The sequence below is a fragment of the Seriola lalandi genome, unplaced genomic scaffold (assembly GCF_002814215.2).
Source record: "Seriola lalandi dorsalis isolate HSWRI2012SDOR001 ecotype SW California unplaced genomic scaffold, Sedor1 jcf7180002054677, whole genome shotgun sequence".
Lineage (NCBI taxonomy): Eukaryota > Metazoa > Chordata > Actinopteri > Carangiformes > Carangidae > Seriola > Seriola lalandi.
This window is the reverse complement of record NW_019525230.1, coordinates 301,349-368,824: the sequence shown is the minus strand read 5'-3', so window position 1 is coordinate 368,824 and position 67,476 is coordinate 301,349. Positions and strand designations below refer to the sequence as shown.

Genomic DNA, 67,476 nt, shown 5'->3' with positions numbered 1-67,476 from the left:
CTGTTGCTTAGGAAGAAAAAAAAAAATGTGTTTACTTTTTCAAATCACTTTTCTTAAGAAATATCTGATGTTCAACGCTAAGTGTGAAGCGTGTCTAGACTCAGACTTGAGTATGACTAACGCAGCTCATTTTCTCTTACAGGTTTCTGTTGTGGGATCTGCCTTTGTGAGGAGGCTACACTTATCTTTCGGGACTGAGTACTTGGAAGTGGAACAAAGCCCGACTGGGAAAGGGGTGAGAAATAGACGGTGATGGATTTTTCGTAGATGCCCATTCCACACGCCCCCACCCTTTGTGGCCGATCCCCCCACTCACACAAAACAAAAGTCAGTCACCACACTTTGGGGGAGGGGAACCCAGTCTGGACCGAGAGTATACGACTAGTTTCACTGGTAGTTCAGAATAAGAGTGCAAAGTAAGGGGGGGAAGGGGAAACAGCTGTCAGATAATTGACTTTGAGAGTGAATGAGAACAGAAACTTCTTAAAACTTCATAGCCTGTACTCCCGGCTGTGCTCTTCAGAAGAAATGTTCTTTCTTCCTACAGTTATCTTATCTGTGAGGCAGTCGTGACAAGAAAAACGTGCCAACAACTAACTTGGCATTTGTGTCTCTTTTTCTAGGTGAAAGGCCTTGACATCCCAGATGGCAACCTACAGTGAACATAATGGCAGAAACGGACTATTTGTGGGCATGAAGGGGTCTTTCGAAGGAAAAGCAACAAAGACAGAATGTGAAGGAAAGCTTGAAGCTAAACGGCCCTCCAAGGATTTGCGCCACTCTGCCAGCTCAGCAGAGAGCAACGCAAGCGGTGTGGCTAGTTTCACCACTAACCACAACTCTGTTGTTTGTCTGCCTCTGGTGTCAGAGGGACTGAAACTAGTATGGACACAGTCTGATCAGACCCGTGAACTTGACACAATCCCAGAGCTGGTCCAAGCCTTTAACTTATTTCCGTACCCATCATCCCGTGAGGTTAACACCCTGGCCCGGCTATGTTCCTTGCCGCTGGACAAAGTTAAGGTGTGGTTTATGGTGCAGAGAATTAAATATGGGATCAGCTGGTCTTCAGAGGAGATAGAGGAGACACGGCGGAAGCTAGCAGTACCTGAGCTTTATGTTGACTCTACTGAAACAAATGAGGATGGCAAAACAAACGACAAAAGCGAAATTTGTGAGGAACTGGCAACTGAGGAAAAAGATAGCGATGAAGTAGAGGGTGCTCTCACCAGCATCACCCCCCAGAAAGTGAAACCAAAGTGTGAGTCACCAGATTCCTATAAACCAGCCAAACCCTCTGTCCCATGTTTCAGTTCCACCCTTCCACCTCCTCAGGATTCATACTTCTACCGCCCACCAGCAGACACGCCAGCAAGTACAGCAACCGATGTCTCCCTTGACCTTTCAGAGTCATCTTCGAGGCAGCACCGTCATGGGCGCTACAAAAAGTCTAAAGCTCAGCTCGCTGCTCTTCGAAAGAGCTTCCTGAGAGAGAACTGGCCCGCAGAGGCAGAGCTCAGACGTTTGCAGGAAGAAACTGGGCTGACCCGCAATGACATTCGTAAATGGTTCAGTGACAGCCGTTACCAGCTTAGGGTTGGCCGAGGAAGCCTGGCAGCAGCCCAGAGCTATTCTAAACACCCTGCTGTGGGGGGTAAACATGATCAACAAACTCAACCTCTTCCACTTATTACTCAAAAGACTCGTCATCCTAATAGTGTGAAGGGCAGTGAGGCAGCACGTAGCAACGGGACTAAAAATTCACATTTCTTTCAGACCTTTTTGTCAAACACCCTGGAAGCCTTTGGGGAAAGGGTTCTTGAAACAGAAGAGTGTGATGCTATGGAGGAACTTTCTGGTGATGGCGACAGTTTTAAAGACGAGGAACAAAGTGAAGAACAACCCTTACAATTGACCAAGACCTGCAAGATTGAGCCAGATGTTCCACAGGAACCATCAGGTGTATTAAAATCCTCCCCCTTCTCTTCCACCTCTGGCAGCCCACCACTGACCACCTCGCCCACTAAACCGCCTTCAAACAGCAACAACACATCAAAGAAGTCAGCCCACCCAGCCAAAGCCAGTCCTTCACAAACACCCGTGCGCGTCTCAGGGGCTCCTTCATCTGCATCCACGTCCCCTGCTCTCACTCCTGCTGGGCGACCAAGAAAGACCAAGGAGCAGCTGGATGTGTTAAAGCAGCACTTCTTGCGCTGCCAGTGGCCCAAGAGTGACGATTACACTGAACTTGTTAAGCTTACAGGTTTACCCCGGGCAGATGTTATTCAGTGGTTTGGTGACACGCGGTATGCTGTCAAAAATGGTCAGCTACGCTGGGTGAAGGGGGTCCGTGACCAGTTCTTGGCAGAACTTGCTGCCCAGCAAAGTGGCAGTGGTTTAACTAATGGAAGTGGCTCTGGGACATCTACCCGAGTTGGCGGTAGCCGTAAACGAAAATCTCAAGCAAATGGAACAAGTGCAGATCCCCCTGATACTCAGCCATTGATAGCATATTACCTTTCAACAGGCTCACTACATGAAAAAGACCTTGACTCTCTATGCAAGAAATCAAGAATGAGCTACCAGCAAGTGCGAGATTGGTTTGCATCTCAGGATGTTGTGGAAACTGACCAAGAGCCTATCATTACTGATTGAGACACTGGAACCAGACTTCAGAACGTTTTATCAAAGTAGGTGGAGTGCTCCTCACATCCTTTGCACCAACAAGCATAGTTATTACTTTGGTTTAAATTGCTTTAATTGAGGCAGGTTTGAAACATCCAGTCTTCCCAGTACAAGCCCCAAATCAGGTTTGCGTTTTTTATATATGCTGCATTTCTTGCTTATCCTAATATATTTGGACTTGAATTATACTTGTGCTGCCTGTGTTGCTGTAAATAGGACAGTAACTTGTACACTGGTTTGCGTTATTTTTTTGAGCTTATTATTTTTGTTTAGATATCACTACTACAGATTTTTCTAGTATGCTATTGTAGCAGTATAATTTAAACTGGTTGTACTTTTGGTACCTTACTATAGCAGATGAGTAACTGCTCCAGAAAATGTCTACGTTGAATTTGTTGACTGATCACTGTGTGTCATCATTCCTTTACAGCCAATAATTCCTTATCATGAAAAGCACACTGGACATGTACACTTTAAAATGACATCTTGCACTTTGGTTTTAGAGCCTGCTGCCATTATGTTCATTAAATCCAATTCTTTCTCAAAAGATGAATTCCTAACTAAACAGTGTCATTCTTGATCCCTGAACAATGAAACCTTTTAATCATCATGTCTTTTGAAAACATAAAATAGTTCCATCTAATTTTATTAATGTCTCCGGCATATTTCTGAAACATTCCTAGTTCTCTGTTGTAATATTTGATTTACTATTTGAATACTTTGTTTGTCATTTGCATTTAACTGCACCTTTTAATAGTAAAGGTTAACAGTATTAAGAAAGCAGCAATCACATTGATATCATACAGATATCAGAATTGCCAATTTCAATTTTGATTTGCGCTCATTGATTCAGTCAGTAGTTTTCTCTCTTTTGTCTTAATAGGTGTAGGCTGTGATTTGATGGTTTAAAAGATAGACAAAGTACATAACTGATGGGGGTCCATCTACTGTATAAGTAGCAAAGGGTTTGAATCCAAACAAAAATTACCACTCTTTCTGTCAACTCAGATTATGAATGATAGTACCAACATTATACATTTGAGTTCTCCGGTCATGTATACATTGCTGTGTGCTGCAAGAAGAAAAAAACTCCACACTGAAGAGCCGTACTTAGTCGATCTACAGGGGATCGACTTTAAATGGAGTCAAGAGTTTAGTTCCTTAGAAATGTCTGGACAGAGGTTAGTTGACCAGAATGTTGACAAAGCAGTATGCATCACTGTGTTTTGTCATCTTATTAGTCATGAAAGGTTAAGGCAAGTGTCATACTGTGGGGCAATGTCCGTAACAGTTCGTTTCCACCTTTGCAGGTGGTATTCAATGTATTTTTTCACAGTTTGAGAAAAAAAATCTCATATGACAATTGTGTCACTGGAAACCAGTAAAGGATTTGCCTTTATAATCATGTGTGCCAGCGATGGTTTTTTGTGTGCTGTAGTGAATCCAGCTGAGTATGACTGATCAAACTATCAATGTAAATTCTGTGTTGTGAGCAAAAAAAAAGAAAGTGAGTGGCTGAAATTAATCTGAAGAAATGTCTCTAAAATTTGTTGCCACAGTTTAATTCCTTAACAGAAGATCAATATGGTAACATCGGTACAATGTTCATGTTAGCTTAATAATTATAAAATATCTATATTCCTTAGTATCCAAGATATTTAATGACTTGTGCCAACTGTTTCTAGGTGAAAACAAATTTGTATCTCTGAACAAGACGTGACAGTCCTAACAAGCACAAAAGCTAAAGACTGTCACTGGCACAGTGCCGTTTCATTATTGCCTGGGAGACTGTATTGACAATCCACTCATAAACTGGAACTGGAAACCAGGAGTCTGATGCTGAGTTCTGAGGACGACAGAAATGTACTTACTCAGCAATTACATGAGTGTCGCATCAAGACCATTTAGAAATGTGATCCTCTGTTTCATGGCAGAAGTTATTTGGAAAGCATTTCCTACCTTGCAGAGGTGCTGAAGGATGTGGGTGTTCCTTATTAAAACAGTGGGGGAAAAAAAGGGGGATTTTGATTCAGGACGGAGTGCATTCAGTTTCAAATCCGATCAAGCAAAGTCTACCCAGTTCAATAACAGAAGCTATGCCAGAGAAACGAAAGTGTGTGCGCAACCACACTTACTGCGTCCGTGTTCATAAAGAGAACTATGGCTGGAAACAGAGGCTGATCCAGGAGTCTGGCAAAAACAGAAAGAGGGCAAAGTGTTTTCTTGATTTTTTACAACAAAAGTTAAAACCAAATCATTACATTTGTGAAATTCTGCATAATGTTTATATAGAATTATATATATAGTAAGTACTAATATATATATAAATATATAAAGAGTACTAACAAGGATCTTATCTATGAATGTATAATTACTGTAGAGTGTGATACATTGCTGACCTTGGAAAAAGTAATTTGACAAAGGAAATCTCAAATCAAGATCCACTTGTTAGCTTTTTCCTGAAACTTTCAACCTCACTTCACTGTCTTCATCAGAGGATGAAGTTCACTCTGACTCTTCAGTTGTCATGGACATGGTATCTTCATAATAACCAAACAATCAGATGTGGTTGAAAGGTCTGACAAAAGCCACGAAGTGGATTTTTTTTTAAACTGCAATTATTATGTCAATAAGGAACTTCAAAGGTTGCATAGGAATTAAATTATTAATTTACATCTTTATTTTCACTGTTTTTAAACCATAACATTAATTTAGGTAAGGAAGTAATGACCTGAAGACAATGTAACTGGGAGACTTACTGTGAGGGAGGAGAGACTGGGACCTCTGTCTCTGGCCCACCCCTGGGACTCTGCTGTACCAAATTGACTGAGAAAGAGACAAAATGTTTGAGCAGAAGATGTTATATAAGTCTTTTCTGTGTAGATATGTGATGATGTCGCAAATACAGAATGAAATGCAAACCTGATAGTTCTTAAACGAGGGGTAACTGGTAAAAGAAAACATACATGTAAACATCTTCATCAACTTGAATCAAAAAATATTAAATTGACGGACACTAAAAACAAACAATTCAAATTACATCTGGGTTTACCTGGGGAGGTGACAGCGACAGGAAGTGACATCCTTTGAGCACTATATATAAGAAAAAAATGTATATTCAATCATTGTAAGAACTTAAATGCTGATAGGTGTTTCAAACACAATAGTTCGGGGGTAATTTGGCCTTTTTTACCCATTTATTTGAAACTGTCCTGGAGAAACCTGAGGCAAGTAGAAAAAGTACAGGATGAATTAGACATCTGATGAACCAACTTGAGATGGACGTCTTAAGAAAAGTGAAATTTTCTTAATAGAATTTTGGAACATTTACCCTCCTCTGAGAAAGTGGCTTTTTAAGTTCAGCAGTCTCTCTTTCCAGCTCTGAAAGTTGCTTCTTTAAGACGGCATTCTCTCTCTTCAGCTCGGAGAGTTGCCTTTTGATAACAGACATGAGGAGAACAGCGTTGCAATCAAGGTTTCACTTGCACAGCTGCGAAGGAACAATAATAGATATTGAAATCACCTGTAGCCTTGCTCAGTGACTTCCTTCAGACGCCCTTCCATTTCAACAGACTTGTGCTTGAAGTGCGCTGAGACTCTCTCCATCTGTGTCCGCTGAAAAAGCGCAACCTGAGGAGCATTAAGATCCCACTATTAAAGATTCTCGCAGTGAAAATAAAAGACTGTGTAAATCAACTTTGGCTAGCGGATAATAGGTCAGCGATTCCCAAATGATCTTATAGCATAGCAATGCTTAAGTGAAGCTTTTAATCTTTCAGTCTCATGCTGAATGACTCACTGACTGCTCTGACATTTAAAATCCTGGTATAGCAATTAAAAAGGACTGATGTGATGGAGCTTGGGGGGCCCACTGCACAGAGGAGACAGACCTGTGATATGTGCTCCAGCCGTGACTGGATGAGCTTCACAGGGTCCTTGAAAAACACCTTTTCCTGTGGCTTCATCTAAAATAGAATTATGTGCATATATAATATGTTGGCTGTGTGAAATAAAGTAATCCTCTGTTGATGGCATCAGACAGAAACCTGCAGTGAATATGTCAAACTCACCAACCTGATCAGTGATGGGCAGATAACTGCAGCTGGCCCCACATACGCTGCACTGCTCTGAGAGAAGAGACAAGAAGCAAAATTTTCTGTCACACTGTGTCAGATTTGAGAGATGATTTTAGATAATTACAGAAAAAAAGTGGGATAAAATTAACTTAGCAGCCAGAACAGATAGAAGATAACACTCTTACTAGATTTAATGCATGGTTCACAGCAGATGTGGCCACAGCTGGATATAGCAAACATCGCCCCACTCCTTTTGAAGCACTGGTTACAATGGAACCAGTCCATTTTAAGTCCTGTGTTTCCTCGTCTGCAAAAAAACAAAAGTTCACTATACAGAAATGTGATTGTAACATTAAATATTAAACTACTGAATATGAACATGAGTATGCGGACACCCCTGTTAACATGTTTTTATTTGTATTTGTACATACATACAAATACATGTATTTTTGGTGCTTGGGCTACATTTCATGGTTTTGGATAATGTGTGCTTCAGACTTTGTTGTAATAGTTTGGGGAAGGCCCTTTCCTTTTTCAAAATAATGCCCCTGTGCACAAAGCCAGTTTCATAAAGAAATTGTTTTCCCAGAGCTGGAACACTTGCTGTTATGGGAGCAAAAACCTCCCGCCAGGTTCCAAAATCTTGTGGAATATCTTCCCAGAAGACTTGCCACTATCACAGCAGGATACAGACTTTTTTTCCCCCACAGCATAAAGCTTTGACTGAGCCTATAGTGGTGTAATGATTCTGAATCTCCTATTGTAATCCCAACCTGCTGCCACCACTGCAGGTGCAGCCTGATCAGCTCTCATTACATTCCTAATGTCACAAATACTCACATTTCATGTCACAATTAACACCATAAACACATGTAATTTACGAAATTATCGTTCTACTCATGGCTAAGGACAACTAAATATTTGTTAATATTGTACCCATGTACTTGTTTTTCGTCTAAATACATGTGTCACGTGACTATTTGCACCAATCATGACAGTGATCGCACCTGCTGTAAAACTTAGGCTAGTTGATTTAGCTCAAAATGGATAACACCCCGCCGCTGTTGAATGTGTTCAATAATCACTATTCGATATGTTTGAGTGTCCGCATACTTTTGGCCATGTAGTGTACCCGTCTGCGGATTCTAAATAACTACATACACACTGTACAGCGGTTGCTATGACAACAACTATTAGCTGCAGTTTGATTGCTTGCTAGCTAGCTAGCTAACTTTGGCTGGAAACTGACAACCGGAAGGTAACAAACATTCAAAACTTTAACATGATGGCTGGGAAATATCTGCTGTCTTGTTTTTGTTTCATTACCTGTGACTGCTCAGAAGTTGTTGAAGTTTTAAATATTTCAGTCGCAAATGACTAATCCCGTCCGTTTTCCGTGATGACGTTTTAACGCGCCAAAGATAAACCTAGATTACATCACGGGTTTTAACAGTGACAGATCAAAACGTTGTATTTTATGACTAATATGGACATGTATGAATCAGTGTTTCTTTAATGCTTAGAAAACTAATTTGTAGCTCTGGAAACTTCCTGGAAATAATGGATCTGGGGAAAACATGTATAATTTCAGTACAGATGATATTTAAAACCTTGATCTCTTTAGACCAGAGTTATTTTTGCTGCTTGTAGTTTTACTTAGTCATCTAAAAAACTCACAATGTAGGACACCTGTTGCACCACATCAGGTCATGACCTGCACTTTGATGTGAAATTCTGGATATTTTAGCTTTATAGCTTAATCATTAATATTTGCCAACTTAATCTGTCAACCACTAGTGTCAACATGTTTGTGTGGCCAATCGAGTGGATTCAGGATCAGATGGCAGTTCAAAGTGTGAGTATATGCGTAGAACCTGATGCAGCATCTAGTCAGTGCAGGTTTCTTTTAAACCAAAAGATTTACACCAAGATTAGCCTGGGAAGAGACAGCATGAAGGTGCCGCTTTACCAAAAGTTTCATTGCAATTTCAGATTTGCTTACAAGACATTTGTTTCACCCATAGCTGATGTAAATAAGGTTCCTATGCAAGATGTTTGGAACAACTTGCAGAACACAAATGAGTCAATGCCATTTTGGAAGTTAGAGTACAATATAGTATTATGTTCATATTTCCCCCTGGCAGTGCTCGTCTGATACCATTACTGAGCTTCATAGTTTTACAGCACAAATGTTTGTGTAATACCGAGTCACATTTTTTGCTAGACTTCAAATGGGACAGGAAAACTGGTCAACATTTCAAAATGGCCTTGTGTGTGCGCACACACACATTTTCAGTTTTACCCAGGAATAAAATTCAAGCTGCCATCAAGGTTATTCAAAAAAGGACATTTAAAGACAGACCAAATGATTTGAGCTTTGTTCAAGTTAAGTGGTTTTGATAAATCTTTAATGGCCACAGATCTGAAATGCAAAGAGACAACCAGGCACAAAGCAAGAATAAAAACCCAATTCAGATTGAAGGAGCCAGTCCATAAGATGGATCCATTTCTGAAGGAAAAGAAAAAAGTTTGAAGGTCGTTCTGAAGCAAAATAAATAGTGAATTGTAAAGTAAAATTAAGTTGTTTCTCACTTTGATGCTTCAGGAATTCACATCAGTGATGGTAAGTGGCCCAAGGACTGCTTTTTGTGCTACTCCAAGCTTCCCTGTAAAACAAGCAGTATTACACCAAATACAATGAGACCAGTTCAGTCCAGACATTGCCCAGACACATACCTGATGCGACACTCCTCATCCTCCTGGACTTGCAGCTTGAGTCACAGCAGTCACATAGATTGGCATATGAAGGGTTGTCCAGAAGCTCCCAGCTGATTGAGATAAGAGTCAGTGATTAGTTCTTGATTTGACTCAAGGTGGAATAGTTTTAGTACCGGTTACAATTAGACAATAAAACATAACAGGCGTTTTTACCCATGACCTTGGACATAGTGACAGGCCTTCTTTGTGTTGTCAAGACCAACAGGATCCCAAGCCACAAGTTTGCAGTGGATAAACACCTGTTAAGTGGCGTTGCAAGGCATTAAAAAGTTTTGTTCCAGTATTAACAGATTAAGTCTTGTATCTGAAAGAACATGTGCCATTAATACAGTGAAGAAGGTTTACCTCTTTTCCAAGTTCAAACCTAAAGGCCTGAAGGGAAAGGTGGATCTCAGATGATTTTTGCCGTGGTTCAAATTTTGAGCGGGATGTCTGGCTGTCCACAAGACATCTGTGTGGTTAAACATGAACAAAGAAGTTTTTAAAGGTTAAGCATTTCTTCCAAAAAAAGGCTAGTGCTCATATTTTCATCATAACAAGGATACCCTTTATTTGTGATTATTGGGTATAAATTGCTTTCAGGCTGCAGCTCTGGCGTGGCAGCAGCTACACATTCCTCAAGAAGCAGCAGCAAGGGCTGATGGGTCTTCTCCTCCACACTGGCCATGATTGGGATAAAGGAGCCCAGAGGAAAACTAGTAGATTCAGCAGGACCCGAGAAGTCATCTAGAGCAACAGATAGATTGATTTACTGTAGTCAAGGTGCCGATTCTGCCATTTTCCATTGAGCCTATGTACCGTGTGCTGACACCTACCATTCATAAGCCCAATGTGGAACACCAGATCTGCCTGACCATATGTATTAAACACAGGATCATAGCTGAGCGGGTACCAGTCTTTTGGCCTACATAAGACAAAACAGATCGAGTACAGAAACTACTGCCATTAATCACATGAACCTGTTTGATCACTTTTACTTCACACCCAGTGTGGAAGTAGCATGAATACACACCTCTCATATGTACAGGCGACTTGGTGAGTGAAGGGGACTACATGAGAGTCAGGAGAAGAAATGTAGGTCAGATCATTGGTGTACATCAGCTGATGCCCTGTGACCTACAAGGGAGACAAATGTCACCAGGCTGTAGAATATCGTTTACTTACGATGCCCAGGTCTAAAGTATGTTACTCACCAGTCTCCTGAAGTTACAGTCATCGAGGCCCACACTGAAAACAGCCTGCCTTGCCGTGAAGCTGGTGGGGAAACAGTTACCGAGACGGAAGAGTGACGGATCAGCCCGGGATCTGCTCTCTGTCCACACCAGCGTCATAAAATCAGTCCCACAGTCCAGCTTCATGTCTGTCAGGGACGCAACACAGAAAACAAATAGTCACATTTTTAAACAAACAGTTTGAGTAAAGAGTGTTAAAAACTAAAAAAAAATCTTTTTGATGCAACAACACCTGCATAAACTGAAATGGCAGCTACCAGGCTCAAGAGCAGAGCACCTTGCCAAAGGGAAGCCATCATGACTGAACACTGGAGACTAACACTACTGGGGCTTTTATCGCTTTTCAGCGCTGCCTGGGAGACGTTAATCAAGTTAACGTTAATCAAGTTAACGTCTCTCACCTGGTGTGTGTCAACAATCTCAGGTGCAGCGGCCTTCAGCCTAATTGCAACACATCTTATTTTGATATGGTGCAACTTGATTACCAACATTTTTACTTTTTATTGTGGTCATGAAAATGCAACGTGAAGTGATACTTTTTACACATATACATAAGAATAAATGTAAGGTTTATGATTTATTGTGAATTTATTGGAATAGATTTTCACAGATATACAAAGTCAACGTCAGGAAACAAGGAAATTTACTTAATAGTGTGAGAGCTTGCACATCCATGCAGAGAGCGACAGTGTGTATGAGCACACTTGCAGGTTAGTTTTGTCAATCGTTTGTTAGAAGTATCACAGTGGAAAAATTACAAACTATATACAAAACTAAGATTTAAATCTCACTTTCACATCCTTTTTACAAAACTTGCCTTTTGCACTCAGGCTTGTCTCCACTCAATTTACATATATGGCCATACATTTAGAAAAACCTCAAGCTACAATTCTCATCATTAACCTGCCCTGACTCAGTATCTGCTGATAAATGCCAGGGTTCACAGGGGCAATCCCCCTGACTTTTTCAGCACTGATCTGAACCACTTGTGTGTGTGGTCTGAAATCCTGATACGAGCGTGATCTGTGACGCTGCAGTTAGTAATCAGTCATTTCAGAACTCAAGGATTCGTCCCCCGACTCAGAGCTGCTGCCTGAGGTAAAAATGACAGCTGTGAGTTTTCAGTGTGAGAAAAAAAATGGTTGCGTTTGAATTTAGGGGCTAGATCTTCTCTCCTCTCGGCCAATCAGGTGGCTCTGAGGCCCTGATGGCCGCTGATCGTAAATGTTTCGTCTAGCGTCAGAGATAAATAATGCAGGAGGTCCTTCAAGTGTAAAGCCAAAAGTTTGAAGCCTGTTGTGAGTCAGTCGCCTTGAAAACCTCAAAGTGTAAATACTAATAATAAACTGGGACAAGTTATGAGTTTACAAGTTGTGACATTTAGCATCAACAACTTGCAGCAGTGTGGCAGGTTACAAGGTTACACCTCAGGCTGACAGATGCAACTTTAGCTTTTTATGGATGGTATTTTATTTCCTGGAGTTGTGTGCTGACTTTATGGATAACCAACTCACACGTATCTCATTTGAAAAGTAAAATCACAGCCTGAAGTGATCTTTAAAAGCTCAAGCCAAATCTCTTTAAAGCTTAAAGTGATAAACAGCAGCAGTATAAAAGTGCTCTTGGCTGGTTTTTGATGGCATTTAAAAAAAAGGGTAATGTATGTTGCTGCTAAAAAGATGAATAAATGGAGCAGAATCATAACAGGAATTTAAACCAGCTTTATTGTACATCAGAGGATGAATCTATAAGGTTTTCTGGCAATTACTGCAGTAGGTCCTAGTAAATCTGAAATCATAAAAGTCAAGATTAAAGCTGATGTCCCGACATCTTGTTATGTCAGGAAGGAGATTGAGGTCATCTGCTGCTGGCCCTCCCGTTGTGCAGGGTCATGGAGTCTCCATCAGTTTAGACTGGGTTCATCCTGTGAAGAAAATGTTGAGAGCTTTAATCCTCATGTCCAGTTTTCCCAAATTTCACATCATGGCAAAACAGTAGTAGTAGTAGTTTTAATCATTACACCAGAGAGTCAGCTGCTGCTGCTGTTGTGGGCCTTCGTGTCAGACGTCTCCGTGATGATCAAGGGTCCCAACACAGAATTATGACTCCAGCTGTGAGATTCTGCAAAAGGGGGGAAGGGGACAAAAATAAAAACTTCATAAAAGAAAGAGCACAAACTAAAAAACTAAAAGAATACTCAAGCTGACAAGACAATACCCCATTCAGCTCCTCTTTTGGAGCGGGACGTGCAGGTTGAGTCACAGCAGCTGCAGAGGGAGCTCTGAAACGGGTCATCGAGTAGTTCCCAGCTGAGAAACAAGCAACCTTAGTCAGTTTTTAATACTGGAATGATGAAAACAAAAAAAATAGCCAACTACTACCACCAGCAGCTGAGTGCAGTGACTTGTTACCAAGAAGTACAGCACATAACCCGTCATACTTTCCACACAGATGAGTTTACTCTTGAGCAGTGAACAATTTTCCAAAATGTCACAACTAAACCACAATTACCTCCCATTTTCCTTGACGTAATGGCAGGCTTTCTTGCTCTCATCAAGAACTTCCGGATCCCATGCAACCAGTTTACAGTGGATGTACACCTGAGGAGGACATAAGGAGTCAGTATGTTTTTGTTTAACTGTCCCCTGATATCAGCCATAAACCATTTACCCCCTCACCTCCTCTCCGAGACCGTACTTGAAGGACTGCAGGTAGAGGATGATGGCAGACGAGTGGTATCGAGGAAGGAACATGGAGTTTCCCCTCACGCTTTCCATAAGACATCTGAAGAAATTTTAAAATCTTAGATTAACATGATTTATCTTCCATGACAATTACTGTCGAGACCAACTAGCATCTGACTCCTACCCCTTATTGCTAATGATGGGGTAAACCTGGCTGCCAGGCTGCAGCTCTGGTGTTGTGGCTGCCACACATTCCTCCATGAGCAGCAGCAAAGGTTGATGGGACTTCTGCTCCACTGCTGCCCACAGTGGCATGAAAGAGCCCAGGGGGATGACATTTGTCTTGGCTATACCTGTTAAGTCCTCTATAAAAAAGGTAAAAATTAAAAAGGCTTAGAAGGCATCCTTGAATGTGCTTCCTGTTGTATTTGCCAATTTGAGAACTCACCATTGAGGAGAGCCATGTGGAAGTGCAGCCCGCCACGACCGCCTGACACACCTGATCCAGGGTTCAGGAATGGAGGAACCCACACCTCAGGTCTGGAACAGGAGGGTGTTATTCCTCATCACACATTTCAGCTTTAAACTGGAATTTAAAAAATCAGAAATATGGAAGAATAATACTCTACCTTTTGGAAACGCACTCGATGGGATACACAAAGGAGGCAGGTTTTGGCTTTGCCTGTGGCCTGTAAGTCAGTTCATTGTGATGGAAAATGTGTTTCCCTTTAATCTGTAGAAGGAAAACTGGTCATCTAACTACCCAAGTGGCTGAAAGGTATTCTATATAGAAATAAAAATCACAGGTACTTTACCAGTTTTTTAAACTTGCAGTCAGCAAACTTGTAGTTGAACAGTGCTTCCCCCTCACCAGTGGGTAAGACCTTCAGCTGAGATGGCATGCAGCTTCCCAGGAAGAGACGAGCTGCATATGGCACCAACTCAGCACTGATCCTCCATGTGATTTTTACTGAGTCTTTTGCACAGACTACGTTGATATCTGCAAACAAACTCTTATGGTGTCAGTTTCTGCAAAGGAAAATACTTAAAAATTGTACATAAGGTTGGCAAATTTCTACACGCATGTCTGAAGAATACCTGCATTAGTGGCAGTTGTTACAAAAACAGCCACGATTATCACACCAAGGTAGTGATGCATCAACATGATTAAATGATTCAAAACACAGAGGAAGTGCCACACTTTATAGACTTCCTGCCTAATTAGCTAAATGATCAACACCTGTGTAAAGGGAGGATGGTATTTGGTCAGAGTTTCTACTTATACTTGGGTGTTTTTGTGCATTATGATATATACATTTACACTTAGTGGCTTTGATTTTGTCAATTTTTTCAAATGCAGTTTTAGCACAATAGTATTTGATGTTGTAATTTCTTTAGTAAAGTATATTTATTAAAATATTTGAGGTGTTTTAGTTTTATGCTACTGTATATTTCTGCTTTACACCGTTTCTGAGGCAATTATTGCACTTTTTACTCTCTTACTTTTACTTGACACCTATAATTAGTCATTACTTTACAGCTTAATATTTTACTTACCGTTCCGTTTGTGGCTGTTTTATTAGAGCGGAACGTTTTTACTCGTGCGGATTGAAGCCGTGACGTCCGGAGCGTTTACTGTGTTACACAGGAAGTAAACTAAAGGCAGACACACAAGCAGGTTGTAAATCGCTAGTTTATGAAGTGTTTTGATCAGTAAACAGTTCGTATCATTTCGACTTGAGGTATATTGTTGATTCAACATGCTGATCAAAGTTAAGGTAAGGTCACTGTTTTATCTACGATTACACTCCGGCGGTTCGTCGCTGCTGTTGTTCAGTATCCCGCTAACATCACTGACCGGGTCGCTCATTTATTTCAGGGCGGTACTTCTTTTATTCCAACTTAAGTTTATCTCAATCTGTGTTGAACGGGTTTATTTTCGCCCGGGGTTTGACCCAGTGTTCAGAGGAGCTGCCTGTCGGCCACCGACGCGCTGCTCTTCGGGTCACACTTGTCGCCGTGTTGTCGCCGTGTTGTTTGGTAGCTTGCTAACTTAAAAGCAAACACCAAAGCAGGTTAACCGATTCATGGGCCGGTGTTACAACTGAATCTGTGACCCTGGAGGTTTTGTGATGTTAGAGGACAAACTATAATATGGGTTAGTGCCGGACTGGAATAATAAATCCATTTAATCTAATAATCGATCAACAAAAAACAATTGATTCAATCCATTTGGGGCAATAAACATAGTTAGAATTCACATACAAACACATCTTTGAACTCTGAAAAGTTCTGTTGCAGATAATGTGTCATTTCAGAAATCAAAGCTGATGCTGATGTGATGATAACTTTCTGTTTCAGACTCTCACTGGAAAAGAAATAGAGATCGACATTGAGCCCACAGACAAGGTGACCACATTAACTGAATTGTCCTTACAAGATAAAGCAATGCAAACTTAAATACCCTGAACTGACAAAGCTGTGTCTTTTGTGTCTATATGTCCTGTGCATCAAGGTGGAGCGAATTAAAGAAAGGGTAGAGGAGAAGGAAGGGATCCCCCCACAGCAGCAGAGACTCATCTACAGTGGAAAACAGATGTGAGCTCCTCCATTGTGAACTGGCTGTGTAGTAGTTGCAAATATGTTCCGATTAGTCATCAGATATTCTCCTCTAAACCACTGTGTCCCCCCCCCCCGTGTCCTTTTCCCCTCAGGAATGATGAGAAGACAGCAGCAGACTACAAGATCCAGGGAGGCTCGGTGCTCCATCTTGTGTTGGCGCTAAGAGGAGGATCAACGGTCCACAGTCCCGGCTGCATACACCTCTCCTCTTTGTCATGAGTTGCTGTTGTCATTGGGCCAGCTGAGTGCCAACGCTTTAGGTGTCTGTCTCCGTCTAACCATGTTACAGCACAAAGATTTGAAATCCCACGCTCCTGGGCCAATGCTAAAAAAAAAAAAAAAGAAGAGTAAAAAAGAAAAAAAAAAACAACAAGAAAGGACGTTCTTATTCCTTGGTAGATGTTTTTCATAAACCCACATTGGCTTTTCTGAGTTTGACCATTTGATGCAGGCACCCATGCAGTACAAGAGACAGTTTGAGAACACTGTGGTCTTTTTGCTTGTGAATAAATGCTGAAGTTAATTTAAGCGTTGTCCTCGAATACACACACACACACAACACACACACACACACACTGAGCACAGACACCAAGACAAGTCACTGGTGAGGATTCTGAAAACGGATTTTTTTATTAGAAAATGGCATGAGACTGAAGATTCAAAGACAATATAAACAGTTGATAGAATACTCCCCCTGGTCTTTTCTGTACATTTTAGTTCAGGTGGTGATCTGAAACAGTCTGGTAGAGATTGCACTGAAATCATTTTTAGAGCACCATTGTTTACATCCAGTCTCCAGTATTTTTAAGAGGTCTGTGATTATGAGATGGTTTATCAAATAACTAAGATTACAGCCTATACTTTCTTCATCTAACGTGTTTTACAGCTCACTTTTTTTGTCCTTCTAAACAAGGGGTTGCATTAGAGATTTCCAAAATATGTCTAATTGTGCTTATATACTTAATATCGAAAATATACATCTTGTAAACAGCATCATGCCCATTTTTTCTTGTATCACTGTACACAGTCTTCAGAAAATAAAACAACTTAGTTAGGAGCCTCTGTAAACAATTGACCAGGAGATATCAGTCATAGAAAGCAAATGCTGCTTGTATGGGAATGATAAAAACATGTTTATATGACTACAGTACTTACATTTAAACCATTTCTTAGCATTCAAAACTAAATATAGTTTCTTTTTTTCTTTTTTTTTTTTAAACCTCAGTCCTTGAGGGGATGAAAGGCACGGGAAATTATTAGGGAGTGGATACTCGGATACTCTTGAGCTGTTCAGCTGAATGAGGCAGGAAAAGTAACAAAAACAAGTGAATGCAAGACACACGGTTGTGTTTAAAATCTTCTACCCTTCAGACTCCAATTCACGTCTTTGCGTTTCCAAATAAAATCAAGTGTAGTGGATAAGATAATTTCATATTAGTAGTAGTGGCTCATTAGTTAGTATTTAGCTGCTTTCCAACTTAGAGATGAAGGTAGAGGCAAATGAAGAAGAAGTGAAAAATCATTTTGAGTTGATGTATACATGGAGTGCTGTCTGGGGGAAGTTGAACTAGTGGCTCGTACTCACAGACAGAAGCCTCATAAAAGAACATAATAATTATGGAGCAAAACCTTCCTAATACAATCAACTGGAGTAGCTGGTAAAAAAAAAAAAAAACCCTGGATGATACGTCCTGGATTTTTGTTTTGAAAGCTGTTATTCCAAACTTTATAGAAAAAATACTACTGTTTAAGTATTTCCATATTATACCTGCATGTTCCAGAGCTTGTGTCATCAATCACATTTATACTTCAGTTCCAGGGAAGGGGAAAACTATGTGACTCCTTATACGAGGCTGTGATTTCCTGTGAAAGAACTTGTGTTTTTCAGCCATAAAAAAAAATAAAAAAAACACCAACAAAACTGGGTATTTGAGCAACAGCAGCTTGGGCTGTAATGTAGAGGGTTTTTACAGCAGACTGCCAGTGAGGGTGACGCCTGCTGACTCATCCACAGACTGTTGTCATAGTCCAGTTGGACTGACTACATGCTGTCAGAGTCCTGGGAAGGAGTCGATCTGGACTGTGTCCTGAAAGGATGATCCTTGGCTGCTGTGAGAAATGCGGATCCTCATCTTCAGGTTCACCTGGACGGGAGAGAGAAGGACGTAGATAGGCATCGTTTTGGAATTATGGATAGCTTTTTGTTGAAATCAAAAACAGGTCTGTGGGTGTGGAGAATCATTCTAATGTAATTTTACAATGATCAAACATTAACTACATTTATGGGTGGTCACTTTCTTCCTTGCTGATGTAGTTTGTTATTAAAAAAAAAAAAGATTTGGTCTCACATGTGACTGACCAAACTTTGCCTCCTAATCATAGTTTTGTGTTTGTGGCCGCAGCCTTTGCAGACCCACCTTGTTTGGGTTGTTGAGGACCACCATCTGGATCACCTTAGCTGCGCCTCGTGCAGGGAGAAAGTCCCCACTGGGGGCTTTCATGTGTAACTGGACACTCTGGGGGCACATCAAATACGACTTTGAAGTTTGAAGCACTGAACACATTGATGTTGTTGCTGAAGCTTCCACTGTGAACCTGACAGACTGTAACACTGACCCACCAACGGGCCTGTGGCCAAGATGTAACACATGCTGAGGTCATGAGTCCAAATTCCCCTGCGCTGCCCCACACCTTGAAGAATGTGTTTCTGTATCACAGTTATTCAGTTGTTCAGTTATTATTTCTGTAAATGTCCTCTCCCTACACATACTGAAGGTTTAAATTCTGTTTCTAAAAATTCTCCCCACTGCCAGAAATATTATTCTATGTTATTATGTTATATTACATATATTATGATAGACAAATACTAGATACCGTTTGGATATAATTTAAAAACTGTATTTCATTATTCTTTCATGTTTTTTTTACCCTAAACGAGTAAAATAGAGATATTTAGTCTTAAGAAACAAGATTAAAACTGTAAAGGTAAAAGTTTTTTTTAACCCATTTCTATTTTTTATATTTATATATAGTTTTAATAGAATATAAGTTCCTCTCCAGGTCAATAAAATCCACAAGTCCCAGAAACAGTACGTCCCTCGATGGTAGCTACATCTCTGGCACAAAGCTACACCCTGGTTAAATGTAAGTGTAACTACAGCTCAAAGATGGAGCTGGGGTAAAAGTGTGTTGACATTTCCAGCTGTTTTTGTCATCCACCACACCAGAACCAACCAGTCTGTCAGGACTCCCTCACCTGCCCAACTGCTCACTAACTTTTTGACACTGGTTAAAAAGAGACTTATAACCTAACCCTTTTTAAAAATGTGAAAATCACACAGTTTTGTGTCCACATGTCTGGACATTTAAGACTTTACCAGAAAGCTTGAGGTGCGGCAGTTTATGATGAATTACACACATGGTCTGACAGAAGCAGTTTGCTCGGCGCCGTGTTTAATAACTGGTACTGAAACAAACCTTGGGTACGGCCGCCTGCAGGGTGAAGCCGCTGATGTCTGAGTCAGTGGAGTTGGAGGCAGTGAGTGTGACTGTCAGGCCTGTGTCTGACTGTTTCTCACAACTCAGTGTCAGAGTCACACCTCCTTTGTCATACACCGTCACTGAGGGAGCTGTGGAAAGAAGATATTACAAAATGCTGCATTTGATTTAATTTAGGAAGATTACCTGATTCAGAGCAACGAACAAGTTTCAGTTTGCTAAATTTAGCATTTTGTTTTGTTTCCAAAATCTCTCAGCCTTGTTTCTGTCTCTCTTTCAGTCTCTACTTACACTCTGTGTGTGTGTGTGTGTGTGTGTGTGTGTTAGACCTGGTGCAGTGGGCGTTGGCTCTAACCCTCCCAGCAGATCCAGGAGGTCTCCTCCTGCAGAGCTGGCTGTGTTGATGGGCAGGCCGGGTGCTGTGCTGCTCTGTGCTGGGCTGGGCTGCAGAGGCTCCTCAGAGCCGCCCAGCAGGTCCAAGAGATCACACACCTGAAGACAAGCAGAGACACAAATGGAAACTACGGCTTCTTCACTTGAGCATAAGCAAACTAAAAACTGGAGAAACAGAAGGGTCCTGTAGTTGTGTGTCCTCACTCCTGTATTTGATCAATGAGTGTTTCACCTGTAAAATGTTGCTAAACCAGTTAGCTTAGTATTATTAGAATTTGATTTGCATAAAAGCAGAGAAAATGTGAGGCCAGAGCAACACTGCACCGCTGTTTGACTAACACAGTGCTGATCATTTGCATGATCACACAGGTGCTGACTGTTCACCTGGTGTCTCAGAGTAAATGACACACTATTTATTATGGACAGGTCATAACAGAAGGTACAATAAGATCAAATATTTAAAACATTAAAACATAAAAATAGATCTTAGGAGGTTGCATACATAAAACTCTGAAGAGCCTTGTCTGGGGATCTGAGGTTTACAGTCCTAAAACAGCTTGACCTAGTCTGACTCACAGGATGTAGCGCTGTGAGTATAAGCCTGCCATTGGCCGGTCTCCTCCCCTACCCCGCTATCTGCCTGTTGCTGTTTCCAAAATCCCTCTCACCACAAGAAACAAGATGCAGACAATGGCAAGTTTTGACGAAGATTTGAATCGTGCAATCACACAGTCAACAAACGTCTTAGTAATACATCTACAGTCTTATGTTTTCTTTGTGGGGAAATTAGGCATTTTACTAACAGTGATCACTTCCCCAAATGCAAATGTTCCTCCAAAGTTCCCCTACAGAGCTATTTTGCGCCGGCACCGTCGCTCCATCCTCGGCCTAACGATGGCCAGGACGACTGTGATTGGTTTAAAGAAATACAAAGAAGACAGCATTTCTGTCCTCTACAGCAGAGTGATAGTGTGCGGTGTCACACCGTTCTCCAGCACTGACGCAGCGCTGCGGAGACAGGTCTGGCTATGACACCTGAGAGACTGAGACCTGACAATGCTGGAAAAGTGACCAACAAAGTCAGACACAGAGAAATGAGACTGGAAAAAATGTCTTCACAAGGTCATCAGTCAAATCGACACTGACAAAGTTATTGTCATAAAACATGAACTCATCTTTACTTATCATTATATACCTGGTTAGCAGGCTGCTGTGGCAGCAGTGGCTCTGCCTGCTTGACTTTGGCTGGCTGGATCTCCTTGATGGCTTCACCTGCCGACTCTCCGTTGGTATGACCCGGGGAGTTCTTTTCAATCACAGGCATCCTCTCCAGCACCGCTGCTCTGTAGAGAGAGAGAGAGAGAACATCTCAGTCTTATATTGGCCAGAAAAGAGGTTTGTTTGCACCATCACTGGTATCAACAGCTGGAACCAAAACATGCAAGAGGTCCAAATGACTCTACTTCAGAAAAACAGACATTTAAAAAGCAGAAAAGTCGACTTCTTCATCGAGCAGTTGCGTACCTCATGTGGTCATATTTCTTGAAAAGAGCATTGTATTCAACTGCCCTCTGCTGGAGCTCCACATCTATACAGCTGCCGTAGATGCTGACGATGCTTCTGATCCGGCTGCAGAGGGTGGAGCGATGAAAAGACAGAGGAGCTAGGAGACTATTATGAAATTGCTGCAGCTATTGAGAAATCACGTCTCTTTCCTGAACGACTCACTGTAATTGGACATTAGATCTTTGAAACTCTTTCCTTGTCATCTGTCCTAAACTGAAACTCAAGGCACAACATTCATAACCTCTATCAGCCTCCATCAGCGACCAGGCCAGTGTTTTTCTCTCAACACGTGACCAAGTAACCGTTCAGTCACGGCTTCGGACCAACAAACTTCCTGACTGAAGCACATGTTTGTTTTTGAAATAAAAAATACTGTTATTTGTTTGAAAGAGTGTCGTCAGTCACTGTGTGCTGTGAGTGACAGAAAGTGTTTCTTACTCCACATTATCGGTGATGCGTGTGCTCAGTTTCATGGTGGCGGTGAGAGCAAAGCCTCTGGTCGCTGGGGACGACATGTGGGACTGCAGAACTGTCTCCAAGGCGTCCAGGACGTCGTCCTCGGTGACCTGATCGAGAGACGTATCAATACAGGGACTGAAAGATGTTGTATTAACGAAGACCTGGCCTCGCCATCAGCATACGTGCAGTTTGGACTATCAACCTCAGGGAGCTGAGGCTGGACTTACTATACACTTCTTTTATGGTTTATAAGTATTGGTATATTCATTTTGAGAAACCGTGTAGACGTTTTCCTCTCACACACAATCTAAACCTCTCGAAGTGAAAGAGGGGCTGTTCAACATGCCTAAATTAATAATCCTTTACATAATACCCTTCAGGCTTTTTGTTTAAGCACTCACTGCCAGAGTTTATTTGAAATGCACATCCCAGAATTCACGTGTTAATCAAACACTGCCACTGAAATGTGACTGTCTGTATGCAAATATTTGCTCCACCATGATGGATTATACTTTTGCTCACTACCCAGATCCTGTATTTCCAAACACAGCAGTGGAAAGCAGCAGACACCAGGTCTTTAGGACTGCAAATGCCAAAGCTATCTCAATTATACTCAATAATGCCTTTCAGTGATAAAGAGCAATCATTTATATGAAGATGTTAATCAGCATTTGTTGTGCTTGGTGTACCTGCACAGGCTCAGTCTCCTGGCACTCTCCTCTCAGCAGCAGGTCTCCATACTCTCCTATACACCAGCAGGCCACCTGCACCAGGGACTGCTGTAAAGAGCAAACACGACACACTGCTGTGTGAAGTCATTGTTGTACAGTCACAGTAAAATGTCCTTGCTGGACTGGCTAACTGCTCCGTATCAGTTTGACACATTAGAGCCTCTTTTCCCTGATTTCACAGGAAGTTAATGTGGCGAAAGACAGGAACTGCACCACACTGCAGATGAGTACATGGCTGCTCATCTGACTTGGTTCCAAAAATAAACCTGGTTGCATCAGCCAATTTCAAACTGAAAGCTTAGCTATTCTCACTGCCATAGAACCAGACCAGCTCTGTCTGGTTCCGCACTGACACTGACTTTGTTCTCAGATTAAAATATTTGAACGTCTCTTGAGTTTTTATCTGATATTTACACAATAAATCCTATTCATATGAATTTTCATGATACTAATACATTTTATTTGGTTCACCTTATGAGAACAGCTTTGGGCTATTTACCTTTTACAGACTCAATCTCTTTCGACTTAATCTGAAAAGACCAGGTATAATTAAACTACAGTCAGCAGTGTGTGAAGTGATGAAATCCACAGCAGGCTACTCTGTATGTGTGTGTGTGTGTGTGTGTCCTGGACTTGCTGAGGTCTGTTCCTATGCTTATTTTTATTGGATTTCTAGTCTTTGCAAACGCCTATAATTCTTGCATTTCAACATAAAATTTTCTTGATGTCTTTCCTGAAGTATGAAGTCGGTGGGAGGAGCTGGGTGAAGTTGGGTACGTTTTTCCAACATAAAGTTGTATTTCCTGTGGTTTGTTTTGTTTTATTTTGCTTGCAAACAAAACTGCATAGTTGTATTTTCTTTGATTTTGTCATTTTTGAGCAGTTCCTCCTGCTTTAAGATGAGTTTATTCCACTTTAAGACACAAATAAACCTGACTTAATCAACTATAGCGTTGTATTAATTTGTAATGAGATATAAAATAAAAAAGGTTTCTGCAGTTAACAGAAGAGTTACAGTATTCTATGATGAATGTAGTCACATTTTATTATTTTAACTATAGTAGGAGAAAGAATCAGTATGGAGCATCCCACAGACAGAGTCTCACTGATCAGTATCACTGGATGAGCAAACCGACCAACAAGCCAATCCGCCTCAAACCGTAACAACAGGAAACGCCCGGAGACACACACCTGAGAGATGTCAGTGAGCAGAGCCCGGTAGAGCTTGTGGACGGTGTAACAGTGCAGCTCGGAGGTGTTGGTGATGAGCTGGATCAGGTTGGGCACAGTTTCATCTCTCACGTCGCCCCCTGCCTGGCAGAGCGGGAATCAGAGTCAAAACACACGCACTAAACTCCATTAGCTAGACAGCTGGTGCAAGTATTTGGGTCGCCCTACATTTCCTCCCAGACACAATGACCTCACTTGGGGGATGTTTCCATCACAGTTCATATACATTATAACACATGTTAAGCCCAATGGATTAACCCTTAATTTATGACACATCTCCATCGTTACTCATTACTCTCCCTCTACTTTCCATCATCAAACAAAACAAAGCTAAGGATTAGTGTAAGCATTAGCTTTTACAGCAATCATGTGGGTGTCTTTTACTCTCTTACCTAGATGGAGGGCAAAATCAAAAGTAAGTTTTAACAGAGTGCAAAATGGAAAGAATTAGAACAGGATAAAAAGCCTTTTCAGGCCACTGGGCTGCAATGTACGAAAGTTTGTACAGCAGCGGTACAAAGTTACTACGGCACACAGTTTCTAGTCAAATGCAATGTGCACAAATAACACATTTAGTATCGCAATACATATGCACCCTTTATGCCTGTGGCCCCCGGTGTCTACACTGAGGCATAACACATTAATGATGTGAGTGTGAAACCCCTGTCAGAGGCAGCAGCGAGTGGCTCCGTCTGTATTTACCGTGGTGAGGACATGCAGGATGGTGTCAATGTGCCAGCGCTGGGAGGGTGCATACCTGACAGAGACAGAGACACACACAGCTAACTCAGTGCTGCTTGAGGGTGACTCAGAAACACACACACAGTTGCATATTCGTCTGCATCTTACCGCCGCTTGCACAGACACATAAAGAGAGAAGTGCATCAAGTGGTCGAGTGATACGCAGCAGAAACAGTGAGTGCCTAATAGACTGGGATATCACAAGCCCCTTTTATGCAGCCTGTTGAAGGCGGGAATGTTTCCGTTAATCCGCCTCGCTGTTCTGTATAAAAGATATGAACACAGAAACAGGGGGAACATTGTTGTTCTGCCTTTAAGCTGGCAGCGTCACGTCACACGTCTGATCCCAGAACGCCAGCATACTACCTACAATCATGGTTCGGTGTAAACATGCAAAGTTGGATAATGGAGGGTATTTTAACACAGTAATGTAGCAGGATCTGTTTAAAAGGGGCAACTGAGGGTGGAGACGGACACAGAGTGAGACATCTAGCCACATACAGTGTATTTCAAGCACTTTTCAAGAGTTTTTCGTTGCAGCTTTTACACTTGATCACATTTATGTCCACATCTCTTCTGTTCTCCCAGCTCGGATCAACACCGAATGTCTGCGCGCTTGCATGCGTTAGACACAGTGTGTGTATATAACACAACCGTGTATATGTGCACATTTGAGTGTTAGCAGAGTTTCAATCACCTTTCAGCTGCGTTGAATATGCCGCTGGCAGCTTGAGCTCTGAGCTCCGGGGGGCAGGAGGAGAGGAAGAGGAGCAGCTCCTTCATCATGGAGCGGATGTTGGAGGCTGACACCAGAGCTAAGGAGAGATCCAGTGCACGACTGGAGGGATTGGAAGAGAGAGACAATCACGGGATGTACAGTAACTTTCACTCTAAAAAAAAACTTTCATTTTTAAATCAAGAGTTAATTCTGTGTTGATACAGCTGAGGTCAGTATGTTGTCAACATGTAGCTGTGCTGCTGCAGCTGAGCGGGAACAGAAGACAAATGTTCACATGTTGAGTCCCTCCGCATCCAAGACGCTCCCATGTCATCACGTGTCACGTCTTTGCTCCTGTATGTTCAGTATGTTTACTTTGTTTATTTCTTTTAATGACTTAAGAATAACACAAAATTCTCATTTCTGACGCTGAGGTTGACAAGAAAATGACTCATAAATAAATGTAAATTATGTGATTCTGTGTTGGTTATCCAAACATGACAAACAGAGATTTACTTCATTGTTGACACAAATCTCTTCTGGTCAAACTAAAATCTAAATGATATTGTTTATGTGTTATTCCTCTGCTAAGTTTACTAGACTTCATTTTAGCTTCAGGCGCTGTTCAGATAACCTCCTGTTTCTCCTCAGTATTAAATGTTGTTTATTGGGATTTACATGAGCCTTGTAGTTTATTGTTTTCTATAGTAAATTCATGAAAGATCATGGAAATGTTCTGAAATGACTTTTTATGGAGGTTTTCTACATTTCCCAAATTTAAGATTTATTTATTTTACGTTTGATTGATTTCCACCTGGAAATGAACTGATCTTTGATCGGCTGTTAAATATTCATAAATTAAGAAAAAAAATTAATCGAAATCATGTTAGAAGACTCTCTCATGACAAACACTAGGGGTGGAAGAGGAGGTGGACGTTACCGTTTGACTGAAGCGTCCTGGTCCTTCAGGCAGTCCACTATGGTTCCCCTGTGGCGTTGCACTGCAATGTGATCCGTCCCAACAATCCTTTGAAGAGAGGTCATGGCGATATACCTGTGCACACATAAACAACAGCCAAAAATAAGTCAAGTTGTCAAGTTTTAAGCTTCATACTCCATTATGATGAAGTAGAGCGCGTGAGCTGCATTCACTGAGGTCTAAACCAAGGTCAGTTAGATCCTGAGTGTGTGGTGCAGCGCAATATATTCAATAAATAAATCCTTTTTTCTAACCAGCTGCTAACAATGAAGATTAATTTACAGTGCTGTACAAACTAACTAACTTTCTCATTACTACCAGATTAATAATTTATGTTTCCACTTGAAATGCCTCATGACCTGATCAAGTATTTATGTGAGCGCAGGAAAGATGTTATCAGGCAGTTCTAGCAGGAATGAGCCAGTCCTATTACTGTCAGAGAGATCCAGAGGCGCCGCAGGTAGAAACCTGTCCTGCCACACAGCCCCTATGGAGAATAAACCTAAAAAACAGTAACATAACAAAACCCCAAGGAGCCTCTAACAGGCTGCCTTGCTACCTGGTGGCCCAAAATTGAGAGATCAGCATAAACAGTCAGACAGTGGCCTTCTGGTGTTGCTCTAGAGGAATGGCTCCAGGGGAAAGTGATTAGTGAGCTCAGACTGATAACAGCAGGCTGGAAGGATTTTTGTCTCTGCCTGCAGTGACTTTGCTGTTTGACCTTGTGCAAGAGAAAACGAAAATGACCTTAAAAGATAAGAGAGGAAGGAGGGAAGGATTGGGGAAGAGAAACAGGAATGTGTGTAGGGAGGAATGAAAGGAAACAGAGCTGACCGAATGTTCCTGTCGTTGTTCAGGAGAAATCTTCCCAGGATGTTCACAGCCAGAACCTGTGGCACAGGCGAAAAGAAGCATGTGTGCATTTGTTAATTAGCTCACACTCTATCCCCTATGTATTAATGTGGTTAAACACAGTGAGAGGGGCTGCTAGTCTCTCACCCTGAGGCCGCTCTCTGACTTGATGTCTAGCACAGTGAGAACAGTCTCATACAGCACAGCGTTGCCCACAGTCTTAGTGCTGTCAGTGTTGGTCGCCACCTGAACAGCAAGTCACATACACAGGAAGATTTAAAAAAGAAGACGTCTAAAGTATAAAACTTTGACTATATAATAAAAATAAAATAACATCTGTGAATAAGTAACGGACCTGAGCCAGTAAGTCGTTCATGGCGTCACTGGCTGCTTCATTGTTGCGACCAAGGATCCTCAGCAGCCTCAAGATGCGAACCTGAGGATCATCAATACAGGAGGACAGATGAGATGAGAGACGTGTACGTTAACGAGACAAATGAAACAAAAGGAAGAAAAGCAGACTTCTCATTAACGACAGAATCTCAGCTGTGAATAATTAAAGTAAATCAAATGTAGCAGACTCGTGAGTTCAAAAGTTCAAGGTTCGTATTCAGATTCAGGGAAATGGAGAACAGTAAGTAATGATTTGGAAATTTACTGCGCAGCCAATAAGTCTTTCTTTGAACTAAATTATTGACAAAAGTAAATAGGAAATAAATAAATAATACGTTAGTAAATAAAGCAAAAGAGAGATATAATGCTGTATAAGAAGTGAGTGACGGTGGCTGACCTGCAGGAAGGGATCACTGATTCCTGCCACATCGTGCTCTGGAGAATAACCGGAGATGACCAGACTTTTCATGATCTGAACCAGATCTGGCACCGTCTGAGATACACACAGCACAAGCACATTACAACACAGCGCACGTGTAGAGACACTGAACTCAGCACATCAGGGTGTCCGTGTGTGTGAGTGTCGCTCGTACCTTCCTGAATCGCTCAAGTGCCTCTGGATTGCGCTCACACAGCTCAGTGATGAGTACCACAGCGCCATGTAACACACCTGGATATGAAAGGGGAAAAGACACGGAGAATAGTTGGAAACAGTACATGTGTGAGAAGATTACTGATATGTGTCATTAAGATCAACCGACCGTGGTTCTTCTCAGAGAGGAGGGACCGAGCAGCTGGCGCGAACAGCTCCCCCAGATCGTGGACTTTTCTCACAATGTGAACAGCACATAGAGCAGCCTGAAAGAACAGTGGAGCAAGTCATCAGCACCGTTACATCATCACAACGACTCTGAGCAGACGACAGAGGGATGTTGTTAGTTTTACTGCTGACAAAGGATTTGAAATCTATGTACAACAGCATTTACTACTGCTGTGCTGAGATGGTTGGATCTAACTGTACGACCCCGGACACTGGCAACGAGTAGGACATAATAAAATCATATTACCTTTTAAATCAACATTTGACAACATTTGATAATCTTAATTTCAGTTTTTCATTACAAGAGATTAAGAAAGAAAAAACACAATTTATCTTCCACATTAATGAGACAATCACAGCATTAATAAGGGTTCACTAAGTCATGCACAACAACACCAGCAGTCCCCCTAATATTGTTAAGTGCTGCTGTATTAATAACAAATATCCCTGTCGAGGTCCCCACCTTCTTCTTAATATAGGAGTTGGAGGCTCGGAGCAGCCTGTCGATCTCTGGTGCCAGATCTCTGCACATCTCAGCTGAGCCCATACAGGCCAGTGTGCACAGAGCCAGAGACTGTACGTACTGGTTACTGTGAGACAGGTCACTGAAAAACACACACACAGAAAAAGATAAAGATGACGGTGCAGATCTGTGTGTGTGTTGACAAGTCTGACATGTTCAGCATTTTATAGAAATCATCCAATAACCTCTGTTTGGTCTATTATGTGAGACGCTTTGATTCTCTTTCCTGTTTCCCCACTTTGTGTAATGGGATTACAGTATTAGTTTGAAAAAGTATCATCATCAATTATGACAATTTAGTAATGTCTAACATACAGTGGCAGACGGCCTGTCCAGATCATAGGGACACTGCACCATTTGACCTGTGATAATATAACAAGCAGGAGTAAGTTGACGGACCTCTTGCATCACCTCACCTGTGTGTTACAGCTACCTCACTGAACTGCTACAGCTTGCAGTGTGTGTGTGTGTGTGTGTGTGTGTGTGTGTGTCCACTGTTACTGCCAGCCCTATCTTTGAGTATGGCTTCAATAATAGCCATCAATAATTATAATCATGCACTGTAGATGAGAGATCGGAAAAGTGAGGAGTTGTGTCCAGAAAGCAGTCACATGAAAGAGAGAGAGTGATAGAGAGAGAGAGAGAGAGAGAAAGAGGAAAACTACTGCCTATAATATAATTATAGCCTTTCTGCTATTAGAATATATTACACATCATTCTCCTGTAATAACATACAATGGCTAAAATGGTTCAAGATATTTATAATTGAACATATTTTTTTCATATTTGTTGTTGAGTCACAAATGTTTGTATTTTGTAATCTGGATAACTTTCCTCTCAGAGAAACACTGTGGCTAAATGTATAGCTAGTCTGGTATCAGTGAGCCTACATCATCTACCGTCTAATTCCCAGCCTGAATAACTGTTTCTTAATAAATATATATAATTGGTTTATAATATGCAACTATACAATATAACATAGTTGTATGAAGCAGCAAGGACATTTTTAAAAGTTAATTCATGTATTTATCAATAACTGTAACTCCTTATATGAAGCATCCATAACTGCTGTATATATATATGTGCTTGATAACATAAATGTAAAATTGCCGTATTCATATGCAATAATATAATTACCAGTTTAAACCTGCTATGTATGCCTCATTATAATTGTTGACAAATATGTTAATAAACACACATTTTGTATTTGATTCCAACTCTTTTATAATGCATTATAAGCCATTTATTAGGTGTTCATTAGTCTGACTCACCAGATGTGGGCTGCAGATATGAGCCTGCCATTGGGAGTCTATTCCAGGCTTGGATCGTGCAATAACACAGTCCAAATGTGTCCTTGCTGTTTTCTGAGGAGTTTTCTTTGCAGGGAATCGGCCATATTAAATACAGTGCTCAGACATGTTCCCCCAAAACAAGCTCCCCTCCAACACTATTTTTGCAGGGGCACTGTCGCTGATTGGGTTAAAGAAATGCAAATAAGCCGGTGTTTTCCCTTATAGCAGAATGATAATGGATGCAGCCAGACTATTCCCCAGCGCTGACACAGCACTATGGAGATAGGTCTGGCTGTGGGACTAAGTGTTCATTAAAAGAGTCTACCAATTTTGCATTACACTGCTATAACATTGTCGGACTCATGATGGGCAGTTTAAAAAATAAAAACCTGGTGACTACATTACTGTGTATTATGTTTGTAGTGTTTAATGTGGCCTCAAGCTGTGATGAGCAGCTGGCTACAGAGGTCCATAAAACTCACTTTCATATTTGTAGACTTCAGTCACAACTGATGCTGCCTCGACTGAAATCATTTATCAGACTGTGCACCGCTCAATCTTTTCACACGTGCAGCAGATCTCCCCAAGCTCTATAAACAGACTCTGATGTGTAAAATCCATGGAGTGAGCCTTTCATTGTATACAAATACCAAATATAGGGGTAAAGATAAAGTGTTCCTGAGGGTTTTACTTAGTAATACTATTTCTGTTTTATTGAGACTTCAGATTGTTTAGTCTTGGGCTGTTCTTACTTCTTGATGGAGTTGGTGATGAGCAGACTGGCGTCCTGCTTTTCATCCAGCAGCATCATGGCTCCCAGATATCCCACACGCTTCTCGCTGTAACGAGGGCTGGCTATCATCCGAACACATTCCATCTAGTAGGAAAAGCAACATGTCCTTTAAATGTTAAGTTACTTCACGACTTGACGTGCTTAGGGGAATGCTTTGCTGGAGGTCAGGCTCAACTCCAGAGCTCCAGAGCCGAAGCCCTGGAGCTGGGACGGATTCAGTGGCCCAGTTCCAATGCCCACCCTTGTGGACTAACAGACTTTGACAAAGACTCCTAAAGATGAAGACTTTGCCCGAGGGAATTAACCACAATTCATAGTTTCCCGATGATTGGGGAAGTCTGAGACAGAAAGTACATGTTTACATGCACAGACAGGCAACATTACTAGCATCATTATAGCTAATTATATTTAGCATGTGAATACACAATGTGCTGTCTCATTTATCTACGTATTTGAAGCTCTGTCATGTACCCACACATTTTTACAGAGCACAGAGATGATGTATGTGAAGGATGAGTGCTCAACACATACTGGCTGGACATTGGGACTGAGCCAGTATATTGTCATCCAGAACAATTCAGTGATGAATTGAAACCAGTCCTCTCAGTTGCCATAATGGTTTCTCACCATGCTAACCCCATTAACCGAAGCAAACCCATGACAGGCATTAGCAAAATCCCCTCACCTGACCAAAATGAGCTGGGTAGCCCAACATGTGCACGTAGAGCAGCTTGGCCAGGTTGTGTGATCTCGCCCCATTGTCGACTTGTCTGAATTGTGCCCGGATGGCTGCACACTCCCTCTGGATGACGCCCCGCTCCTCACACTGCGTCCTGGCTGATCTGATGGCCCGGATCATCTCCTGCAGGGGTACTGATGGAGACATGGCTGTGTGTGTGTGTGTGTGTGTGTGTGTATGTGTGAGTGGATGGGTGTATGGGAGGGTGTGTGTGTGTGTGTATGTGTGTATGTGGTGTGGTGTTAAGGGAATGTTAAAATGTAACTATTACTGAATATCAACACATAAAAGAGAAAAATACTCTACTGTATAGAGTGGTACTGTATTAGCATTTCAGCCTCTGGGTGTGTGTAAGGTAAAGACAAAGCTGTTATTATAATGTAAGAAGATCTATACTGTCACTAAAACACACAACCTAAGTGGAGTTTAACAGTTAAAAGAACCTAAACTACCTAAGAAGTCTGGTTAACAATGGCTGCTCATTCTGCAGACAGATTGTTTAGATTTAATCACACCTAGAGCGGGCTTAATAGAAAGTTACTGCCAATTATCTACATGTAAATTACTCAGTGACGTAGTAAAAATACATTTCAATTGACGAGATAAGGAACAAGTTAGCAAGGCACTCCCACAGTCGAAGATGCAGGTCAGTGAAATGAGCCAGAGGCTAGCCAACTGACCAAACCGAGCTAACCTTGCAGATGCTGTCAAGCCTGCTCTGAGAGACTGTCGAGCTAAAGAGCTAGCTAAGTTAGCATGACAGTCGGGTTGTGTGACTGGTTTAATGTCCGAAATAACAACGTACCTCTACACTGTACAGAGAGTCGCCAGTATTTAAAAAGTAGACCGGTTCAACCGAACCCCCTCTAACACACGGCAGCAGTCAGTTGGCTGGAAACCCCAATACTGTGGTAACGTCCATGTAGTGTCAACACTTCCGAAATAACCACACGACTTCCTGTCAATACTTTCAAAATAAAAAAAACAGTTACGATAAATATCGCATTTCGAAAAATTTTATGAAATATTTATGACTCTTTGTTAAAGGAAAGTGGCTGGAGAGATAATTATACACGATTTTAATGTAGTAGCCTACACTCAGGATGATATTCTGTGTTATTTAAGTTAATTCATGGTTATTGTAGAGTATATCATCATTCTAAATTCCCCCAGCAGAACACCTCTCACCCCAGAAATGTTTGGTTAAATAAATCAAATATATATTGTTTTCATAGATTTTAATAAATAAATTTAATTGTTCAACTACATTTCTATAATGTGCATATTCCTGTATTAATTATTCGGAGGGCATTTTGTCAAAACAGGAAGAGCTCAGGTATTACTAATGCTTTGCTTATTTGTTGAACTGAATTTTTTTTAATATTAAAACATTTATCAACCATCCCATAGATCAGCCCCAAATAGCCCACCATGTACTTTACTGTTTGTGTTTCTGTACAATCATCATAAGGTGATTAAAACCCCCAAATTAAAAAAAACACCAATGGCATGACCTCGGTGTCTTCAGTGGTTGTTATGACCCTATTAATGTCAATAATTACACCTCTGGATTTGTGAAAAAAAGTTTATTGTGGAAAGGACCTATTACTCCAGTAAATTAGAAGATCAGACAAGACCCCAAAACACCAGATAGTCAAAAGAATTAAGTTTTCAAAGTATACCACTGCCCCAGACCCTCAAGGGTCCAGGCCCCAGGGTTTACTGTGTGGCATTGATTTGCAGTAATTGAATTGATTGCTTTGAAATTTTTTGGGAATATGCATTACTGATTGTTTGCAGGACTTCTAGCCAAGATGAAAATAATCTCTCACGCATAGGCTTCTATGTGGACTGTACTTGATGGAGGTTTATATGTATATAAATATATACAATTAAATATGACGTAAACTGCATTAATTACCACATTTAAATGGATTACAGCGTCACTGACCTTTATTTTGAAGGAAAATTTCATTTTGTTTCCAGTCTTATTCTTGGTGGTGTGACACCTTGACCCACCTAGACTTGTCATTCCTTCCCTTTACTTCCGCAATTTGATCACTCATCGTGCGTGGGCTCCACCCCTTCTACGTCAGGTATTCCAGCAGGTGGATGAAACATTGATGAGGTGAGGAAAGCAGCACAATGCCAATGCCACAGCAGTACAATCCAACAAAATTTGAGACTTTATGAAGACAACTATGCACCCCATTATCTGAGAGGTTTCAAACGTGTCCAAGACAAAATCCAGGTGATAAAAATACCAGAGAAAGTCACATGATAAATATGTATTGCTGATCTATTGTTGAGACTTCCCAGGGATATTTATTTATTTCTATCATGAGCTTTGTGTTCATGTCAACAAATTGCAATGACAGAGAGTGGAGGAAAATGAACATGGCAGTTTTTTCGGTGTGACTTCTCTTCATGCATGTGGATTGTTTTTTTTATATTTAAGAAGAGCTGCAGTGCTTTGGTGCCAAGAACTTATTTTCAAGGAAAACCTGTTTCACAAGACTAAATGTACAATAATCACCAGGTAAACAACTTTCCATGGGGATGATCAGAAGCAGAGATTCAAATGCAAGGATGTATTTTAAAAAGGGGAACATTTTGAATGTTGTGAGTCCAATGAGAATAAAAGTCATTAAAGCATCTGGAAAATTGAAGTTTAGTGTTGCTGTAATGAGCTGAGCATAAACAATACATAGAGTATGCAGTATAAAGACAACGTTGATTATGATGGGCTTGCACATAAAAATATTTTTCCACACAAAACAGTCAAAGACAAAAAAAAAGGGAGATGGTTTAAAGACCGAGGTGAAAACAAAAAAATGGCAGTGATTCATCACTTCTGTTGAGTGCAAGTGATATTTCATCTCAAACACTCATACGCTGAAACAAGTGTGTCCAGAATTAAGGCCAGTGAAAAACAGAGCAACACAGTCCAGTACTGTACACCATTTTAGAGTATTAAGGTTTTCATGAAGTGAATAAGTATGCTCATCTTTCTGGGACTCTTCCCCATGCTTCTTTTTTTTTTTTTTTTAAATCCTTGATCCACATCCATGGAATCGTCTGTGCAGATGTTCAGCAGCCATTTGAGGGCTTTATCAATTTTCCCCTCCTCCCTCGTCTTTCTTTTGCGGACTGTTGGCCTCTGGGTTCTCTGTAATGTCTGGGTAGACCACTGAACAGAGCTTTTGGCACAGATGAGTCATTTTACCTGGATACAGTTGGGGATGGGAGAGACCAGGGAAATCATTTTTATATTAGAAGAGAATGGTTCTTTATCAAACTTGGTTGACATTTCATAAAAAAAAAAATTAAAAAAAATCTAGTTTACTATCTAGTGGTGCAGTCACACAGAGTATGAGTCTTTATTCTGAACCATAATAGAAAAAAATCAGTTCAGCTGAATTGTTACAGTTAATGATTTAAAATGGCCAATTATAAGTGAAACAGCATCACATATAGTGCAAACAAATGAGGCAAAACTGAACATCTTTGTTCTGGAACCTCTTTACCCCGTGTTTAATAATGAACCACACTGCAGTTCACTTGAATATGTGCAGAAACTCACAGCACACCTCAGCTGCTCATTTGCATGCATTTTCAGCTGCTCACACTGAACAGATGGAGGTCTAGAAATTTAATGAAACATACATTAACTGTGTGAATGCACCTTTAAAACAGAACTATTGTACTATAGTCATTCCATAACAATGCCACCATGATGTTGCCTTACCAATAGCGATATTAAAACACGGTGGTTTGTTTTCCCAGTAGACTCCCAGGAAGTATGCAGGGACACCGGTCATCATGATGGCCAGTCCAATACCACAAACCAAAGGCTCAGAGTAGAGGGAGAAGACCAGCAGGAAGGCCCAGAAGAGCAGGTAGATCACTGGCCATATGAGGCTCACCTGCAGGATGAGGGACAGATATCCATTCACATCTACATGCCAGCTTAAAATGCAGTTAAATGAAAAAGACGAAAATAAAAACAATCAGAAAACAAAAATAAAACCGTTTACCTTTACATCAAATTTTAATTAAAACTTGAAACATAAAATTCACATATTCTGTGTGAATACACCTGTAGAAACCCGCAGGCTCCACATTTAACTCTGAAATGATATTATTAAACATCGGAAGGGAGAAATTTCATTTTGGACCTCTTTTCTGTGCAGCATGGAAGTTACTTTTGACCTTTAAGTTAATAGTAATTGTGATCGAGATTTCAAAGGATTTCTGAAACTGGTCATAAATTAGGCTTCAGCCAAAACAAGTAATATCAGAATCTTGCAAAGACAGCAGAATATTTAATACACTCAATGTGAACTTTTTATTTTTTTAGGAACAGTATTCTAATACTGGGTAGGACCTCCCGAAAGGTTTGAGATGACTATTGTTTTGTGACATGGTGCATTATCATGCTGGAAGATAATCTGTGGCCGTAAAGGGAGGAACATGGTCAGCAACAATACTCAGATAAGCTGTGGCATTCAAACAACGGTTGATTGGTATTAAGGGGCTAAAATGTGCCAAGAAAACATTACCCACACATTTACACCACCACCCGCAGCCTAGACTGCTGACACAAGGCAGGTTGGGTCCATTGATTCTGACTCTACCGTCTGCATTTCTCAGCAGAAATCAAGATTGATCAGACCAGGCCACATTTTTCAGTCTTCATCTGTCCAGGTTTGACGAGTCTGTGCCTACTGAAGCATCACATTTCTGTTCTTGAGTGGAACTTGACATGATCTCCTGCTTCTCTCTTGTACATTTCTAAGATGCTGTCTGCTCAACGCAGTTGTAAAAAGTGGTTATCTGAGTTACCGTAGCTGTTCTGTCTGCTCCAATCAGTCTTTTCCTCTGACTTCTCTCATCAACAAGGTGTTTCTGTCCACAGATCTGCTGTTCACTGGATGTTTTTTTTGTTCCGAGTAAAACTCCATGGACTGTGAGACATAACACCCAAACCAGCCCGTCTGGCAACAAGAATCATGCCACAGTCCAGAGTCCCTGAGATCATATTTTTCCCCCCATTCTGATGTTTGATGTGAACATTAACTGAAGCTGCTGACCTGTATTTGCATTATTTTATGCAGTGCACTGTTGCTGCCACACGATTGGCTGATTGGATATTTGCATGAATGTACGGGTGTTCCTAATAAAGTGCTCAGTGAGTGTAGTGAATAGTCCTTATGAAAGACTTACAACCGCTGTCAAATGTCAAAACCCAAGTAGCTCCATCTGTGTCTTTACCTTGATGGGTCGATACATGTCAGGCTGTTTGATGCGCAGTACAATCTGCCCAGCGACAGTGACGCCATAGAAGAGGTAGTTGATGAAACCCACATAGTTTATGAGGGTGTAAATGTCGCTGGTGCACAACATCAGCAGAGTGGAGATCAACTGAATGTGGCGAGAAGGGGTAAAAGTTACATTTTGCACATGGGGAGGACAGAGGGCAAAGGACACAAAGGACAGACAGTAAATGTTCAGTTTCGTGTTGAGCGGGACAGGACTCACAGTGAACAGTAAGGCTGGAATAGGAGTGCAGCGCGTGACATGGATCATGGCCAGCAGACGTGGGAGGTGGCCTTCCCTTGCTCCGGCAAAAAACAGTCTGTGAGACAGAACCAAGGACAGTTAAGTACTGAGAGCAGAGCCAGATGGTGCTCACTCACCGTGTGCACTCACCAGCTGAGGGAAAAGCTCAGGAAACACAGTTCAGGTGATCATGGAAACACCAGTGTATAAATGAACAGCAGAGGTGAAACTGCAGGGTGAAAAATGGACCAAACCAGGAGTAAAATGAGCTCAGTACTTGCTATCACTCAAGTGGTAATAGAGACAAACAATTTCCCATTCAGGTATTTTCCCTACAGTCTGAAATCCAGCTTGTAGCCCCAGATATGAGTGTTTACACTGCTGAAGCATTTTATTCCTGTTTAGCTCTACGTTTTCACCCTGTTTATCCCGTTTCTCTGTGTGCATCTGAAAATCAGCATCGGAATGAGACTAATAAAAGAAACCACAGCAGGCACAGAAGCTGCAACAGGGAGACAGATTGGACAGAGGGGGGAGGGGGAGGACAAACTGACCGCGACGACGTGAAGAGGGAGCCATTGACTCCCCCGAAGGTGGAGAGCGCCACAGATATGGGCATGATCCATGACATTACTCCTAGCAATTTCTCTCCAAATGTCTGGGAGAAATATTAGGAGTAGAGAGAGAGAGAGAGAAGAGGAGGAGGATAAACAGGTACACAGTTAAAAACACATTCGATAACGGCGACTAATCAAACATTTAGAAACTGAATGCAAAAGGACGCCAGGCTAAGCGTTACAGGCATTATGCTACAACGATGAGCATGCGTCACATCAGTGTGGTCGCTCTATATCACTGCAGGGCAACGCAACTACGTCATTTCAAGGCGATTACAAAACTCAGACAGTTTCTAACTACATGCATTCTCTACATGCGTAACCACACACTCAATCATATTTGAGTGACTGTGGGTCGGTTTTCTCACCACTGCTACAGCATTAGACGCCAGCAGTTCCTGGGGGCTCATGGCTGTGACGTAGGCCACGTTGGCAAACACGTAAACGAAGGTGACCACAGGGATGGAGATGAAGATTGCAAGTGGTAGATTCCTATGGAGAAAAACACAAGATTGCAATTCACAGTATATTAACCTCTGCTGTGACTGAAGTTTGAGGTTTCAATTGACAAATGTTACCAACCTTTGCTTCAACATGAGAAACCTTTGGATGCATAATTGGAAGTAGCTAAAGCATGTAAATGTACATGATGTATTTTTGATGTGGTCTGAGTTACTTGTTACTGCATCATGATAGAAGCTCGTTTGTTTTACATAAACATTTTCTCTACATATTTCTGAGAGAAATACTGAAATACATAACATTTCTAAATGGTTTAATTAATACATCTAACTTTGTCATATTTACTGCCAAAAGGTACAATCAATCCAGATCTGACCCATAGTTTACATAATACAGAACTGTTTGGGCTTCCACTTGTTATAACTTGGATCTTTTCTTTACAAAGACTTAACAAATTTACATTCATTCATTGATCCAATACTCAACCACACTCTTCTGTGATTTAGATACTGTATTTGCAATATAAATATATATTCAACATGTATTTTTATCTGTGTGTGTGTGTGTGTGTGTGTGTGCGTGTGCGTGTGTGTGTGTGTCTTTGATGTATTGAGTATCTATAACAATTAATGGATGTTTTTTCAGACAGACAGTAATCTGCCCATATAAAGTAACAGCAGAGGTGTGAATCATTTGCATCTTCTTCAATATTCAGAACAACTCTCCGATAAAGGGAATCTCAGCTATGGAATAAACATCTTCATAACGCGACACAATCTTCCTCTCTCACAAAAGTTAACTCAGGCTTCTCTCTCCTTGCATCTTTTTTTAGCAACATTGCCTGTGAGCTGCAAATCTACATTTGTACATGTTGTCTTCTATTGTCTGCACATTATTGGTTCTTTTTTTCCTTGTTTTCTTCAGTATGTGGTGATATCTGAAACACTTATTACCCCCTCCTGCTTCTTCATTGAGATGTCTTCATGGGCCCATTTGAGTTTTAATCTTACCTAAATCCTTTTTTCATCTGTTAATATATTATGTTATTTTTGTGCAGATTAAATCAAATTGTTATAACAAGCCTTTGTAAAATGTGGCTGATTTGCAACGGTTAAAAAGCAGGATTCAAAAAGGTTACCTGTATGGGTCTACTAACTCCTCTGTGACGTAGTTGAGGAAGTTCCAGCCTCCATATGCAAAAGAGCCTTGCAGAAAGGACAGAGCTATAAGACCAACATCATAGTCACGGAAGGTCTCAAAGGCATGTACTGGCTCCAACCAGTAATAGTGACCTGTGAACCAAAAAACAGACATCAGATTTCACTGAAAACAAAATAAACATGATGTGAACTGCTTTTCACTACCACAGTCTGAGCAGCAGAGGGCGCCAAACACAACATACAATGTTCTGATAAGTTGAGAAAAGGTCTTTCAGTTTATTATTCCATGTTTCTTGCCACCTTTTTTTTTTTTTTATTATACAGTATCTACACTATCCATTTTTCTGGTTATTAAAGACTTGCATAAAGATGTGTGATGTCTTAGCTCATTAAATATTCTCTGGTTCTCTTATAAATGGAAAGCAATAATCAATACCTGATCTAGACAAAGTCAAAACTCTGCCCAAAAGAGATATATATTAATTAGCCTGCAACTCCAGCTTCAATCTCAGACATAGTGGGATATGAGGCAGCTGAGTCACATGTATGAGTTTGTCGCTGGGCCTGGAAGTGTGTGTGTCCATGAGTGTGTGTGTTTGGATTATGAGTGGGATGAAAAACAGTGTAATCTCTTTCCCGTCAGGATCACAAATCCTATGAGAGGCACAAGGGGACTATTGCTGTCATGGTAACCGAAGCATGGCCACTTCAAAAACGTTTTTCCCTATTTTAGCATCAAGACAGTGATTTGTGAATTGGGGGTCAGGACAAAAGGACGGGGGATGAAATGGATTAACAAAAAATAAGAGAAAAAATTACATATTTATTATGAAACTCTGGATAACTTCACCTATTCAGACCTCTAAATAATATTCAAATGAAGCACTCAGAAGGGAATTTCATTCCTCAGCTGAACTTTTCACAAACAAAAGACATCGCAGATACAAATAAAGTTATTATATGCAGCTGCAGTTGACAGTGCTTTACTTTAAAAAAACTATAAGCCAAAAAGTTTGGGAAACACTGCCACACCCCACCCCTCGCAAATATTACCTTTGCAAATTTGGACGACACCCATGATTATGATTAGGCCCAGGGCCAAAAGCTTGCCAGTGGTGAAGACATCTTGGACACACGTGGCCCAGCGCACACTGTAGCAGTTCACCCATGTCAACAACACTGAGGACAGCAAGACATAATATCACAGTAGGTTAAGATGTTTCATCGACTGGCAGTTCAAGCTGCAAGAGATAATACTCCTATATAACAAAGACATGACCTTTTGTTAAAGTAACTCCAACAAAAAAGGTCAAGTTAGAGTATTGAGAAACATTCCTCAAAACATGAAACAAGACAAAAATTCCTGAGCCAGACAGAAACATTTTATACTTTATGGCTGAAGCAGCACACAAAAACAAAGAAAAGGAAAAGGAGCTGCAGAATGAACTATATAAACAGGTTAACGTACAAGTAAAAAATTCTATTTTTTTCTCTTAAAATATCAAATTACTGCAGAAGTAACACTGGTTATTGTAGCTGAATAGCATATCTAAAGGCAAAACTGTGTCATGTAAAAAGATAGGATCTAATTTTTAGTCATAATCAGTTGAAAATGTGCGTGCTAATTTAGATCACACTCACGTGGAAATTAGTCTTTCCCTTGGTGTTAAATATTTGTTTTGCCTTCGCAAATATTTAACATGCCTTACATCGTCTTAACATTTTAATTTTAGAATATTTAATTAAATTTTATTTATTTTATTATAATTAAATTAATCAGCTTATTGGCAAAGCATTTTTAAGCCTTTGAGAATGAATCATCCTCAGGACCAGCAGAAGTGAGCTACAGAAATGTAACACTGAACAGAAAAGCTCGTCTTCTGGTTGAAATAAGGGGACATGACAAACCAAAGTCCAGATTATTGATTGTGTAAATATCATTTTAAAGCCCCTTTATGGAAAATTTTAACATTTGTCACTTTGGGTTAGGTGCCAACCTTCTCATAGCAAAGTGGCAACAATGCCAGCATTTGTACTGCATTTGTGTGAAACTCATGTGAAGCTAGTTTAGCTTGGCCTGTGTGATTCTCTACATTCACCCCAATCACCAAAATTAAAAGGCCAGATTTCCGGTAAATATGTAAGAATTGCTTCAGAAAATTGCAAAAGCATTTGAACATTCAGTCTCAGGGTTGACGTTTTGAGTTTCTGCTTTACCTTTACATTGTACTTGCTCATGTACATATTACAGAGCCCTCTAGCAATTCCATGACATTCGAGAGCAATGATTCAGCAGAGTTATTACTTAGTCTTTACTATGACTACAGCTCCTACACTGCCCATAAGGCAAATCAACAACACATTTTGTTAGACCTTCACTGCCTGATACATTTGTTTCAAACTCCTTTATTTCAAACAGTTTTTCACACAGACTTTCTGTTCAAAATTTGTATCAAACTTCTCGCCAAGCTCAAGACAAATTGTCTCACAAAACTCCTCCACAGAAAGCCAAGTAGTTTTCGCACAGCTTCACCAACAATTAAATCTTCTAAGCTCTGTCTTTCATAAACAAATGGTGTTAAAAAAAAAAAAAAAGGTACAACAGGAGACTCTTTAGCAAATAAGCCTTAAATTCGTCATCCTGGACAATATCCCTCAATGAGGGGTTCATCTCGTTCCTTCATGATCTGTATCTGTTAATGCACTGAACTCAATCAATAAAGATTCAATCTTCAGTTTTATTTTATCACTCACAAAGACAGACGGCAGCCAGCAGGCGAAGCCCGGTCTCTGGGGGGAGGCAGGAGGGAAAGAGAGGCTGCAGGACGTAGTTAGAGAAGGTGAGAGCAATCACAGCCTGGTTAGTGGGGTAGATGACCAACACTGCAATCCACAGGCGCAGAAACCTGAGAGACGACACAGGGAGTCCGGGTTAATGAGACATGGCAACACATTTCTGTCACACACCAGCAAGTGCATACAACTGCGCGCGCACACACACACACACACACACACACACACACACATAGTGAGTGAGAATACCAGCCCTCGTTATAGAAAAATGTAGTGCGAAACAAAAGGAAATTAAGCATATTAACTGAAGTACATTATAATAATGCACTGGAGCATTGTTGTTGAAGATGAGAGAAATGAGTGGAACTGGGTCAATGACATTCTGGGAAGCTGGGAATGCAAACTAGACTACATGAGGCTTTAATTACATGGTGAACTGTAAAATTCCCATTAATTACAAAAAGCTTGCTACAACAGTTTGTCAGTTTTTTAATTTTTTTTTAAATTTAATTTTAATCTTAAAGTGTTTTATACTGTGTTCTGTTTTTAATTGTAAAGCACTTTGATCCTGTGTTTTGAAAAATATGATATAAATACTACTTATTTATTATTTTAATACTACATGAATTATAATGGATTGGAACACAACCTTTTAATACAGACTCTCATGTAACTGCAAATATTTGTTAAAGCCCCTCTGTATATAATATGATTTTAGCATCTTTCAAAGGAAAGAAAAAAAATCCAAATAAAACAGCATTTCTTCTCACCCAGCCAGTCCTCCAAAGATGTCTTTGACATAGGAGTAGTCTCCCCCTGACTTGGGGATGGTCACGCCTAATTCTGCATAGCAGAGAGCCCCAATAGCTGTGATAACTCCAGTGGCAACCCACACAATGATGGCCACGCCCACTGAGCTGGCATTCTCCAGGACCCCCTTAGGACTCACAAAAATCCCCGATCCAATGATGTTGCCTTAGTGAGTGAAACAGAGACAGAAACAAATTAAGAGCAGATCTTAAATGCTCTGGAGACTGTAGTCAAAGTTAGAATTTAAAGTGGCAATAGTTTTTTTTTTGCTTTAACTTATCATTATGAAGTAAATGTTGATTTCAGTCTCAATTTACGGCACAAACTAAGCGTGGGGGTTAAGGTTAAGGAAATGGCAGACAGTGGAACAACCAAAGTAACTGTGGAAACTCTACCCAACAAAAGAAGAAGAGCCCTGTTATCAGAAGAGGCAAAGAGGTTGATGACGGATAGTGATAGTAAACCATGATTTATGTCTGTGTGATAATCTAAACAAAGAACACCTTTTCTGCTGCCCTTTCTAAAATGGGCAGTGGTGAAACTTATTATATTCTGTTATATACTTATATAAAACACAAGGGAGGAAACTTGAAAAGTTGCCTATTGCCACTTTAAAGTTACACAAAAAACAATGTGAATACAATAAAATACACCACCCATATTACAGATATACAGAAGATTGGTATTTGGTTGATGATACACTGATGAACAGTGGGAGAAAAATAACCATGAGACTACTGAAGAAGAATCCAGACTATAAAGGAAAAGCTACAATTTCCTGTCGCATGATCCTCCATTTCCTTTGGTGTTCATGTTTTACATATGATCACATTTTTCCAATACAGAATGAATTTGCTCAGTCTAGCCCTGCCCCACAGTGTATTTTCACTCATTGATCTTCATACTTAGGCTAGAGCTATGGTCTCATATTCTTTAGTAAAACCAGAAACCAAAATCTGCACTTGGACTGGTTAAACAGGTATCCCTTAAAAGCTCACTGCTGATTGGTGCTGCTAATATTTTTATGTTTGCGTCATGATGTTTGTCTTTTAATGCCCAAGGAGATGGAAGAATGAGTTCATATCCTGTGACTCTTGGGACCAGCAGGAAACAACAAATCCAGGTCTGGAGGCAAATACAGTGCGTTTCTTTGTTGAACACCACTAATGTAAAGCTTTATGTGGCTCGGAAAATTATCCTCTCTCAGGGACTGAAAGGGTGGAAAATATGAGTAGAAGAGTCATGACACTTCTTACTCTGATTTTATAGTAATAAGTTGTTTGACACTTTGGCCAGTTTGAATGAAATCCCTCTGTGGTCATGTAAGACTGCACTTACAAGTGTGTCTCAGCCAAGCCACAGACAGAGGGGATCAGAAAACGTTTAAATATATTACAAAAAGATTCACTTCGAAGGACTAATTTGTTACTATTGCTAATATTTTGTTGATCAAACTTTACGTATGTTTTTTTTTTCAGTATCATAATGATTTGATTGATTTTAAATAAATTCATAAAACTTTGTTCTCCAGCTGGTCACCACTGTTTAATCCCAGTATATGCCCATCATGTCATGGCAGATATGGGCTTTGTTTGGGCTGACCAAATGAGGCCCAATTTTCAACACAGAGTGGCTCCACACAGGCCCAAATGGCTTATCTGCTGCATAGTTGGAGCACCCATAATAATCCATACATCATATTCGGGCCAACACAAAAAATTACGGTCCAGACATTTTTTTGTCAATGGTGCAGCGAACACACTCCAACAATGTCTCTGATGGTGATGGAAATTGCAGTCTCAACAATGGTGGACACCCATTAGTGGGATTGCTTTTTATTGACTCGTTTTTTTTTTTTTTTTTTCTCTGCATGTGTGGGAGGTGGGCAGGCACTGAGGAGCTTTCATGACATCCAACAGTTCCCTGGAAACATGAAAGTGACTATAAAAGAGCACATGCAGGATGCATGGTGCTGGGAGTGCAGTGAACATGCGCATTAATCAACAGAAGATTGAGAGAGATTGAAGATGCAATTGAAAATACCATATGGTAGAGAATTCTGTCGGTAATGCTCAACCACTTAGGGTGCAATGCAAATATCTGTATTTTTTGAAGTCACCGCAGCTCAATTCAGCTACATTTTCTTTGTACGTGTAAAAGATATATGGTTCAATCACATCATGAAAATACTTAAAACATGTACTTAAAATGAACAAATACTGCTTGGGTGGCTGGGATCTAAAATTGGACCTCATTATTTCAAAACAGTGATAACTGACACACAAGATGTCAAATAGCTGTAAATAATTACAAGTCAAACTGATGAGCTGTTGCCACTAGTTTATCAATATCATACTATATGTAGTCGGACAACTTAATGGATTTTTGGTTCGTTGTTGTTTTGGTTTGTTTGTTAAATTTAAAGGATGCAGTGGAGGGCAAATCATTTTTGTAGTAGTATGAAGTACTGGTAACGCATAAAAAGGACCAACTGGTATGAAATGGGCTCTTTATTTGGAAAATTGTCGTTTCATTAACATATAGTTGATCTTGTAAAAATCGGTGGGTGCTTCACTGCCTGAGGGTGGGGGTGGGGTGGGTGTAATATTTGATAGTAATAGTACAATTCATGTGAATGGACTTACCCACTATGATGCCACAGGCGCTGACTAGGCCGATTTGTTTTTTCAGAGCTACCCCGGAGCTTCCTCCTGCATCTTTCCCCACACCCGACTCAGAGGCTGGCGACTCCGGCTGATCTCCCCCGCTGCTGCCTCTCCGCTTCTTCGGACCCTCGCTCATCCTGCTGCCCGGTGTGTCTGCCTCCTTTGTGCCTCAGGTGACGGGGGCAACGTCGCCCTACTTAAAGCCTACCAATGCATGAATCAGGAATTATGGTAGCATTGTTTAAAAATAAATTAAAAAAAATAAATTAAAATAGCTCTGTAAATCTCTTTTCCCGGACACATTTGCTGAGTAATTTCACCACCACTTTCTCTCGAGCCGTTAGATTTCAAAAATGCTGAAGGCAGTGGTTTCCATCTTTTCAGTTGGCTACAGTGGAGCTAAAATTAGATCCCGCATCCCGGCATTAATAATTCAGAGTGCCACAAGATGAACGGCCCCGCCACTTTACGTGGAGGGTTTTTTTTTTTTTTTTTTCATGGCCACAAACAGACTTTGAAAACACTTCAGTTTGTTTGACACAATGAGTCGCTGAAAAGACGTTAACTTAACCCGTAAATGTTAGATGTTGAAGTTCAAATTCACATTTTTAACGTGCATCGCGCGAGACTAAGCCGAGTTTTCTGTAGTTACCAACTAGACTGTTGGAATTTGCAATTAAACTCATCAGCAGGAACCTCCTGTTTTTTTTTTTGTTTGTTTTTTTTTTCACTGAATAAAACTTGAGAAAAAGTCATTCATACAGAGCTGACCCACCTTTCCAGCAGCTGCGGTAGCCTGAAAACCCCCTGGAAGCTTGCTGTTAAGTGACTGGCTTCATGTTTGCCATTATTCCTGTGGGGGAGACCGCGATAAGAGGGATAACAAAAGACCTCCAGCTGACAGCCTCGATAAATAGAAAAGCTGGTTATTTTCAACCAATCAGCGTGGCCCGAATTGTCAACACGTCGTAGGCCCCGCCCTCTGTAGTGAGGACCCAGGTCTCTGTTTCTTCCATTGAAAGATGATTAAGTTCCTACAGCAAAGAGCATGTCCATTCAAACTGATTCAATGGCCAAAAAATTGGAGGTGTAGTGCTGCTTCCAAAATAATGCATATTTCAAATGAGGGTCATGTATACTTTAAATAACAAACATTATTGGTAAATTGCTCAAATTAACATGAAATAAGATTGCTTCTCACCAGTTTTGTTCATTTGTTTTGTTTTTTGTTGTAGACTTATCATCCTACTTACAATTTGGATGGAATTTCCTATATATATATATTTATAGGAAATTCCATCCAAATTATATATATATATTATGTTTAACTTGGAGTGAGTGTTCTGAGAATGTTAACGAGAATATAGGTATTTATTGGGTTGGTTGTAGCCAGTGAGATTATCTCTGCAAGATCAAGAACTACAATGGACACAAGTCTTGGAGTTTATCATAGCATCCTTTGCATTTTTGTAGGTGTGACTAATGTTCTCCTTCTCAAAACGTAAACTAAAAAACTGTAATGTAAGCTTAATACATTAACTCTGTTACAAGTATACGATCTGCATTTCAATTTACGCCACTTTTCAAATAAAAATGGCAATTCTTTAAAACATTACCATAATCTCATGTTAAAATTGCACAGGCAGTCAAAAGATTTGAAACATTTTTGGCCCTAGCTGTGCGTCTATCTTGAGCAAATGCAACTTGTATGTCACTTGTGAACAAGTGGTGTTATCATGCCAAGCACGCCAAGCATGATAAGACCAGGCAGGGCGTGTTTGTGGGCTATACTCATAGACTCAAGTAATGGTATGGTCAAGTATGCACAGAGAAGGGTACAGAGAGGTGGGGACCAGGAGGTGGAGCGTGTTACACTACAGGCTGTAACCTAAGGGTGACATCTACTGGACAAGTCACATTCTTACCTTAGGTTGTCACCTCCTTTAAACAAACTGCACTGCCCCTGCTGTCATTCTAAAATTATTCACAAATTTCTATGATTATTTATGTTCCAATCCCAAGAACTTGCAAAGCATACGGAGAACATTACAGTGTTGTCTTTATTAACATGGTTCAAACATACAGAAACAAAATAACAAAGGTATGAAGAGACACCCCCAAAACAACATGGTATGTGACCTGAATACATAACCCTCTTCTCGCCCTCGGTGCTGAGGGAAGGGGTCTTTTGTCATTATGTAAGAATTGGTATGGAATGTGTATTTGATAAGGCAAAGGTCTGGGTGGATTGAGTGTGTATGTCTGCAATGCCTGTTCAGAGGGGTGGGGAAAGAAACCGTAAAACATGACAAACCGGTGGCAAGATGTTTGACCTAATCTGAATGAGCCGTTCTCACAGCAACAACACACTTTGTGTAGAGATGATGATCCATGCCTGATGAAACAGACTTCTACAGCAAATTCTGAGAACATAAGACTGAAAAATCTGGTTTACCGAATCTTTTAAATTTCATTGCCGGCTGAAAAGTGCTACCATTGGAGGTTTAAAACCCAGACCGGACTGACTAAGGGCTCACACCTCAAGTCCAGGTTTTAACTGTGTATATAAAAAACAAACCAGGCCGCCCCACTTCAACTGCCACTGAGTCTCACTGGAAGGTGTGTGTGTATGCCTGTTGACGGGTGTGCTGATGTGTCATCTTCACAGGCCGATGGTGTAGGAGCGTCCTGCTGGGTTGTGGATGGCGGAGCAGGAGGGCTCGGTCACGGCCCATTCATACCACACCTTCTTCCCATTGTTGCAGCGCCAGAACCTCACTGTAACATCATCGTCCCGGGTTATGGAGATGGGTTGCTATTGGAAGGAACAAAGGGAAAAAAAGGAATATTACTCTGAACATATGGCTTATTTTTTTTAATGTAAAATAAAAGGAAATCAATTAAGAAGAGACTATAACTCACTTTGAGGGGGAAAAGGATGGGGAACCAGGAGAACATTCCAGGTGAATGTGTGTCTGGTTTTATACCTGAAACAAACACACACAATATTAACATTAATATTTAAACCAAATCTCAGCACAACACGATTCCTCTTCACTGAGCCGACTTACTGAGTGTGACGTCTTTGTACAGTGTGGTTTCAAAGTAGCCAGCAAAGCCATGCAGCACCGAGTTACAACCAACTGAGAATCTGAGGCACTGATACCGGTTATTGTTCATATCTGAAAGAAGAAAGAAACAATGGTCAACATATTTATATCGCATTATGGTAATGTGTATAGTGTACTTTTAAATTGGGAGTTTAGTGTGTTTTTATCTACCTGTTGTGGGGTGTGTGAAGGTGAAGCATGGTTTGGGTTCAGCCAACTGGTGGAAGTTATGGAGACGCACTACGTAGGGCGTCTCAAAATGGCACTCTGGGTCCTTGTCACGCTCCCGGCAGCTGCGTACTTCGTTGTAAAGCTTGGAGGAGGACAGAGGAGCCAGGAAGGACGTGTAGGAACAGGGGATGCTGACTCCGTCATCTGAAGGAGATGAGATGAAGGAGAAGGGGAAACAGAAAGTGATTGGAGATGCAAGGAAGCATGGAAGGTAATGGAGGGTAAAAAATGCTTTCCACATTGTTTGATACAGTAAACAGTCGAAGGTGTTCTGCATTCAATGACATCTACGTACATCTACAGCTACCGCATCTACGTAGCTGATTTAAAGAGCCACAGTTAGAGTCATCTTAAAACACAACAGTGAATTACCTTTGAGGAAGTGCTGCGCTCCATCTAAGCATTCAGGGGAGAGTTCATTGTCACCAAACGATCCAAGCAGCTCGCTGACAATGATGTCAGCTTTCTCTGGTGCTGCCCAATCCCGCATGTCACATGACACCACAGTCACCTGATCACCCCACTCCTCAAAGCGCCAATTCTCTAGCCTGAACAAGTTACAATTAAAACATCAGTGGTGCAGGAAATTAATGACATTAGCATTCAAAGTTTCAGGCTCCATAGTGGTCTATAATTATATGCAAAGTCTAACTACTAAAAATGGGTTACAAATTTGTGTAACTTAAAAAAGATCTTGCACATCTACACCCACTTTAACTGGTGTGTATCAGTTGCTATTCTGTTTGCAGGGAAAGGATTTTTTGTTCAGATAGTTTCAGTTTTTGTGTGTTAATATTTTTCCTATGCATGCTTCAGTGTGTACAGACATCCACATTTAACATAAAGTGCAGTGTCATACTCACGTGATTACAGCATTGGGATTTTTCTCTACAGCATACACCCTCAGCTTCCTGTCTGCCTGTCTGGCAGCACGCAGGGACGCATTGACCAGGGGACCCCTACCTGCTCCCAACACCATCAACACTCTGTGTGAAAGAGAAAACATCATTTTACAGGATGCTTCATGACTTCTCTCAGAAATGAAGCTATAGGCTGTGGCACTATTCTGTCATTAATCATTGAAAGAGTTGTGTCCTGCTACTCACTGGACATTTGTGTCTTTCTGCTCCTCAGGAACTCTGTCAAGTAGACATTTATATACAGCCTGGAAACACAAAGATAAGCAGGTGCATCAATATGTTGGATGTCTATAAAAGATAAACCTATAAGATAATCAAACAAGAATAAAATATGGCCCATTAAGACTTAACCAGCAGTCACTTCCAAGTAATTTCCAACCTGCTGCTAAGATTTTATCACCACATAACGTCGTCTGACTAAATCCCCATACACATGAGTTAAAGACAAAGACTGTGCAGTGAGTTCAGCTATAGTTCCTTGTAAGTGTTCACTCAGAGAGAAAATTAGAAGTGACAGTCTGTCTTATTGTGTCTCTCACACAGCTCACAGCCTCCGTCTGGGTGACAAAATGCTGCTGAGGTGTGCGTTTCGCTCGCAAGTGGCTCTCTTGTATGGAAATGAGCTAGGATTTGTCCAAACAGTCAGAACTGTCGTTAGATGCTTTTGTGAAAGAAAAAAAAAAAAAAAAAAAAAAAAAGTCACTAAAAGGTTTCTAAAAATGAAAACTGTTGTGGAACTGTGTAAAGTCCAACACTCGGTCAGCTGACCAATGGTGTAACTTCATCACCATCATTCACTAAGTCACAGACATTTGGGGATGTTGTGCTGGACCGTAGCTGTGCATTAAATGGCTCTACAACATTTACAGCTCTATCCGTCAGCTCTACGTCTTTCACCGGAATTTAAACAGAAAGAGACAAGTCAGTGATGCCCAAGTCCTGTTCACAGCAACTCCCCGTTCAGTGCTGCTACACTGCTTTTCTTTTTTTTGTTTGTTTTGTGGCTGAATATTTTTTTGTTTTTGTGGTTAAATCATTTGGTGAGCTTCCATCATCCTCCCTGCAGTGGCTCAAAGATCAAAAGCTGGGCAAACTGTGATCACCAGGCTGACTAATACCAGACTGCTCACCAAACCAAAGTGCCTTATAATTTTAAGATTCTCAGCAGGCTACACACTAAGTAGGGAAGGTTTTTTTTCCAGTTGATTGAAGATTCACATAAGTATTGAACGAAACTCCCCACGCTCAGCCAATATCAGCCCATCAGGTGCTGGTTGGTCACAGACACAACTTAAATGAAAAATCAAAGTAAAAATAAACATCATCTCAGTGTGTGTTGGTTCACTTTGGTTTTCATTTACACGAGAATATTTAAGTCAGGGTTTTGACTGGTGTAGACGCTGTTCAAGTTCACTATGTACAGAGGGCAGTGGCATGTGGAATATGGATGGGGGCTTTTAAGGGTTATGGTTCATTAGACACAGGAGAAAACTCTGCTTCATGTGAAAGTCAATAAACACTGTTAATTTGATGGAGCATATCTGCTGTGTGAGATTAGACACTACAAACAATGTCACTGTGAACAGGTCGTAACCTCCAGACGGTTCTGTGTAGACTTTTAGACACTGCCACTGCAATTTTATAGACGAAATAACACTGTGGATAAACTGTATTTGTCTATGGCGCAAACAAAGTTCTGTTTGTGGCTTGTCAACTTGTGCTCTACGGTTCTCCAGTACTGTGAAAATGTTCCAGCGGGTGCAGTTACCACTTTGTCTAATGGCCTTACTTGTTGGTACTGTGAGTATTTAATAGGATCCTTCTCAAACACTTCATATGTCTGAGACTCCAGGTTGTCCATGAGGGGCTACAGGGAAGAGAGAAAAACACTCTTCAGTCTTCACTGTCAAAAGGTAAAAACACATTTATTTCAGATACATGAACACAAATAAGCACTTTCTTACCTGGAGGGGAGACTGCAGGTAGTCTTCGTAACCCTTTGCAAAGAGCTCATACGCATTGGGTGCGGGCCGGTTCTGGTTGAGGTATTCCAGGTACTGCAGGTAGGATCTGAAGTCCTTGTCAGTGTGGCGACTGGTGCCCATGAAGATGAACTGGGCCTCCAACTATGTAAAGAGATTGTTTGTATTAAAATAATACCTAGACATTTGGTTAATTTCTTTTCAATAAAAACAGCTTGTAATTATTATTTTGTACCTTGAAAAGACGGAAGATTATTCGCTGATGGGCTTTTGACAAAACAGGGAAGCCCTTCTTATTAGTTAGGAAGATGCTGGTGGGAAGTATGGCTGCTTTGATAGGTTCCCCGAGCCACTTATCTATCACAGCATCTGACGGCATGTCTGCTCCGACTTCAATAGCTTTAAGAATACAACACAGTAAATTTTTAGTAGCAGATATAATGACATAATTATTTCTTAATACACTGACTTTGCCCAAGGCAGCTGCTTCACAGTGTGCTCTCTCACCGAGACAGATCCTCTTGTTGTAATCACAAAGGGTTCTAAATGAGTGCCACCTGAAAGACCAGAGGCGGGTAAAGAAAGTGAATCAGGATTTTAAAGGAAATCAATGACAACTGTTTTAGCACACAGACAACACTCGACTGCTCGGGAAGTGGGGCTTTCATGAAACTCACCAGCTCCAGGTCTTCTCATCAACACTAGTGTCATCGATGCAAGAGGTCGCTTCATTCTCAATGAGATCTTCCCGCATGTCCTCTGACGCCATTAGCGGGACACGTATCCAGAACTATTCAGACACAGAGGACAACAGCAGTTAACTGATGACTTCAGCTTCATGTCTCGCTTTCGCTGTTATCTAAAAGCAATCTATATGTGCATATTGAGTTTTTCTTAACGCTGTGTCTTACATTTGAGGTGTGGTGTCCGGTGTGGATGTGGTTCAGTAGCAGGCGGGCTAAATTGGCATTATGAGGGCCCCTCAGAGGAATCATGAAGACAGGCAGACCCAGGTAAGCCGAGAAGTTAAGCTCCTGCGCCAGAGCCTGAAAAAGAATGATGAGAGCATGAAGGGGAGGACATGACGACCCATGTTAGGAGGGGTAGATACAAGAGACTGGAGACCATGAGTTGACTCGTGCTACAACATCTTGAGATCAAAGAACCCTCTTTAAAAAATAAAAAAAAGTGTAGGAACTTACGGCCTCCGAGTTCCTGCGCTCTGTCTCGATTTCTGAATCCGCTTCGATCCATGGAGAGAGCTTCCCAACAATAAGAGTATTCCAATCTAGACAAAGCATAATGGGTATTTAAAAAATCCCTTGAGTCATCCAAGCTCTCAGTTTTCTGGTCCTAAACCAAGTGTGAAAAAGGGCTGAAGTTGATATTTAATCTATGATAATTCGAGATAATATGAGAACCCCTTTTGTTAGTGATGGTACAAAGAGAACAGTGTTTTAATAATCCCAGTGAAAAAATGCAGTGTTACAGCAGCCAGGAAATGTGTCTATATATAATATTCTGGATGATGTGATTTATTTGGGCGTTTACTTTTAAATTGATTGATTCAACTTTCCAGCCTTTACGTTCACATTTTCAAAGATTCATCATGTCACATGTTGAATGCCTGTTTTTGGTCTTAATAAACTGAGTCAAGACCAGGGAAGTTGATTAAATGACGTTCAGACTTTATCGTTCTTATACCAAGAGGGAAGGAAAACTTTACAGCAACAGATTATGATATGTTGTACTGTATTTAATAAATATATTAGAATGCTGTCAATAAACCAAACCAAAGGAGCAATATTATGTCTGAGAATATAAACTAGATCTGTAACAAAAGGAGTGAGGTGGTTTAAAAGTTAGAGAAGCAACCCTGTGCCTGCCTATGTGGTAATATACTGTACATCTGGGTGAACTGTACATTAGTGTTAGCAGGTAATATTATGTACTGGGCAGCAGGGTGCCCAGTCAAAATACAACTGAACATGATGAAACTTGAACAGGCATAGAAACTAGTGTGGCTATTATAATAACAGTAAATGATTCTGAGTGGTTCAACAAGAAAAACTGGAATTCAGGAGCAAATGCCTGTTATCTGTATTAACATTTTATATGGAAGTTTACTCTTGATCTGTCATTTAATCAACCATCAAGTCATCCATCACCTATGGTTTTACAATGGGCCTATTCCAGCATAGAGTGGTACAGTTATCAACTGTCTAGAAAGAACTTAAAACAAGTTAATGACTATTAACACCTGACTTAATAGAAGATAGTAGAAGGACTAACCTCTTCCACACAGCAGCAGATCTGACCGGGTCTGGGCACCAAGTCGGGATTTAGCGGGATCCAACTCAAACTCTCTCTTGAACCTCGGGTGGAACAGGGGCATGCACAGGAAGTCAAACCTGGACATCAGAGAAAGAAATAAGAGTTTTATCATTGATATGATTTGAAAAAAAAGTCAGCCAGGTGTAAAACGTAAACCTGTTTGCCTAACTGTCCCCCAGCCAGCTCGCGAACATGAACAGAATAGCCTGTACGAGCATAAGAGACTGGGCACCAGAGTCAAGCATCGTTGTGATTCGGCACGTGCTGGTAATTCACCGGCTAGCTTAGCAAGCATCACGCACTATGCTAGCAACCCAGCACACACCTCTCTTAAACTCACTTCCAATGAAAAAAAATAACCTGTAGATTGCTGTATGCTCCTTACCCAAGTTTGGCGACCGCGGCTAACGTGTCGGCAACCTCCGGCACACAATTCAAATCTCTCCCGCAGGACACCCTGCTCCCCGTACTGGCAGACGCCATGATTTTCGCCGACTGAATGATTGACTGGGACCATCTCGTTGCGCTGCCTTTCGAGGAAACTGACGCCATCTTGGATCTGCAAGGACGCACATGCCCATTGGATAGCAGGGTGTGTTAGAGCCATAATGGCTTCGCTACTACGTCAGTTGCATGGTTCGTAAATTACCGCGATAACTGCACGTCGTGGGTCTTGAGTTTATGGTTATTGTACTCAGCAGTTGAAGTCTTTGTGTTTTTTGACTTACTGCAGAAATGTTTTGCAAGACAAACACATTTTATGCTGTAAAATGTTAAAATGGGACTCCGAATAATTTGAAAAATGATTATTTGTCCGTGCATGAAATATGATTCTTCTGCAGTTGCTCACGTTGTATAAGGACATGTATGTAATGTATAATGCCAGCTTAGGGTCCGTGCATGACGGACGACTATTGCTTTTCCCTCAGATAAATTATTACTTCAGTCTTCTATTCCTCATGTTGTTGTTTTTGTAGCTATATTTTAGACACGGATGGAAAGTAGGTGTAATACTAAATGAAAATTCTACTGTTGGTGGTTGGTGCCTTCTCTTAACAACAAACTGAAAATGATGACAAAGATGTGTATGGACTTGCTCACAAATGACAAGATGATTTGGTCACTAAGTAAAATGTACAAGGTTTGCAGAAAGTGGCTTCTCTGGATATCACTTTTACAGCAGATAGGATAAAATATCACTTACGTCCACATGTGTGCGAGTGTGAGTGTGTGTGTGTGTGTGTGTGTGTGTGTGTGTGTAGGTGTGTGTGTGTGTGTGTGTTTGTGTCATATTTGAGAAGCCTATATAAGGATCACAACATTGTCTTTTTTGGAGTAGACAGTCAACAGAAGATGAGAAGTTGCAGGGGTCTCTACTACAAACCACAGTGGGATGTACAAAGTTTATGATTCTGACCAGTTTTCCTCAGGATGCACTCGGGTTTAATCTGTGTTTGAGGAACACTTTTTGCCTGCCAATCATTCTGTTTTTTTGATCAAGGAATCTCTCTGTATCTGCTTATATGACACCATTATGGCTTTAGAGGATATTTGCAGTTTCAAGGACACTCCTGTGTATCACAAGTGGTCTTCATCTTTGGAAGATACTTTTCATATGACTGACTATTACAGTTTTGGATCGAGGAGATTGAAAAATTGCAAGACAACTGGTGAGGTCCCACTACAACTTTTCTTACCAACTTTACCAAACTCTGCCTCTATCAACCACAGACCTCCGTTCCCGGCCAAGCATTCAGTGACAGTCCGCAGGCCTTTCCCTCTGTCTCATGGAACAACGACCCTTGGTTTCATTTTCCAAGGTGGTGTAATTGCAGCTGCAGACACACGTGCCAGTGCTGGGGGGCTTGTTGCCTGTCCGGCTGTTCATAAAGTTACCCCGATTCACTCCCACCTGGTGGTCACCTCCTCTGGGAGTGGTGCAGACTGCATGCTGTGGGAGCGAATTCTGACCAGAGAGATCAGACTCTACCAGCTGCGGCACAAACGGCGCCTGTCAATACGTGGGACTGCTAAACTCCTATCATTTATGCTGCACCCCTTTAAAGGGACTGACGTGTGTGTGGCTCTTACATTGTGTGGCTGGGACAAGGAAGCAGGTAACACTGACTGTGCAGACTCATCCTCTTTGACTGGTGATAGCTTCTCAGCTGCCGTTAGTAGCCAAGATGTAACTGCAATGGCATGTTCTGCATCCCCTAACAGTGGCCCACAGGTGATATATGTGTGCAGCGACGGAGCCCGACTGCAGGGAGATGTCATTTCTGTTGGCTCAGGTTCTCCTTATGCTTATGGAGTCCTGGATATAGGACTGAGGGGGAGCCTGAGCAAAGACGAGGCCATCTCTTTGGCAAGAGAAGCCGTGTTCAGAGCTACTCACAGAGACGCCTACTCAGGAAACAGTGTCGACCTCTTCCACATCACAGCCCACGGATGGAAACAAAGAGAGAGGGAGGACCTGAAAGAGGAATATTATAGAGACATGGAGAGGAGGGCAAAGATAGTGGAGGAAAGAAAAAGACTGACAGAACCAAAAGTTCCCACATGAGTCAAAGTATATGTGTGGGAGGAGGGGTGGGGTCGGGGGAAATAGTCATGTTTTAAAAATAAAATCGCTGGCTTTGATTTAAAAAAAAAAAAAACTTTTCATAGTTTAATCGCTTTTGTTTGCCAGAAAGAAAACTTATTTTTTCATAGACTCTATCATAGTAAGTCTTTTTTTAAATTTACTACTTGTTGGTATTTGTTTGTCTCTCTTCACAGTTTACCCAACTTTTTCTGTACCTACACATCCCTGCACTGACACTACGCTCCTCCACAGTCACAGGGGGCGCTGTGGGGTTTTGCCGCCATGATTCGATAAATGTTCCTGCCTTTACGCGGCGGAAGCTGCTTGCTCATCAGACAGTTTCAAAGATGGCTCTTGCTAGTGTGTTGAACAGTGATTGTGCGGATTTTTCTTTTGATAATTGTCAGCCTTTTGCGTCTGGTTCTGGACCCGGACATAGCGGTCTGGGTTTTGAGGCTACTCCCGGAGACAGCCTCAGTTTTTCCGTTAAAAACCCGCTGTGTGCCGCGGACGATGATGGCGTCGAGAGGAAAATAGAGTTTCTGCATGGGACCACCACCTTAGCATTCAAAGTAAGTTAAAGAGTAGATAATTGTAGCTAGCTGGCACCATAAAACAATAACGAACTGCATTGTTGTCAAGGTGAACTTCTAATAAATCATTCAGACTTTAAACATCACGCTTTAGAGCTAACATAACGGCTCGTCCCAAAGTTAGCATGCTAGCATGGCTACAAACCGCTTTCTCATTGCAGATGCTCACATAGCCATTTGTGATGGTTTGAGTTTGACGGTTCTGGCTTAAAAGCAGCACGGTACATGTAAGCAGGTTTGCGTGTGCTTTTGACAGCAATGACATTATTTATGTCACTATAGCTAGTTCCCCTTTGACTTTATTTGCACCTGGCCAGTGAATGAATGGGAAACTAGATATCAGATATGTAAACAGCACCTGTGCACAAACCTGCATCTAAGCCGACTTGTGTTTTATGCTCTAAAATCGTTTTTCAATACAATACACTTGAAGCATTACAGGGGCTTTCTTGTTGTATTGTGGAATAAAAGTTAAATGTTATAAAAACTATCCAAAACTTATATTTCAAAGTTAAATACATCACATCCTTGGAGTCAAACATATATTTACTTATTAGATTTCACATTTGATACAAACTTTCAACCCCAATAAACTATTTATGCCCGGATGAGGCTGGGTAATTGTAGACCAGAGGATCTGGCTGGTCAGAATTTTAAATTGTAAGTTAATGCATTCAGGAATGATATGTCCTACCAAGCTTTTTAAAACATCTATGGTTGGAAGGAGAACAACTTCTCATTACAATTTATTTTTCACATGTATTATTTGTTCACTTAATTACCTGATTATATTTTATTCAAATGTTCCCCCTTTTAAGGTGGCTGTCATCTGTGAGTGTCCGTATCTGATGTTCTCATTAGATGAATGGGGCATGAAATTCTGACATAGATAATACTGACTGTGGTTTCCCTAAAACTGTCAAACTTAAAGATATTAAGTATAAAACATATTTCTACCAGCCTTCAAAAATAGTTGAGTCATAACTAACATACAACATACCATGAGTTTATTACACACACACAACACACACACAAACACACACACACACACACAATGTGTATATGCTTCTTTAATGTAGTAGGAGTAAAGGACATAAGAGATCCTGAAGCTCTGATATATAAATAATTAAAACAAAGAATGGGCTTTCTAAAAGGTGAGGCACACTGCTTACTTTTTGCTGCAAAGATTTAGGCTTAAAATTAAGTTAAAATGAGTCCAGGCGGGTTTACATTCCACGGAAAGAAGTGGATACTGTTATTTTGTAATTATCATCGAGTCCCATGAAAACACCAAAACTAACAATGGATTTTATGCCACTAACAAGATTGTGTAATGGCTGAATATAAATTCTGCCTCTGTGCCACAAAACTCCATTGTTGTCCATAAACTATTAAAAACACATAAAAGAGCCACACTATTACATTTGGGAGACACACATCTTGTCACGACAATGAAAAGCCATTTTAGCTTTCTCCTCTCAGTTTGTCAGAGGAGCAGAGCACTGTAAATACTGAATGCTATTCCTGCTGTTGGTTTTGGTCTCTTCAGGGGATTTGCTGATAAAAAGAAAAGATAAATAACGGCAACCTTATCCCTTAATCCCGGAGCGACGTGGAGGCTGGTTCGATGAAAACCTCCCCAGCAGGCATCTTCCTCTGACTGGCCAAATCTGTTGTCTTCATTTTAGTAATGTACTGCTGTTGTGACTGTTCAGTTCACTGATTGTGGATTCTGGAGGGAAGAACAAAAGTCTAACCTCTTATCCAGCAGCTTTTGTGGCAGAGCTCAAACCATGTATTGCTTTCTCTGACAGCTGTAGAGCAGCGGCACATTTCTGCCTTGTTTACACACAAATAATGGAAGCTAACAGATGCAGTAATTATAACATGCATACTTGCATTGATTTACTCGCCACTGACTCTATGGTGTAAGAAAAAGAAATGGTGCTTCCAAATTTCGGTGACATGATCAGGCAATAATTGCTCTGTGATGTGCTTCACTAACATGTGTCTCCCCTGCTGTTGCCTCTCTCAGTTCCAGCATGGTGTTATTGTTGCTGTGGACTCTCGAGCCACGGCGGGCTCTTACATCGCATCTCAAACAGTGAAGAAGGTGATTGAGATCAACCCCTACCTGCTGGGTACCATGGCTGGAGGAGCTGCAGACTGTAGCTTCTGGGAACGTCTGCTGGCCCGCCAGTGCCGCATCTACGAGCTGCGCAACAAGGAGCGTATCTCAGTGGCAGCAGCCTCCAAGCTGCTCGCTAACATGGTGTACCAGTACAAGGGCATGGGACTCAGCATGGGAACCATGGTGTGTGGCTGGGACAAGAGAGGCCCAGGTAAATACAACAGCTGTATATGACAAGCACGTCTGGCCTATACTTGGTATTAATGTATTGTTCCCAATTGAGATTTCTGTAAAGAGCCACATTAGACAAGGAACAAGGAATTTGACCTCTGGGTCTTTTTAATTTAATTTTTCTGATATTTTTTAGGCTAAATGATAAATCAGTTTATCACTTACATAGTTACTACAATGGAATATGTTTGAGTTGAGTGGAGCAAGAAAATCTATTTAGAACTAGACATAAAACAAGACAAAACTTTTGTCCTGTAGAAAAAAAGATTTTTGTGGCTCGCTGCTTTGAATTTGAGTTAAGATGTAAAGATTCTAGAAACATATATTCAGTACAAATATACTGAATATATTCAGTTGCAATAGCCCAATGTACAATACCCCACATATTGGTACCAATTCTTTAAGAATTTCCTGTGTTGATGTGTGACAGCAGGGCAGTGTGTGTGTGTGCGCAGCACCCAGCTTCCACTCCCTGCACTCCGCTTCTACTAAACATGACAGCGACAAAACGAGAGGTGCGGCTGCAAATACAAGTGCACTTGCTGTCCATTCACGGCTTGTCGACTAAGCAGACACACAAAGTGAAAATGGCATTATTTCATTCACGTAGCCGACAGTCAGGACAAACCACAGGAACCACAAAGCCCATTTGTAAAAGATGTTTCAAACCTGCGCAGACCAGGGGAGCCAACACCAACATGTCTCACGACAGACATGCCAACCTGTTCAAAGGATTCACTGAATGACAGTTTACTGAATGTGATGGGTGACATAATTACATCATGCCCCTGCAATCAAATATAAGTCAAATGAGTCAAGCAACAAGCAAAGTTTTCTCACCACTTTGATGAGGCAATAAAGAGCAATAATAACTGTTTAATTTGACTTTATCTTTTTAGCTAACATATTAATGAGAAAAACATCTCTACATGAAAATGCAGCATTCACACTAGTAACCTTAACTTGACCATAACTTCCAAGCTGCTGAAAATCAGGCGTTCACAAGTACGCAGATGAACAACACTAATCATGCCATTTATACTCAATCAGTTCTGGTAATGGTTATCATGGCATGCACATTTTTGTCAATAATTACTTCTATTATTGGAAAAAAGATTGCAGACCGTCGCCAAGGAGAAGTGTTGAGTGTAATTATGAAGTTCAGCCCCGGGATTATTAGCCAGCACACTGCAGTAGTGCACTAAAGTAGACTGAACAATACAATACACCTCCTTGTATGAGGTCTGCACTCTTCTCAGCTCATTAACTAGTTTTCTATTTAGTCAAATTAGATTTAAAAATGACAATTAATGAAAACAGACTCATGGTATCATTTCACTATCGAGATATTTAAGCAGGGATCGCATCGGTTATAATTTTGCTATTGTGTTGACACTAAGCTGAAGCGATGAGCGAAATATTTCACTCATTTAAATGCACAGATCATGAAGCAGTGTCCCTATTTGTAGCATTCATTATTTCTCAACCTGTGGCTGAGCATGTGTGGTTAGCTGTTCAACACATGCAGTGGCAATTATGCTCTCTTGAAATGAAACAAAAGACTTTCTACACTTATTTATTCAATATTTTAAAGAAATTCTCCAGTTTTTCTCCAGCATGTTACATGTGCTGTTGCATTGAAGTACAAACACACTAGTAGTTCCCAGAGTTGCCCACTAGATGGTACTGCAGCTTCTCTCATGCTCTGCCCCTCTTTTACTTGAAGCTGTGGTTTTTGGATGCCACTCAGTGTGGGGCCGTTCATCACCGAAGGTGTGCTTACAGAGGCCGCCACACCGAGACATTAATGGGAAATCGATGAGGCTGGGACTGTGGGCCAGCGAGAGTACGGCGGGATGATGGACGTTGGGTCTCAGCCCCGGACAATTGGGTCGCATGCATAATGCCTGTACACCCACTGAGATCGATGCCGGCTTTGTCTGGAAAGCAGAGAGGTCTGTGTGAACAATGACGACCCTCCGGTATGCCAACAAACGTAAATGACACGTGTTAAATCCTGGCCAATCAATTGGGGAAATAATGATCCCTGTATAAGTTCAGTAGGTGTGCGAGCTTAGCCATGGCCCCTGCAATGCCAGTGATTGAATGGAGAGGTAAATGTCATGTAAATTAAATCAATCGTGATTAGGCGGGAAGCTCATTAGTTGGCTACAATCATGTCAAGAGCACTTATTCCCCTGATGGAGTGTCTTAAGCTGCATGCGAAATAAATCAAACAAAAGCTATGTTGAGGAGCTTGACAAATATGTCTCCTTGTAACAACATTAAATGTTATGACACTTGTAATCAGGGTATAGTTGATGCTTGATAACTTTGAATTTGCTTTACGTTGACTGAGAAAATATTCTGCCCAGTGCCCCCCCCCCCGCTGCTCCGTACAAGGACATGAAGGGTCTATAATAGAGATATGTGATTAAATGGGATGTGGCCTCATGACAAAACAGTAAAATAGTGTATGATACAAGAGCTTGTCAGAGAAAACCCATGTCAGTTTTACAGCCACTCCCAAGAGAGTGACGTGATTTGATTTTTTTTTCCTTCCCCTGCCTCTGTTCAGCTGCTGCTGCTGCTGCTGCTCTCTCTTTACTCTTGATCCAGTGGTGAATTCTACTGGGAAGGACGGATGACGGATAGACACTGACCCATTTGATGCTAGCCACCCATCCATTGCACTGTGCTCCTCACCTACCTCTAAAGGCTGTCAGTACAGCCAGCTGCAGTCGCTTCTGTTTAAAAAGAGAAAAAAAAAGAAAAAGGCTCCTTAAGCACCTGTCAGTTGATTGATGGAGTGGAAGGAGCCTGTCTTGGCTGCCAGTGTTACAATGCTCCACCACCCATTCAACGTGCCCCCACTTATGCTTCAATGTGGGCCTTATGAGTCTTACCCATCCTTTTTTTTTGTTTTCTGAGCACTCATTGACGCCTGCATGTTTTTTTTGCATCAGTGTTTGAGCTGCAGAGACGGATAAGTGATATTGCATTGGGCTCTACAAAGACCCCAGGTGTGTTTGGAAAGGAATGGATGTGGGAAGTGTTTTTTGGTGCCGTGCTGCTTCTATACTTGGACCTCCTAAAGAGTCCTCATCCACCTCCGTCAACTGTGCTACTCAACACAAGAGCCTGCCTTTACAACTCTCTCCCTGCCTATTATGTTTTTAACGAGTCCCTTACAGTTTTCGAGAGGAACAGGCAGGTCTCAGAATGGCAAATTACCCCCGTGCATAGACAGGCACTGGATGATTATCATGGCAAGCTAACGACAGGCTGAGGAAGCAGCAATTTGCTAGTTGAAAGCAATGGTAAGCTTCTTTTTTTTTTCCGGAAAAGCAAGTGGCTCTCTATCCCTAATAGACTGTCACTAGTTTAGCTGAGAAACACTGCAAGCGAGGATGTGGAATCTGAGGGCATTTTGAAGTGTTTTTTAATGTGTGAGATGAGCGAAAGCAGCGGGTATTAGGCAGTTCTATATGCATGTGTTCCTGCGTTCCTCTGCGTGAGTATCGTTTTCACAGGTTTTTGCTTTGTGAAGCACTACGAAAAACATGTCTTTTTTTTTTTTTTTGCATGCTGTCTTTTTACCATCTGCAGGCTGGCTGTGGGCGAGCTCACAGGCTGGTGCTAGTCACCCGTTCCACGTCACACTGGAGTCGGGCCTAGCGAGTGTGTCACGGCGCAGAACAAAATGTCTCGCATGTGTCCGCGTAGCGTGGTGTGGAGCAAACTGTCCCTCACAGGTTCATCAGAGCATTGTGGGTCTACAGTGCACTTGGGATTACATGTTTAGTCAGTTTTATGTGGAGAGAAGTCGCGCCTGTGTGTCATTCAAGTGCGTGTATGTGTGGAGGTGGAGAAACGGGTGTGTGTATGTGTGGAAGGGTATCAGTGTGCTGTACTCGTCTCATGTCCACAGGATGTGAACACGCTGTTGTTTTTCATCCTTCCTATTGAGGTGCGAGGTGCAAGTACCTGTGCAGCTCATGTTGCGGGTCGATAGTTAATTTTTGGCGCGTTTGCAGGGATCAATAAGGCCTGGAGTAAGGCCCCTGGGCAGACAGTGATGTGGCCTGCACCTCGTCAGCAGGTTCCGCGGCCGGTTTCGTTTTACTTGAAGAGGATGCAGCTGTTCATATCTGCAAGCCTTACTTCACTTGGAGAGGTTGCAGCTGTTCATATTCTCTCTCGAGGACATAGTGTATGTGTGTGTGTGCGTGTGTGTGCGCTTACAAGCTTGTGTGTTTGTTTGTGTGAGAGCGGTGATGTTAGATGTACACCACCATCTCATCTCAGTTTTCCTGACAAAGCTCAGCACCTGAGTCAGGAGATCAGAGGATGCTTTTGTTGGAACATAACTCCTTTTACAGCGTTTCCTCCTACCTCCCTTTGCCTTTCTAGTCTCTTGACCTGCTTTTTGTCCCTTCTCCTCAGGGCTGTACTACGTCGACTCAGAGGGAAACCGCGTGTGTGGCGACCTATTCGCCGTGGGCTCGGGCTCCATGTACGCTTATGGTGTGATGGACAGTGGCCTGCGACAGGACCTGACCGTGGAGGAGGCCTGCGAGCTAGGCCGCCGCGCCATCTACCAGGCCACATACCGCGACGCCTACAGCGGAGGGCAGGTCAACCTTTACCACGTCCACAGCGAGGGCTGGACCAGGATCTCCCAGGATGATGTGCTCATGCTGCACCAGCAGTACAAAGATCAGGCATAGTCAGGAATAGGGAGGGTTAGGAGTTTATTCTAGTATCCAATGTTGAAGATGTTCTGAAACGTTAGTAGGGTTGACACAAGAATAAAAAAGGACTCATTTGCTGATTGGCTTCACTTATATCACTTCTGTGGCCCGTTTTTGACCTGTTGCTAGCTTAAATCTTTATATACAAGTTCAGTGAGCTTCATTCACCCTGCACAGTATGGGAGTATGATGTGAGGGTCTGCGGGGGGGGGGGACTCGAACATGCTTTAATATAGTGTGGGATCAGTGTGGTGCGTGCCCTACATACATTTAATTTAGTTCATACCCTGGGAAACTACATCTTTCTCAATAAAACCTGTCATGTTCTTTTTTTCTTTTTTCGAGTGTGTTGTTTTTTACGAGTGTTGCTTTTACCTTTAGTTCTCTGTGATGGTGAACGTTGTATATCTCTGAGTCTACTCTTTATGTAAATGTGTAGTCTCATCGCCTCATCTTCCTTTTGATGTAGTCATTTTGCCACTGTTTGTGTTTACATTTCAGTCGTCTGTTCCCCCAGCTGTTGGGATTCAGAGGTACATGCAAAGCCTGTTTTGTCTCCTCTATATGTTCTGCGTTTATTAGCGGGGAGTAGCGCTGTCTAAATAGCACTATTTAATTGCATACCACCAGCCGCAGTAATTGTGCCTCCTCAGTTGTAACATTGTGTTTTCTTCCCCTCATTGATAATGTTCCTTTCCTCTGCTCACGTTGCACAAATACGTCTTTTAATTGGAAGGGGAAATTTATTCTTTAATTCCTCCCCGACACACTTAACTTCTCAATGTGCAATGTTGTGTACCACCCTGCCATGGTGTTTTACAATGTAACGACCTGCGCTGGCAGTCTGTGCCCCTCCAGCAGTTTTTATGGTCAGGAATAAACACTAATAAAGGGGATGGGGTAGACATCCGACGCCAGCACGCTTTCAAACCATGGTTAAAAACTAGTTTCACAGGTGACTAGTTAGCAGATGGAATAGAAATGGGATTTCGATAAATGCAAATGAGCGGGTCTCATCTGTGATGCTGCTCTTGGTAAAGGAAGTGATAGGGAATGGCACCATCAATAGAAGCAGATACTGGCAGAGTGACTGTGCTTGTGCTCATGAAGGTATTTTAAAGTGGGGCAAATGTGGATAAAAGCGTTAACACTTTGGGTAGATCTCCTTTTTAAAAAAAAAAAAAAAAAACTTAGCCATCCCCCAAAGCCTGATGAAAGGGGTTAAAAGAATGATTTTTCACAGATGGAGTCAATATGACTCAAAATTACATCCTCACAATTGTGGATAAAGGCTGCGCCCTCCAGCACCGTTAAATATCCAACATACTGTATTGTCATAGAGTAGAGTGTGGGAAGGCTTGCCTTGATAAAAAATAGCCTGCTGTTAGAGGCTGTAATTTCACTCCATAATTGCTTAATGAGACACTATTTGAGAGAAAGCATAGTGGAGTGTGTGTGTGTGTTTATGTGCGTGTACACATGGGGCAGATTTGATCACTAAACTTAAAATCCTATGTACCAATTGCATCACATTTTAAACAAACAACCAGCACATTACTGGGAATCAGCACAACTCCACTAACACATCCAGTGAAAATCAGTATGGTTTGGAAAATGCATTGTTTGCTTAGCTTGCTGCAGGTCTGGAGACATGGCTTTAAGCAGTAATGAGTAAAAAGCAGGTAAATAAAATATATGTCTATTTTTAAAAGTGATATTTAATTAATAAAAATAAGAAATTAATAAGAGGCTGAGGAAGTCCTTCAGAAATGGTGGAGCCCTGACAGCAAAGGCTCCCACCTTTGTGTTTGAGTGTAGATCATAGAGGTTTGGATCTCAACAATATAAAGAGAATAAAGAGTAAGAGAATAAAGAGAAAAGAAGCATTTGAAGGATTCAACGAGCAAAGGAGAACATAATGTCACCAAAAGGTCACAAATGTAACTCAAAGCTAAGCTATTCGGGGCTTTAAAAAGTAATCAGAATTTGTAGTTCATTCAAAAGGCAACGGGTTAATAAACAATATAGAGATGCCAGGGTGTCTGAAATATGGTCTTGTTTCTTCTTTCCATTTAAAGCCCTGGCACCAGAGTTTTGAATTAGCAGTAAAGAAGGTGGACATTTTTTCAGACTGCCAGAGCCCAGAGAGTTACAGTAATACTCCAGTCAACAGAGGATAAAGGCATGAGTAACTGTTTTGAGGTTTTTTCGGTCGAGTGAAACCATCTAATATTTGAAATATTTCTCAGGTGCCGACAACAGGAGTGAACCATTGATTTAATGTGTTTATCTAAGCTAAGGCTGCGATCAAAGGATGATACCAAGACAGGTGCGGGATCACAGAGTGACAGTTTAACTACAGAATTTGAGAATACAATAACTGCTCTGTCCACACAGATGATCTGTATCTCTGTCTTATCACTGTTTACTTGTAGAGATTGTAAGAACACCACTCGTACTGACTGTGAAGCCAGTCTTGGAAGGATTTCATTTCTCTCTGAAAGCAGTTTGCAGGGTCACGGCTCAAGACAAAGTTGAGTGTCATCTGCAGAATAGTGGCAATTAATAATAGTACATTATTGCTAAGGTTAGTTTTTTTGATGTAAAGGGCGACGGTGTGATTCAGATGAAGTTGTCTGATTGACAAACAGAACCTGAAAGCCCCTCCAGGATTGGGTTTCATGGTAAAGATGCTGCAGAGCTCTGTGATCTGATGGATGGATGTGCAG

General features: G+C 41.2%; 10 protein-coding genes across 11 annotated transcripts in view; 4 read left to right on the top strand and 6 right to left on the bottom strand.

Moving 5' to 3' along the window:
- The window catches only part of homeza (homeobox and leucine zipper encoding a), a 4,321-nt gene extending 1,083 nt beyond the window's left edge, over positions 1-3,238 (top strand). Inside the window, exons 2-3 of one of the 2 annotated variants that reach the window (XM_023421930.2) lie at positions 143-235; positions 624-3,238. In XM_023421930.2, the coding sequence (XP_023277698.1) occupies positions 646-2,655 (2,010 nt within the window). In that variant the 5' untranslated portion in view covers positions 143-235; positions 624-645 and the 3' untranslated portion in view covers positions 2,656-3,238. Of the gene's footprint in view, positions 1-142; positions 328-623 lie in introns of both variants that reach the window. The other variant, XM_023421931.2, reaches the window with a different exon arrangement.
- The window catches only part of LOC147818213 (E3 ubiquitin-protein ligase RNF212B-like), an 8,234-nt gene extending 1,178 nt beyond the window's left edge, over positions 1-7,056 (bottom strand). Inside the window, exons 1-11 of the mRNA XM_087178137.1 lie at positions 6,947-7,056; positions 6,760-6,812; positions 6,576-6,650; positions 6,209-6,315; positions 6,017-6,119; positions 5,879-5,907; positions 5,738-5,778; positions 5,608-5,632; positions 5,445-5,511; positions 4,821-4,875; positions 4,645-4,675 (exon numbers count right to left, since the gene is read on the bottom strand). Coding sequence (XP_087034263.1) covers positions 4,645-4,675; positions 4,821-4,875; positions 5,445-5,511; positions 5,608-5,632; positions 5,738-5,778; positions 5,879-5,907; positions 6,017-6,119; positions 6,209-6,315; positions 6,576-6,650; positions 6,760-6,812; positions 6,947-7,046 — 686 coding nt within the window. The 5' untranslated portion in view covers positions 7,047-7,056. The remainder of the gene's footprint in view (positions 1-4,644; positions 4,676-4,820; positions 4,876-5,444; positions 5,512-5,607; positions 5,633-5,737; positions 5,779-5,878; positions 5,908-6,016; positions 6,120-6,208; positions 6,316-6,575; positions 6,651-6,759; positions 6,813-6,946) is intronic.
- Positions 7,057-9,152: 2,096 nt separating this feature from the next.
- On the bottom strand, positions 9,153-11,137 carry zp3f.1 (zona pellucida glycoprotein 3f, tandem duplicate 1). The gene is made up of 10 exons (XM_023421951.2): positions 11,004-11,137; positions 10,733-10,899; positions 10,552-10,655; positions 10,355-10,443; positions 10,085-10,265; positions 9,885-9,990; positions 9,693-9,778; positions 9,498-9,589; positions 9,354-9,427; positions 9,153-9,270 (listed from the first exon to the last, which is right to left on the bottom strand). Exons 1-9 carry the CDS (start codon positions 11,068-11,070, stop codon positions 9,363-9,365), a joined length of 957 nt encoding a protein of 318 aa, XP_023277719.1. The 5' UTR covers positions 11,071-11,137; the 3' UTR covers positions 9,153-9,270; positions 9,354-9,362.
- Positions 11,138-12,477: 1,340 nt separating this feature from the next.
- Positions 12,478-14,622, bottom strand: LOC111666511 (zona pellucida sperm-binding protein 3-like). Its single transcript, XM_023421853.2, has 10 exons — positions 14,554-14,622; positions 14,271-14,455; positions 14,085-14,188; positions 13,904-13,995; positions 13,640-13,820; positions 13,450-13,555; positions 13,283-13,371; positions 12,989-13,080; positions 12,792-12,892; positions 12,478-12,695 (listed from the first exon to the last, which is right to left on the bottom strand). Exons 1-9 carry the CDS (start codon positions 14,618-14,620, stop codon positions 12,801-12,803), a joined length of 1,008 nt encoding a protein of 335 aa, XP_023277621.1. The 5' UTR covers positions 14,621-14,622; the 3' UTR covers positions 12,478-12,695; positions 12,792-12,800.
- A 453-nt stretch (positions 14,623-15,075) lies between these two features.
- nedd8l (NEDD8 ubiquitin like modifier, like) lies at positions 15,076-16,600 on the top strand. The gene is made up of 4 exons (XM_023421832.2): positions 15,076-15,233; positions 15,817-15,864; positions 15,971-16,053; positions 16,170-16,600. The coding sequence occupies exons 1-4, from the start codon at positions 15,216-15,218 to the stop codon at positions 16,294-16,296; spliced, it is 276 nt and encodes a 91-aa protein (XP_023277600.1). The 5' UTR covers positions 15,076-15,215; the 3' UTR covers positions 16,297-16,600.
- An 82-nt stretch (positions 16,601-16,682) lies between these two features.
- ap1g2 (adaptor related protein complex 1 subunit gamma 2) lies at positions 16,683-32,752 on the bottom strand. Its single transcript, XM_023421829.2, has 22 exons — positions 32,610-32,752; positions 31,751-31,953; positions 31,025-31,149; positions 28,921-29,062; positions 28,399-28,495; positions 28,231-28,307; positions 28,035-28,130; positions 27,600-27,680; positions 27,392-27,490; positions 27,227-27,282; positions 26,354-26,467; positions 25,393-25,533; positions 24,657-24,711; positions 23,916-24,038; positions 22,683-22,772; positions 21,973-22,100; positions 21,493-21,597; positions 21,164-21,311; positions 19,905-20,067; positions 19,555-19,706; positions 18,495-18,593; positions 16,683-18,221 (listed from the first exon to the last, which is right to left on the bottom strand). The coding sequence occupies exons 2-22, from the start codon at positions 31,949-31,951 to the stop codon at positions 18,129-18,131; spliced, it is 2,385 nt and encodes a 794-aa protein (XP_023277597.1). The 5' UTR covers positions 31,952-31,953; positions 32,610-32,752; the 3' UTR covers positions 16,683-18,128.
- Positions 32,753-33,375: 623 nt separating this feature from the next.
- On the bottom strand, positions 33,376-46,750 carry slc7a8b (solute carrier family 7 member 8b). Its single transcript, XM_023421830.2, has 12 exons — positions 46,650-46,750; positions 45,854-46,078; positions 43,169-43,373; positions 42,360-42,511; positions 40,659-40,784; positions 39,584-39,737; positions 38,352-38,475; positions 37,921-38,024; positions 37,346-37,442; positions 37,079-37,228; positions 35,553-35,730; positions 33,376-35,030 (listed from the first exon to the last, which is right to left on the bottom strand). Exons 2-12 carry the CDS (start codon positions 46,008-46,010, stop codon positions 34,918-34,920), a joined length of 1,560 nt encoding a protein of 519 aa, XP_023277598.1. The 5' UTR covers positions 46,011-46,078; positions 46,650-46,750; the 3' UTR covers positions 33,376-34,917.
- A 1,166-nt stretch (positions 46,751-47,916) lies between these two features.
- prmt5 (protein arginine methyltransferase 5) lies at positions 47,917-55,003 on the bottom strand. The gene is made up of 16 exons (XM_023421865.2): positions 54,837-55,003; positions 54,410-54,528; positions 53,320-53,405; positions 53,029-53,163; positions 52,795-52,907; positions 52,625-52,674; positions 52,353-52,516; positions 52,100-52,261; positions 51,925-52,002; positions 50,322-50,380; positions 50,079-50,201; positions 49,588-49,763; positions 49,156-49,359; positions 48,946-49,056; positions 48,797-48,861; positions 47,917-48,689 (listed from the first exon to the last, which is right to left on the bottom strand). The coding sequence occupies exons 1-16, from the start codon at positions 55,001-55,003 to the stop codon at positions 48,537-48,539; spliced, it is 1,965 nt and encodes a 654-aa protein (XP_023277633.2). The 3' UTR covers positions 47,917-48,536.
- A 982-nt stretch (positions 55,004-55,985) lies between these two features.
- On the top strand, positions 55,986-57,017 carry psmb11a (proteasome 20S subunit beta 11a). Its single transcript, XM_087178138.1, has one exon. The coding sequence runs from the start codon at positions 55,986-55,988 to the stop codon at positions 57,015-57,017; it is 1,032 nt and encodes a 343-aa protein (XP_087034264.1).
- Positions 57,018-57,353: 336 nt separating this feature from the next.
- Positions 57,354-65,078, top strand: psmb5 (proteasome 20S subunit beta 5). The gene is made up of 3 exons (XM_023421866.2): positions 57,354-57,610; positions 59,667-59,973; positions 64,440-65,078. Exons 1-3 carry the CDS (start codon positions 57,386-57,388, stop codon positions 64,721-64,723), a joined length of 816 nt encoding a protein of 271 aa, XP_023277634.1. The 5' UTR covers positions 57,354-57,385; the 3' UTR covers positions 64,724-65,078.
- Positions 65,079-67,476: the final 2,398 nt, after the last annotated feature.

Excerpts from the sequence above, each read along its gene's own strand:
- zp3f.1 (XM_023421951.2), bottom strand. The coding sequence starts at position 11,070 with ATGATGGCTTCCCTTTGGCAAGGTGCTCTGCTCTTGAGCCTGGTAGCT. Across the intron at positions 10,656-10,732 it reads ACTGTAACTTCAGGAGACTG|GTCACAGGGCATCAGCTGAT; the intron begins GTGAGTAACATA and ends TCTCCCTTGTAG. Across the intron at positions 9,991-10,084 it reads CCAATAATCACAAATAAAGG|ATGTCTTGTGGACAGCCAGA; the intron begins GTATCCTTGTTA and ends TTAACCACACAG.
- LOC111666511 (XM_023421853.2), bottom strand. The coding sequence starts at position 14,620 with ATGTTGATGCATCACTACCTTGGTGTGATAATCGTGGCTGTTTTTGTA. Across the intron at positions 13,556-13,639 it reads CCCATCATTAGCAATAAGGG|ATGTCTTATGGAAAGCGTGA; the intron begins GTAGGAGTCAGA and ends AAATTTCTTCAG. Across the intron at positions 12,893-12,988 it reads CAAAAGAGGAGCTGAATGGG|AATCTCACAGCTGGAGTCAT; the intron begins GTATTGTCTTGT and ends CCCCTTTTGCAG.
- nedd8l (XM_023421832.2), top strand. Across the intron at positions 15,865-15,970 it reads ACATTGAGCCCACAGACAAG|GTGGAGCGAATTAAAGAAAG; the intron begins GTGACCACATTA and ends CTGTGCATCAAG. Across the intron at positions 16,054-16,169 it reads ATCTACAGTGGAAAACAGAT|GAATGATGAGAAGACAGCAG; the intron begins GTGAGCTCCTCC and ends TTTTCCCCTCAG.
- ap1g2 (XM_023421829.2), bottom strand. The coding sequence starts at position 31,951 with ATGTCTCCATCAGTACCCCTGCAGGAGATGATCCGGGCCATCAGATCA. Across the intron at positions 29,063-31,024 it reads ATCACCAACTCCATCAAGAA|TGACCTGTCTCACAGTAACC; the intron begins GTAAGAACAGCC and ends TGTGTTTTTCAG. Across the intron at positions 22,773-23,915 it reads TGCTCACTGACATCTCTCAG|CAGTCCCTGGTGCAGGTGGC; the intron begins GTGTGTGTCTCC and ends TGCTCTTTACAG.
- slc7a8b (XM_023421830.2), bottom strand. The coding sequence starts at position 46,010 with ATGAGCGAGGGTCCGAAGAAGCGGAGAGGCAGCAGCGGGGGAGATCAG. Across the intron at positions 43,374-45,853 it reads CGCCTGTGGCATCATAGTGG|GCAACATCATTGGATCGGGG; the intron begins GTAAGTCCATTC and ends TCACTCACTAAG. Across the intron at positions 35,031-35,552 it reads GTGTTTTAATATCGCTATTG|GTAAAATGACTCATCTGTGC; the intron begins GTAAGGCAACAT and ends AACTGTATCCAG.
- prmt5 (XM_023421865.2), bottom strand. The coding sequence starts at position 55,003 with ATGGCGTCAGTTTCCTCGAAAGGCAGCGCAACGAGATGGTCCCAGTCA. Across the intron at positions 52,908-53,028 it reads CCGGACACCACACCTCAAAT|TTCTGGATACGTGTCCCGCT; the intron begins GTAAGACACAGC and ends GTGTCTGAATAG. Across the intron at positions 50,202-50,321 it reads CAGAAAGACACAAATGTCCA|AGTGTTGATGGTGTTGGGAG; the intron begins GTGAGTAGCAGG and ends TCTTTCACACAG.
- psmb11a (XM_087178138.1), top strand. The coding sequence starts at position 55,986 with ATGGCTTTAGAGGATATTTGCAGTTTCAAGGACACTCCTGTGTATCAC.
- psmb5 (XM_023421866.2), top strand. The coding sequence starts at position 57,386 with ATGGCTCTTGCTAGTGTGTTGAACAGTGATTGTGCGGATTTTTCTTTT. Across the intron at positions 57,611-59,666 it reads CCACCACCTTAGCATTCAAA|TTCCAGCATGGTGTTATTGT; the intron begins GTAAGTTAAAGA and ends TGCCTCTCTCAG. Across the intron at positions 59,974-64,439 it reads CTGGGACAAGAGAGGCCCAG|GGCTGTACTACGTCGACTCA; the intron begins GTAAATACAACA and ends CCTTCTCCTCAG.